Source organism: Pollicipes pollicipes, unplaced genomic scaffold (assembly GCF_011947565.3).
Source record: "Pollicipes pollicipes isolate AB1234 unplaced genomic scaffold, Ppol_2.1 Scaffold_6052;HRSCAF=7182_pilon_pilon_pilon, whole genome shotgun sequence".
NCBI lineage: Eukaryota > Metazoa > Arthropoda > Thecostraca > Pollicipedomorpha > Pollicipedidae > Pollicipes > Pollicipes pollicipes.
In genome coordinates, this window is record NW_023596805.1 from 22,347,582 (window position 1) to 22,418,633 (window position 71,052).

The 71,052-nt window shown below is 56.2% G+C and overlaps 3 protein-coding genes across 3 annotated transcripts in view; all 3 read right to left on the reverse strand.

Moving 5' to 3' along the window:
- Positions 1-2,905: 2,905 nt before the first annotated feature.
- On the reverse strand, positions 2,906-24,296 carry TM9SF3 (transmembrane 9 superfamily protein member 3). Its single transcript, XM_037228216.1, has 14 exons — positions 24,066-24,296; positions 22,080-22,275; positions 12,115-12,251; positions 11,668-11,766; positions 10,738-10,857; positions 10,295-10,426; positions 9,429-9,536; positions 8,734-8,892; positions 7,761-7,886; positions 7,016-7,116; positions 6,157-6,264; positions 4,790-4,936; positions 4,140-4,223; positions 2,906-3,858 (listed from the first exon to the last, which is right to left on the reverse strand). The coding sequence occupies exons 1-14, from the start codon at positions 24,141-24,143 to the stop codon at positions 3,714-3,716; spliced, it is 1,740 nt and encodes a 579-aa protein (XP_037084111.1). The 5' UTR covers positions 24,144-24,296; the 3' UTR covers positions 2,906-3,713.
- Positions 24,297-26,191: 1,895 nt separating this feature from the next.
- On the reverse strand, positions 26,192-42,565 carry LOC119104355 (ras GTPase-activating protein-binding protein 2). The gene is made up of 11 exons (XM_037228049.1): positions 42,537-42,565; positions 36,712-36,861; positions 32,579-32,765; positions 31,830-31,952; positions 31,319-31,384; positions 30,130-30,133; positions 29,597-29,676; positions 28,893-28,959; positions 28,182-28,312; positions 26,993-27,064; positions 26,192-26,209 (listed from the first exon to the last, which is right to left on the reverse strand). The coding sequence occupies exons 2-11, from the start codon at positions 36,825-36,827 to the stop codon at positions 26,192-26,194; spliced, it is 864 nt and encodes a 287-aa protein (XP_037083944.1). The 5' UTR covers positions 36,828-36,861; positions 42,537-42,565.
- A 13,821-nt stretch (positions 42,566-56,386) lies between these two features.
- LOC119104356 (sialin) overlaps positions 56,387-71,052 on the reverse strand; it is a 94,872-nt gene continuing 80,206 nt past the window's right edge. The window contains exons 2-5 of the mRNA XM_037228050.1: positions 69,257-69,342; positions 59,360-60,277; positions 59,056-59,272; positions 56,387-57,329 (exon numbers count right to left, since the gene is read on the reverse strand). Coding sequence (XP_037083945.1) covers positions 57,064-57,329; positions 59,056-59,272; positions 59,360-60,277; positions 69,257-69,342 — 1,487 coding nt within the window. The 3' untranslated portion in view covers positions 56,387-57,063. The remainder of the gene's footprint in view (positions 57,330-59,055; positions 59,273-59,359; positions 60,278-69,256; positions 69,343-71,052) is intronic.

Genomic DNA, 71,052 nt, shown 5'->3' on the forward strand with positions numbered 1-71,052 from the left:
GGCCGTCAGGGGTCCTAAAGCAGTCAAGAGATCAGGGACAGAACTGACGGCCTTCGAAAAGGACAGGACGTTCAAGGGATCTCGAGTCCGTAGGATTGATTCTTGGCAGTCAAGGGCCCCAGTAATGGTTAGGGTCGGACACCGTGCAGGTTGACAGGACCTCCCGTACGTTCCGTGGTTATACTTGTAGAATGATCTGAGTGTCTTTTCAAATTTCATGCATTTCTTAAGTCCAGATTACGATGTCATTCTCTCATAGCTGACATGCAATTTGACTTCCAGCCGCTTGATTCATTCATGAATTCATGGTTATTAGATGACACAGACCTCTAATCAGCTGGCCCAGTCCCAGTTAATGTGAACAGTCACGCAGTGCCACGCCGCATGCTCTCCTCCACGGCCAGCCGGCCATGCCAGTGATTCTCCGGACAGCCTCAGCCCCAGCTCCAGCCCTGTGCGGGCAGCCAGTGGTCCTCCGGGCATCCCAGGCCCAGCCCCAGCCCTGCACGGCCGTTCGCGCCTGGTGGCCAGCCACAGATCCTCGGACCGTGACGGCCGAGGCTCGCTATCGTCAGCTGAGCCCGTCACAAGCCCGCCCCGTGACGTCGAGTCATCACGCCAGGCCGCCCCGTGACGCCGAGTTATCACGTTAGCCCGCCCCGTGACGCCGAGTCATCACGTCAGCCCGCCCCGTGACGCCGAGTCATCACGCCAGCCCGCCCCGTGACGCCGAGTCACCACGCCAGCCCGCCCCGTGACGTCGAGTCATCACGTCAGCCCGCCCCGTGACGCCGAGTCACCACGCCAGCCCGCCCCGTGACGTCGAGTCATCACGTCAGCCCGCCCCGTGACGCCGAGTCATCACGCCAGCCCGCCCTGTGACGCCGAGACACCACGCCAGCCCACCCCGTGACGCCGAGTCATCACGTCAGCCCGCCCCGCGACGCCGAGTCATCACGCCAGCCCGCCCTGTGACGCCGAGTCACCACGCCAGCCCTCCCCGTGACGCCGAGTCATCACGCCAGGCCGCCCCGTGACGCCGAGTCACCACGCCAGCCCTCCCCGTGACGCCGAGTCATCACGCCAGGCCGCCCCGTGACGCCGAGTCACCACGCCAGCCCTCCCCGTGACGCCGAGTCATCACGTCATCCCTCCCCGTGACGCCGAGTCATCACGTTAGCCCGCCTTTTGACGTCGAGTCATCACGCCAGCCCGCCCTGTGACGCCGAGTCCTCATGCCAGCCCGCCCCGTGACGCCGAGTAATCACGCCAAGCCACCCCGTGACGCCGAGTCATCACGTCAGCCCGCCCCGTGACGCCGAGTCATCACGCTAGCCCGCCCTGTGACGCCGAGTCATCACGCCAAGCCACCCCGTGACGCCGAGTCATCACGTCAGCCCTCCCCGTGACGCCGAGTCATCACGTCAGCCCGCCCCGTGACGCCGAGTCATCACGTCATCCCGCCTTTTGACGTCGAGTCATCACGCCAGCCCGCCCTGTGACGCCGAGTCATCATTCCAGCCCGCACCGTGACGCCGAGTCCTCACGCCAGCCCGCCCTGTGGCGCCGGGTCATCACGCCAGCCCGCCCCGTGACGCCGAGTCACCACGTCAGCCCGCCCCGTGACGCCGAGTCACCACGCCAGCCCACCCCGTGACGCCGAGTCATCACGCCAGCCCGCCCCGTGACGCCGAGTCATCGCGCCAGCCCTCCTCGTGACGCCGAGTCACCACGCTGACGTACGGCCCTCTCAGACATCGCCAAACGGGCCGTGACGTCATGCTGATAGATTTTCGTGTTAGACACCAATAGTAACGCTATGGTTACAACGGCATTTGTACGCGCGGCAGACATTCAACCTAGAGCTTATCCGCGTGTACTCAACGTTGTGCAGCCTGATGAAATGACATGCGCAGTAGTCAACACTCCAGGCTACATTTTTCAATATATTTACAATGTGTCATTAGAATGCTAGGCAAATGCCGCTTAACATAAACTTCGGTGAAACTTTAAATAATGCAATCAACGACATAAATAGTGTTGCACTCGGCACAGCAGCTCCCCGTGCCGCAGACGTCGTGCCCGGACAGGCGGCAGCTACGCGCCTGTGATCTGATTGGTCACCACCCCACCAAGGCCGAAGGTAACATCAACGCTGCTGGATTTATGCCGCGTCTCGCGGGATCGAAGCGAGCCAATCACAGCGAACAATGGCGGCCGGGCGTGCGGTGTCCGAACGGCGGCAGCGCTCGCCGCTAAAGCGCGTGACGAAGGGGTTCAAGCGTGTTTCAAAAGCACCAGTGAGGAGCACACGAACCGGACGGCGTCCAGCGTTCACAGGTCATCGCCGCTGCCGCTCGGGGGCCTTACTCCCGACTCACTCGCGGACATCACGTCAGCCAGCAGGCCTGGTCCAGCACGCGGATACCCAACAATAAAAACACACGCCGACTCCGAACCCACAACCCCAAGTGGACCCCGCGCGCTCTAACGATCCGAGTTCGCACGAGTGACACAATGGACAAAGCGGCGATTTAGGCGGCCCTCCTAGCACAGCACATTTTTCTCAAGACGATCGACGCAAAAGTCCATTACCAGACAGAACGAGACCAGAACAGACCATACACCCCACCACACAAGCACACACACGCCGAGACCTCCGGTCCGACCGAGCAGGCGGCCGGAGTGGGGCGATCCCCGCCGCCTCTTTATCACAGGCGGGGGACGCGGCGTGCGCCCGCCGCTGGAGAGGGGCGAGGTGGCCCGCTCAGCCCGCGAGCGTGCCGCACCCCCGGGCTGTGGGTCCGACCGGCCGCCGCACCGGAGCCGCGCCGACGCTCCGGTCCGCCGGCGGCTGTCGCTCGCCCAGCAGGCGTTCAGGCGCGCCACCGAGGGCGGGGGCGGCCGCGCACACGTTCGGAGCGGACGCTGTCAGCGCGCGCCGACGCCGCCGCAGACCGGACGGCGACGCGGGGCCAGAGCACGCTGACAGGCGCGCTGGTCACCTGCCGCGGACGTCCGAGTGTGGAGGGTCCGCGCCAGCCTGCCACAGCTGGGAGGGGAGAGGCTGCCGGGGCCTGGAGGTGCGCACAGCGCCGTCGTCGGTCCGGTGGGAGCAGCAGCGCCGCCGCGGCGTTGTCGACCGTTTGGCGGCGTCCGGTGCTCAGGCTCGGGCCCAGACCGCCGCCGCCCCGCTCGGTCTTATAGCGCTCAGCCGGTCGGCACGGCTCGCCGTCTGTCCGACAGCCCGGCCGGCGCCGTCCCCGCCTCAGGTGTTCGGGGGGCGGCCGGCGCGCGGCCGGCGCCCGAGCTCCTACTGCCACGCACGGTCCGGAGATCGGGGCGCAGCCCGGCCGCCGCTCCCCCTGGCGCCGGTCCGAACGTTCCACACACGGCAGTGCCTGGCCAGGCCTCCAGCACCGCACACCCGGCGGCGGGGCTCCGCACGTCCCCACACCCTCAGACGGGCTGCGGCCAGCTCACCCGGCCAGCGGCGGCCGGCCGCGCCGCTCTGGCAGCGTCGACGTGCGCTGAGCGTCCATCCGACAGCAGACGGTCCGACTAAGGACAACAGACACCGACGCCCGGCGGATCTGGCAGCTCTGGACGGCCTCCGCGGCTGCCAAATGTCGGGCGTTCGTGCTGCGCCGCGCCGCGCCGCGCCGCGTAACAATGGCCCCGGCTTCCGGGGCTGGGCGGAGACCGCCGCCCGGCTAGTCGATCTTGACGGTGCTGTAGATCTTGTGGACGAAGTAGTTGGTGCCAAGGTAGCCGATGGTGCCGCACATGATGCCGAGCACGGAACTGAAGAGGCCCATGTAGGTGAAGTAGAATGCTGTCTGGAACAGGCCGTACATTCTGCGGAAGAAAGCGGGCAGATGATGAACAGCTGGAAGGGATAGGATCGTTTTTTTCAGTAGATCACGCCAGAAGTCTTCTCTCATGCCGCAATAATTTGACAAAGTTTTAGCCCGCACACAGGTCCACACTGCACAAGAAGATCCCGCTAAAATCACAGTCGGATCCGCCTCGCACAAGGAACGGGCGCCCGAGATGCAACATGCCCAGCCCCACCTACCGCGGTAGAGCGCCTGGGGCGTACCCAAACGGGCCACGACATCGCGAACGGCGTCACTCACTTGGTCTTGAAGAAGAAATAGTAGATGGAGTACATGTAGACGTAAGCCGAGGTGGAGCAGCCGGCCAGGAAGCTGGTCCACTGCCTGCGGGCACGCGGAGGAGGACGGGGCGGTCAGCCTCCTGCTACACGGTACGTGAGGCACGGTGTAGCAGGTGTAGCAGGGCGGTATAACAGAACGTGAAGTACGATGCAGCAGATGTGGCAGTACAGCGCAGCAGGTGTGGCAGCACGATGTGGCAGGTGAAGCTGTATGGTGTAACAGTATGTGGGGTACGGGGTAGCAGGTGCAACAGTACTGTGTAACAGTATGTGGGATACCGTGTAGCAGGCACGGCAGCCGTCACGACACTTAACATTTACATTTACGTGCTTTTAACAATTCGACACTGAAAGTCGCTCGTTCTGGAGGTTGAACCGGACTGACTTTCCCGGCATTCGGCACCTGAAGCTGCGATACTACCCATGATGCAGTAGTACCGCATCGCATGCCACGTTACCGCATGCGAGGCAGTTCTGCTAACAGGGGCCGACAGCCTCAGCCCACCCGCTACCGCCGACATGGCGGACAGTCATCCCACGAGACCACCAGGCACCAGCCGGACGGCAGGCGGGGTCGTCTCGTCCCACCGCCTCGGCCCCAGCACGCACCATCGGTAGTCTTCAGCGTTGAGCAGGAAGTAGGTGCAGACGATGGTGACGCAGACGGAGACCACCGACAGGATGAGCAGCACCAGCAGCATGAAGCCGTACACGTAGTAAATCTTGTACGCCCAGAACGACGTGAAGATGAAGTACCTGCGACCGGGTAAGCACACAATCCAGCGGTGGACTTTCAATGACAAACAGCAAAACGATGAAACACATGTCCTGTCCCAGCATTTCGACATTTTACACAAATTTTCAACCGAATACCAATGAAGACATTTGACGGGCAGAACAAACGACTCAGTTGCGTTGTGAACTGGAAGGACATCAACGAGAAAGCCTAAGACCGTCCGAGATCGGCAAATTAAATCCATAGCGTTCCCCGCAGGTGGAGATCAGGCCAAGGCCTGAGCCCAGCGAAGCTCTTTTCCCAGTACATGTCTTAAGATTCCCAGCATTTCACCTACATCTCGCGAAATGTTTCGCATAGAGAGGTTTTCAATTCTAACGTTGCCGTGTTTCAGCAGCTCGTCGCTATTAACGTCGAACCATGTGAGAGCCCGGCAGGCCAGTGCCGCGGCGGGTTCCGCTCTGTATCGACCTCGAGTCAGTACTTATGAGCCTATGTACTCGGTCTCATCCCTCGGCGACTGGAGGCACTCGGTCCCATCCCTCGGCGACTGGAGGTACTCGGTCCCATCCCTCGGCGACTGGGGGTACTCGGTCTCATCCCTCGGCGACTGGGGGTACTCGGTCCCATCCCTCGGCGACTGGGGGTACTCGGTCTCGTCCCTCGGCGACTGGAGGTACTCGGTCCCATCCCTCGGCGACTGGGGGTACCCAGTCTCATCCCTCGGCGACTGGAGGTACTCGGTCCCATTCCCCGGCGACTGGGGGTACCCAGTCTCATCCCTCGGCGACTGGAGGTACTCGGTCTCACCCCTCGGCGACTGGAGGTACTCGGTCCCATCCCTCGGCGACTGGAGGTACTCGGTCTCATCCCTCGGCGACTGGGGGTACTTGGTCCCATCCCTTGGCGGCGGGGATGCCACAGCTCACAGCTAGTGAGGGCCTAAACTGATACTTGAGTTGCTCTGCAGATGTGTGTGCTTTTCACGAAGGCCTTGGAATATCTATAACTAAACACTCGAATAGTCTAAGACCCTAATACCCATTTCTACACTAATTACAGAGAATATTATCATGACAGCCTGCCGTACGTGCACCTTTTTTAAAGCCGTACAGCAATCATTTCACGGCTTTCAAAGAACGCTCAGAAGAATAATGAGCGTTCTTTTAAGCAGAACACTCATTGGACGACCACACAGCCGCAGCGCTGCACAATCCGACGGCGGTGGGCGTAGACTCACATCTCAATGAAGATACTGCCGAAGGGCAACACGCCACCGAGCGGGATGATGACCCAGGGCTCCATGAACCACTTCTTCTCCGGTATCGGACGGGGCACGGCGTTCACTCTGCGGCATAGGTCACCGGTCACCGGCCAGAGGTCCCCGCTCACGGGGTCAGAGGTCATTACTCACGGGTCAGATGTCATTACTCACGGGTCAGAGGTCACCACTCGTGGGTCAGAGGTCACTACTCACGGGTCAGAGGTCACCACTCACGGGTCAGTGGTCACTACTCACGGGTCAGAGATCAATGCATACGGGCACGTGGCTGACGGACGTCGGCCAGATGTTACTGGTGACAGCCCACCGGCCACGGGTCAGACGTCACCAGAAACGGGTAAGAGGTTCGTAACCACCGGTCAGAGGTCACCAGCTACAGGCCAGCAGTCAGCGAGGATCGGCCCGTCAATGTACATAGGTCAGAGGTCACGCACCACGGTTCGAGGTCACTGGGCACAGTCAGAGGCCAGAAGCGGAATAGCTCCGTCAGTAGAAACAGCATCAAACTGCGCAACAGGGCGTGACGCTACAACAATATACAGCTGGCGCAGCAGGAGCTGACGCTTGCGAAAAGCTGCACCGAACCCACAAACACGTAGGTGAGCCATTAGCGCCTGGCCGCCGACGAGCGGTTGGTCGGGTATACACGTGGGATGTACCCGGAGACACAGGGCTGAGGCCGGGCCACCGCCCGCCGGCCGACAAGCCCCGCCGCCAGCGCTCGCGAACCCGCCCAATCTCCGCAGCAGCGCCGGTCCGGCGTCACCTGCTGACCCCGTGACCACCCGTCCCCCCCGCGCTCGGGGCGGCGCCTCACCTGCAGGGGAAGTCGGCCTGGCCGTTCAGGTTCCTGCCCAGCACTGTGCCGACCAGGGTCAGCGGCAGAATGACGAACAGGCAGATACAGGCCACCGCCAGCTGCCGGCGAACACGGTGGCGGGGTCAGAACACAGCGGCAGAGGTCAGGACAGGGTGCTTAACAGATACAGGCCACCGCCAGCTGCCGGCGGACACGGTGGCGGAGTCAGAACACAGCGGCAGAGGTCAGGACAAGGTGACTAACAGGTTGTCATGGATGAACATGCAAGTTCACGATATGGCCGACAGTCGAACGGTACAGCAACAGTCTGAGTGGGCAAAATAGCACTGCCGCCATGTTGAAAAGGGGAGAGCAATACCACTATCTACAGTGATACCCAGCAGCCTCGCAGCTTATTCCCAACGCCAACGTGTCCTGACTATACAATCTCATTCATGTCTTGATCACGCCACACGTCACAGAGCGCATTGAAGTAGTCACACGATGCGTGGCCCCACCGAATACTGAGCACGAGCCCAGCATTGCACACATGATGTACAACACGATACCATGGTGACGAATGAACGGCACAAGGGGCGTGACAGCGCGTTGCCATGAAGACAGAGGACGCGGCGCGGCCTGACGTGCTGGCCCGTTACCACGGCGGACGAGAGAGAGAGAGGGAGTGTTGCCTACACACAGCGCGGCATAGCGCTGGCAGGATGAAGAAAGGGACGGCCCGGCTGACACGGCAACACGTTACCATGGTGACGAAGGGGATGGCCCGGCTGGCGTGGTAGTAGAGCGCGATGAAGTTGATGAGGAAGGCGGTGCCGCAGACCAGGGCGGGCAGCAGCGCCGCCGACACTGCCATCTGGCGGATCCAGATCTGAAACAGCGCGGGCGGGCCCGGTCACAGCCGGCCGCGGCAGCAGCTGGCGTTGTTACACATTCGTGGCTGTCCCGGGAGGCATATCACCAGCACGCTACTTCCTGGACACCCGCATGCACCCAACTCCAGTTGGTAAGTAGAGTGCTCACCTGGCCCGTTCCACTGCACGTCGGACACTAACACAATGCTCACTCACGTGCTCACCTAATGAGAGCGCGCGCACGCCGTGTGCTCGCCACGACACGGCCTGGGAACACACCAGCAGGCACACCCTCCTGAGGGCAGATCAGCTGCAGCGCCCGCCCTACCATGTGTTCAAGCCAAACAGGCATCGCTCACGTCACCATGTATCTGAGCTGAAAGTACATGTACTGAGGACATGCCAGTGAAACCTTCATTTGCAAGTCAAACCTAGCCCTGAAAGAGGATTATCGACTCGACACGTACTCGTGGTCTGCAAACAATTCCTCCTGAATTTCTCTTCCTTTTTTCTTCCCACTGGTTCTCACTTCAGCACATACCCTGGACACGTGAGCAATGTGGTCTCACCACGCACATACTCTATAGGTAAGCAAGGTAAGCGGCGTGGTGTCACGTTACCCCTCGCGCGGAGCATCTAAGCTGGGCAAGCCGTGTGTTCTCACTTCGCCGTGCGTTCTCACCACTGCCTCGCGACCCCGGGCGAACAGCCGCCTGTGTCCACCTCGCCACCCACGCGAGCGTACAGCTGCGTGTGTCCACCTCGCCACTCATGCGGGTGTTCAGCCGCGTGGCGAGTGCCCACCTTGTCGCCCATGCGGGCGCCCCGCCGCGTGCGCCCACCTCGCCACCCATGCGGCCGTACCTTGCCGCCCATGCGGGCGTACAGGCCGCCGCCGAAGTACCCGTTGACAGGGCTGGTGGCGGCGTACACGAAGATGGCCGTGCTCAGCAGACTGCCTCGCTCCGTGTACAGCTCGCCGATGATGGCGATCAGCACCACCAGCAGCACCACGGCCGCCACCTGCCGCAGACGGGACGCAGGTCAGGTCAGGTCAGGTCAGGAACATGGCACTTGTTGCCAGTGTGTGGTCAGGTCAGTGTGTGAAAGTAGCAGGGTAGCGCAGGGCAGCACAGTAAGTGAGAAGGTGGAAGACAGGACAGGACAGAAAGGCACAGGAGATACAATGCATGTCAGGTCAGGTCAGAGCAGGTACAGGTCAACAGAAGCTGGAAACTTCGAGTATGGCCCACAAGCTGGGCAGACTAAAAACCCAGACTGTGGAGTGCAGACCGAGCACAGACTACGGACAGCAGACTGAGCACGGCCTGGCAGAACCGGACAGCAGACGGGCGGCTCCACCTAACGCACCTGCAGACGGACACGGCACGCCACGCCGGCGGGGCGCAGTCCCCAAAACACGGCTGGAACAGCGGTACCGGCGGCCAGAGCAGCCCCGCCCGGCCGGGTGTGGCACACCTCGACACCACCGGGGCGGGCGTGCCTGCCTCCGACTGAAGAGCGGCTCCAGCTCGGCGGCCGGCTCCTGCTGACCGTACCTGGCAGCCGGTGCCGATCAGCGCCGAGAAAATGATGGGGTGGCTGGCCGGGCGGAAGACGTCGCCGTGCACCTGCTTCCAGCCATACTCGTCCCCGAGATCACGCTCCTGCGGCCGGCCGTCCGGAACAGGTCAGATGGTGCCGGCCACAGGTCACGGGGCGCCGGTCACAGCTCAGAGGGGTCGCCGGTCACAGCTCAGAGGGGTCGCCGGTCACAGGTCACAGGGCGTCGGTCCCAGATCAGAGGCCGCCGGTTCGACGCGAGCGCCACCGGGGTCAGACAATCGGGAGGGCGCAATCTACGCTGCCAGGTCAACGCTACCACCCTCACCAGCTGTATTCATTGCATACGCCGTATGCATTATCACGCCCCACAGGGAGCTGTAGCAGCTGTGCCCACCAAGCCCGCCACGGCACCGCACCACCACCCTCCCAGTGGCGGCAGATCCCCGGTCCGCGTGACCACGAGACCGTCCATGTCTACTGTCTCTTTCCTTTCGATGTGATTCGAATACGTGTGTGATGCACTCATGTTCTGTCTCCGGCGACTGGGGCGGGCAGAGCGGTCTGGCCAGGCTCCTGAGGGTTAGCCAAGTCCAGCTGCTCACCCTTCTGTTCCAGTCACCCTCCACCCCCTGTTTCAGCTACCCTCCACCCCTCTGTTCCAGTCGCCCTCCACCCCTCTATTCCAGTCACCCTCCACCCCCTGTTTCAGCTACCCTCCACCCCTCTGTTCCAGCCACCCTCCACCCCTCTATTCCAGTCGCCCCATCCACCCCTCTATTCCAGTCACCCTCCACCCCCTGTTCCAGTCAGCCTCCACCCCCTGTTTCAGCTACCCTCCCGTCAGCCGTCTGCCCCTCACCACGTCGTCCATCTCCTCGTCCCTGCTGTAGCGCTGGTAGTCCTTCTTCAGCGTTCGCATCAGGATCATGGACACAAGGCCCACCAGGAAGATCACCATCATGAAGCTGTTGAATATGCTGAACCAGTGGATCTGCCGCATACCGAAAAGCCAGGGCTGTCAGATTCCCGCACCCAACAGGAAAAGCTACCGAATGCAACCACAGGGAAACAAAAATGGGGTGTACAGGAACAACACAGTATGAAGGCCGTAAATCGCTACAATGCCGCCATTCAGTGCATCAATACGGGCTATAATGTGCCACAAAACAGTGACCAATCAGAAGGTAACCAACCAAAAGAGAGCCAAATACCAAATACAATGAGCAGCAACAAGACCAGAGTTTCGAAACGCTTAGGCCACGGGCTCTATTGGCTCCTTCATCAGGAAACAGGATGACTCACCCGGTGTTGGAAAAAGCTGGGATCCAGGTACTTGTCGAATCTGTCCTCGAACTTGACGGCAGACTTCTTCCACACGACTTCGTACGTCAAAGGTATCTTAGCGCCCAGGGTCAATTTCACCTACAAAACAGAAACAATCGTAACTTCTCATGCATCACTGCTGCCGCAACTCATCACAAGCCAACTACAACGCCCATGGAATGCCGACAAATACTTATTTATTTTAGTATTTCTCAAATACAAGTACTATTATTATATTTCTCAGACGACTCCCAGGGGCACGATGATACGGTTGGCGGGCGCCGTTGTCAGTCCTGGCGCCCCGCCTCGGTCAGCAACACGACAATACCACGTGTCGACGCATCATCAAGCCACCTTCACCCCCGCCTGAACCGGAGACCGGCAGTGGAACAGGATGGCCAGCCGCACCACCGCCGCCGCGACGGGGAACAACTCGTACACGGACCACATCTACAGCTGTCTCCTCAACCGCAACGCGAGGGCATGATGGACATCAGACATGCCGGACGGCGGCAGACATAGTGTGCATGCGTGCGCCCCTCAGCCCCTCACATCTCAGCTAGGTGAGACCTGCTTACTCATGCCGGACGGCGGCAGACATGGTGTGTGCATGTGTGCGCCGCTCAGCCCCTCACATCTGAGCTAGGTGAGACCTGACCTGGACTGACCAGGTGCGCTTCGTGATACCTGACCTGGCCTAACTGGGTGAATCCGGTGATGCCTATCCTGGCCTGACTGGGTGGATCAGGTGAGACCTAACCGGGCCTAGCTTGTAGGACCTAACCTGACCGGGTGTGTCAGGTGATACCTGACCTGACCTGAATGGATGTACCAGGTGATACCTGACCTGGCCTGATAGGGTGTCAGGTGAGACCTGGCCTGACCTGACCAGGCACCACCATGTCCTACCTTCGCCTCGGACGTCAGGTTGACGTCCACGATCATGCCGTCGTTGACGCCGATGTCGAAGCGCTTGTGGGTCCACAGGTACTCTCCATCCTCGTCCGACTGGAGGGCAGACGCGCGTCACGTGGGCCGGCCCGCGGCTCAACACCCAGCGGCACACACACGTCCGACCGGGGGCAGAGCGTGGGCAACTATGGCGGCACTTGGGGAGGCGTCCAATGTGCAACACACCCCGGCCCCAGTACTGGCCAACGGAGGGCATCATGATGTGAAGAGCGTCCCGACACACGGACATATGGCGCATCGGCCAATTGTATCTCGACGCTCGACAGCATCGAGCGTATCCCTCGGACCCGTGCGAACCCCTCCGGCCCACAGCTCCGCTCCGTCCCTGCCGACCCCTGACGCCGATCCATGACCTGACCGGCGCAGCGCGCTGCTCTGACTGACCTCTCCGATGATGCCCCAGATGGGCAGGTCGTCGATGTACATTTGGTACCAGTAGTGGTTTCGTACGGCATACCGGAAGGCGGCCAGGCCCTCTTCGTCCAGCGCGATCTGACAGTACGTCTCCTTCGGCTGGTTGGCTGCAACGGAGAGCTGGGGTCAGCACAGCACCGGGGCTGCACCCAACCACGGACCACTGATCACACAACGACGGACCGGGGTCAGCACAGCACCGGGGCTGCACCCAACCACGGACCACTGATCACACAACGACGGGCCGGGGTCAGCACAGCACCGGGGCTGCACCCAACCACAGGTCACGTGTCACACCACCACGGTCGTTGTCACGGCGCGACGACCTTGGGCCAAGCCGGGGGACACTCTAGGTGAGCGCGCCGGACAGAGCACAGGGCATCAGGCCCCATCAGGCCCCTGACCTGAAGTGGCGCTTCTGGTGGCTAACAGCAAAATCCAGACGTATTGTGCCGAGCTGCACCTTTAAGGCAGTATACGTACCCCGACGTCAAAACATCGGGTTGGAACCTGACGGACAATCACACGAAATAAGACCGGGCGATAACTTCTAAGGTGGCTCAAGATGTGACGGGTTACATCATAGACTTCTCCACTACGATACATTGAGGCCTGTGCTAATAGCCGAGCACCTCAAAGTGGCTGTCAGTGTAATCAATCTAGCCCACAAGGCCACGGTTAAGTTTCTGCGTACTTTGTGAGACCACAAATCAGTGAGCCACGTGGTGCGGCTGGTCCCAAAATTGTCGTCATCTTAAGCAGCTGGTGAAATGAAGAAAAAAGCGCGGCAAATCGTGGCTGAGCAAACATGCTTAGGCCTCTAAATTTCCAGGAGTTTGCGCACTGAGCCAACGGTGTTTCATCCCAGGCATACATCGCAACGCCCTCGAAGATGCCCCGCCCTCCTCCCCCCCCCCCCTGGCTGGTACGACGACCGGTCAAAGCTCGCGTCACCCGCCCAGCCAAGCGCCGGTGTCGCACGCTACCCTGGTGATCGTCTGATGACGGCTTCCAGTCCCGCTGGTCTGTGTCCTCGACTCTTTCTCCCGACACCGCGTGGCCAGGACAGAGCTTCCCGACTGACACAAGCCAGGTGCCCGGCACGAGCTCTCGAACTGACACACGCCAGGAGCATGCTGACGGATCGTGCGCAGAGAGACGGACGGCGGTGGCCTCCTCAGGTTCGGGCTCACAGATCGCAGCCACCGCTCGGCGATCTCGCGCCATTACGTAACTTGATTCGCGCGTTCGACGGCAGCCGCGCTGTTGCCGCCCGCTTCGCGCAGCGCCCAGCTTCAGTCGGCTATTTACAACACGAGGGCCGGTGCTCCGGCCCAGTTTGCCACATCTCAAGGATTCGCGGACACGACTTTAGCATCCCACGGTGTCCTACAGTATGCTACGGTATACCGCACCCTATAACATGTCAAAGTAGTCAACGTTGTGTACCACAGGAACCATGCACGAACGTCATCATTCAGCGCTACACTGTGAGACGGCCGACGATGCAATGATTGGGCTGGCTTTTATCATCGCGCCTGCCGCCATCCATTGTACGGGAGTGTCCTGGCCGGCGGCTGTTTATACAGAGCCGGGCCGGCGTGACCAGCCGGGCGTCAGGCGGCATCGGACGGGAGCCGCACGGGCCGCCCGGGCGGCGGGCGGGTGTCGGCCCCGGCGCCCGGCGACACCGCTGCTCGGCGGCGAGCTGCACGAGCCGACCGCGGCCGGCCCGGCGGCAGGCGGAGACTCGGCCGGGTCGCCAGGGGCAGGACACGGGCAGGACGGCCAGTGGAGCCCGCGGCTCAGTCTCCACATGACAAAATGGTGCTCACCGACCGTCTCCCACAGAAAGCGCGGGCAAGTTGTGTCCAGGAGGCGAGAAGGTGACCTTCCTGTTCACAACATCCCAGCATCTGCCACGTATTGTGAAGCTGGGAACGTCGACCATCCGACAAATATTGGCGTCTGGGATTGTCCTATATATATATATATATATATATATATATATATATATATATATATATATATACACACATATATATATATATATATATATATATATATATATATATATACATATCACGGGAGACCACTTCCAACACGGACAGTGCAGTGGAAACCTCAGCCCATAAGTCTGACACGAATCAACACCGGTATGCTTGTATTGCTTGACAAGGACGGATCGTGTACTTCAACTCATAAGGCTATTGGGAACAGGGAAAACCAATGCGACCCGATTCCACGAAGGCCGGAAGAATTTCTGTTCAGTCCAGCCTTTCCTTCATTTCATGAACAGTGCCGACCTCGTCTTCTGACGTACGTCCGGCGTTCTCGCTATCGACGTATTTCAGTTGAAGTTAATAGAAACTTAATGAGACGGAAAGCTCTAATAACATCAAGACCTGCAATCCTATCAAAACTCGACTCACAATGATCGTCATCCAACGATTTTAAACAATATTGTTCTGTACTTGCCTTACACCTTACTGAAACGTATCTGCCGAACCAAGAGGGTCACAACAAGGAGCACCAGTGCGATGCCTTCAGGTCACAGGTGTTCTGGGGCGCCCGTCACAAGACGTGTGTCACAACACCGTAGTCGACAGCTCAGGAGCACAAAGACAGTCGGGCCGGTACGTATGTAACCCTACGGGATTCACCTTAGGTGTATTTTTTCTAACGAAACCATTGGAATGGTAATGCACTTCGTGCCTATTGCATTGGATTTCTTCCTAAGACGCGATTATTGTGAAAACAGGCTTCGCAAGGCTGAATACCTATTGCAAACGCATGTTGGCAAATCCCGTTTATTCTAAGTCGTTCGGTCTGATGCGAAAGCTGTGTGCTGTGATGAAAAATAGAGCGCACTCGTGCGAACTACGCACGTGCGCCGTCACAAACTAGAGCGTCGTGACGCGTGCTGGCTGTTTCTTCCTCCTGCCCAAAATGTCCGTAGAAACAGCACTGGGCCTCACTTGCATGCAGCCACAGAATATCATGGCGTGGTTTAAACGGACGACTTGGTTCATGGTAGTGCTCGTTAGCCCTGAAGCTCATTAGACGTAACCGAGACTGACCGGCCGACCAAACCGCACGCCTTCGTCGACCGTGGCGCGCGGCCCCGGGACAGCTCAGGGCTCATGTCACAGCAGCCGTACCCTCAGCGGGAGGCCATGCACTGCCGAACCGCCGGCCCGCTCGCCTTCCACACGCGGTGTGCCGGACTCCGCGGACGCGGCCGACATCCGCCACGTCGCGGCTTCTCAGCGGCGGACGCCGTCGCACTGTATACACTGGCGAGCTCCCGGCGACCCGGCCAAGTCACAGCGCGACATGAGAAGGCCGACAGCCGCAGGGACGGACCTGACGAGTGTTTCCGAGGGATGATGGTGGCCCGAGTCCCCAACAATGGGTTGCCATCACACATCTGCATCTCACATCACACATCTGCGCGTGCTGAACAATACAGAGCAGCGCACGGCGAAAGATCAACCGCGTTACGCGGCCGTCTGTACCATTAGATGCCGAATTCCTCCACCTGCGGTCCAGACCAACAAACCCGCGGCAAGGCAGCTCGACGTCGAACTACATCGCCGACTTCTTCGCTGTCTTAGGGTCAGCTGCACAGCCGCTGTACATAACCACGGCCCCACCGGGCGACAACGGCGGCCAAGCCACAGCCCCGCCCTTGACGCTGGCACGTGCTGGGCGTGCCTGCCCGCACGACAAAAGCCAGTGTCGTATCAAGGCTGTATCGTACCGGGGCCGAGCGCCTGAGGGCGTTTACGTTTGGCGCCGACCCCCGGCGCTTAAGTTTGGGGGGAGGGGGAAGAGAAGCTGCCAGGGAGGCAGTGACGCGTCGTTGTCCCCGCCAATAGCCGGCCGCCACCGCCGCCACCAATAGCCGGCCACCGCCGCCGCCGCCGCCGCCGTGGTCTGGCAGAGCCGCCGTGTACACACCACACGTGCACACCCACCACCACTGGTGCGGCGCCCGCCAGATCCAGCAGCCAGTCCCTGTCCCGCCGCCAGCCCATCTGCCAGAGCTCCTGGCCGTCCGGCGCCGCCGCCCGGTCCGGTCCCAGGACGCGTCCCAGCGCAGCAGCTCGCGCCCGAACCTCGCGGCCCGACCCAGTTCACCAGCCCTCGGAGTCCAGCAGCCCTCTGGAGTCCAGCGGTCCGGACGGGACTCACAGCTGGACAACATGGCCGCCAACGAGAGCGCGTCGCAGCAGTTTCTGGATGACAACCAGTACACGCGCAATGGTATACTGCGCTACGAGCGCATCTTCGGCGACACGTACGTCAGTACCGGAGGACAACGGACGACCGAGGTGAGATGGCAGCGCAAGGAGGGAAGGAGGGATGGGGGGAGGGAGGGAGGGAGGGATGGGGGAGGGGGATGGAGGGAGGGATGGGGAGGGGGAGGAAGCGCGCGCCATCAAGGGGAGATCGCGGCAAACGCTGCTGGGCCGTCGAATAACGTTAGCCTACGACGCAGCTGAAATCAGTCATCATCCCTCTCTGAACGTCAACCAAGACCCTCGACCAAATAAATACATGGTGCGCTCACCCCGCGGCATACAGTCTCAAACCTGGCTCGAGTACTCGTTTCAACGGGCTTCGTTCACGCTGTTCATGTTCTGATGGGGAGCTGCCTTGCACAAAGTGTTCGAGCTCCGCTGCTGTCTCCAGTAGCGACGCCGCGATCATTTATTTATTATGCACACAGTCGGCTGAGCCCCTGCCAGTCTGTCGCTCATGTCCCGGCCTGAACCAGTAGCCGCACATAACCCCCGGTCCGCCGCCGCTCCGCAGAAGTTCTGCGGCCGGCTGCGTCTGACGCCAGGCGCGCGCGTGCTGGACGTGGGCGCCGGCACCGGCGGCTCGGCTTTCTACATGGCGCGCCAGTTCAGATGCCACGTGGTCGGGGTCGACCTCTCGCGCAACATGATGGAAATCGCCGAGGAGCGGCGCTGCGCGCTGCCCGAACAGGTGACCAACGTCGCGTGTGTGACCTCAGGACACCCCGGGGCGACCACGTGTCACCTCGGGGAAAACCCGCAACGACCGCGTGCGTGACCTCTGGGAAACCCCACGGCAACCGTGTGTGACCTCGGGGGACAACCCAAGGCGACCATGTCAGACCTCGGAGAAACCCCGCGGCGACCGTGTGTGACCTCGCGGACGCCCCACGAGGGTCGTTAGCATAAGTCCCCATCCGTCGGTGGAGTGGACGCTGGGGCCGGCCGGCAGCCATCTCGGCTCGAGCTCACGAGCACCCCATGTTACCCGCTGTATCGTTCGCACACTGAGGTCCGTTTCAGGACTCCGATCCAGCCGTGCAGGTTTCGGCAGCTCTCACAGTTTGAGGGATCGTGAGGGGGGTCTGAGACCGTTCCCCGTCCGCCTGGACCTGACTGCGCCTCGCTATCCCATCCGACGCACCGTGTGACCTCTGCCTACTGCTGACCTCCATGCACAAACCCTGTGTCAACCCTGGTGATCTCCCCTGACCCATGCAGACCGTCCTCGTCTCCATGCCGTAACCCTGACTCGCTAATCGGACTTGGACTACGACTCGGACTCGGACCCGGACTCGGATCCCTGACTCGAATCTTGCCGTCCTCCACCTGCCTTGTCCCTTGATCCGTATTCACCGTCACCTTCCATACTATCACCTAACCACATGTTAACCCCGTGTCGACCATCCCACCATATAAGCACCCCTGCTCAACCGAGCCGCCGCCGGACCCGGAGCTGACCTCGCACTGACCCGGTGCGCCCCTTGATCCCGCACTGGCCCGGCGCGTCCTCTTGACCTTGTACTGACCCCGTAAGCCCCCTTAAGCCCACGCTGAACCGGTGAGCCCCCTTGACCCCGCACTGACCCGAAGTGCCCCCTGACCCTGCGCTGACCCGGTGCATCCCCTTGACCCCGTACTGACCCGGTGCGCCCCCTTGACTCCGCGCTGACCCGGTGCGCCCCGCCCCACGGCAGCTGCGGTCGCGGCTGGAGTTCCAGATCGCCGACGTGACGGAGGCCGAGTACGAGCCGGAGTCGTTTGACGTCGTCTACAGCCGGGACACGGTGCTCCACATCGCCGACAAGCGCGCCCTGTACGGCCGCTGCCTGCGCTGGCTGCGGCCCGGCGGCCAGCTGCTCGTGTCCGACTACTGCCAGGGCGAGGGCCCGCTGAGCGACGAGTTCGTCCGGTACCGCCAGCAGAGAGGTGAGGTGCAGACCGCCAGCAGCGGCGAGGAGCGCCTCAGCCGTGACTGGTGGTCACAGCTGCTAGCCTGAGAGCAGAGGTGAGGCGCAGACCGCCAGCAGCGGCGATGAGGAGCGCCTCAGCCGTGACTGGTGGTGACAGCTGCTGGTCTGAGAGCAGAGGTGAGGCGCAGACCACCAGCGCCGGCGAGGAGGAGTGCCTCAGCCGTGACTGGTGGTCACAGCTGCTGGTCTGAGAGCAGAGGTGAGGCGCAGACCGCCAGCAGCGGCGAGGAGGAGTGCCTCAGCCGTGACTGGTGGTCACAGCTGCTGGTCTGAGAGCAGAGGTGAGGCGCAGACCGCCAGCAGCGGCGAGGAGGAGTGCCTCAGCCGTGACTGGTGGTCACAGCTGCTGGTCTGAGAGCAGAGGTGAGGTGCAGACCGCCAGCAGCGGCGATGAGGAGTGCCTCAGCTGTGACTGGTGGTCACAGCTGCTGGTCTGAGAGCAGAGGTGAGGCGCAGACCGCCAGCGGCGGCGAGGAGGAGCGCCTCAGCCGTGACTGGTGGTCACAGCTGCTGGTCTGAGAGCGGAGGTGAGGCGCAGACCGCCAGCAGCGGCGGCGAGGAGCGCCTCAGCCGTGACTGGTGGTCACAGCTGCTGGTCTGAGAGCAGAGGTGAGGCGCAGACCGCCAGCAGCGGCGGCGAGGAGCGCCTCAGCCGTGACTGGTGGTCACAGCTGCTAGCCTGAGACTGCTATCCGGGCGCAGGCCAGCTCGGCAGCAAGATCGTACAGGACTGGCGGCAGAGGGGTGGCGACAGGGGACGGAGGGAGCGGTGCAGTGGTGGCTGGTGATCTGTGGTGCCGCAGTGATAGCTCAGGTCGCAGTCCACCATCCACTTTCCACTATCTCTCGATCTTCTAGCCTCCGACGTCGGCCTCACTGACCAGCGGCATACTCCAGCCAATACGGCGCCTGACGCTGCGCCTCCGGCTGAGACCCGCCCGCCCTCCACGCTCCAGGCTACCACCTGCTGACCGTGACACAGTACGGCGACTGCCTGCGATCGGCCGGCTTCCAGCAGGTGGAGGCCATCGACAACTCGGCCTACTACCTGGAGATCCTGCAGGACGAGCTGACCAGGTTCAAGCAGCAGCGCGCCGACTTCCTCGAGGTGAGGACGCCCACACAATCTGACTGAGCGACAGCGGTGGTGTGCCAACAAGCCACTAACCCTGCATTCATGCCGCGATGGTAATGGACAACTCAAACAACTCCAAATTCATGCTATCTGCAAACCCATTGCCAGGTCGAGGTGCCCCTGGCAGCAGAGCATGAGTCTGCCGCGCTGGACCCGCCTCGCTAGCGGCTCTCCAAGCCGTCATCCGGCCTCCAATGACTGCGACGCCGCTCACCCGACTAAAAGCGCTGCCTACTCACCTGTCAGCGAGTGGGCCGGCGCCATGAACCCCAATCGGGCTCGCACCATCCCAAATCCGTGTGGATTCGGCTTCGGCCGGCGGCCTACCCAGCCCGGCTGCCGCGTGACGACAGCCCGCCCCGCCGTGGCGCGTCCCCCAGCCCCGCCCCGCTGTGGAGCGTCCCCCAACCCGGCCCCACTGTGGCGCGTCCCCCAGCCTCGCCCCAATGTCGGCAGTCCCTGTGACCCGCTGTGTGTGGCCGTTGCAGACGTTCAGCCAGAAGGACTACGACGACATTGTCGGCGGCTGGGAGGCCGAAGCTGAGGCGCGTGTCCGAGGGCAGCCAGGTGTGGGGCCTCTTCCAGGCCCACAGGCCGGCCTGCTGACGTGTCCGAGGGCAGCCAGGTGTGGGGCCTCTTCCAGGCCCGCAGGCCGGCCTGCTGACGTGTCCGAGGGCAGCCAGGTGTGGGGCCTCTTCCAGGCCCACAGGCCGGCCTGCTGACGTGTCCGAGGGCAGCCAGGTGTGGGGCCTCTTCCAGGCCCGCAGGCCGGCCTGCTGACGACTGGCACCCGATGGCGGTCACCGATGGCGGCCAGCACCGGGCGGGTTCCCAATAGCTGGTGCCGGCTGGCCGGCGAGCCGTGGCCAGTGCGCCCGCCGCCGGCCGCCGGCCGACATCTGCTAGCCATCGGAGCTGCTCGCCACGAGCGGCGGCGGGCGGAGCACTGGCAGCGACAATACACAGAATACATTATTTTGAGGGGTGCTGAGAACTTTTATTTTGGTGTAGATGAGTACGAAAACAGCCATTGTGTTTTCAAAAAGCAATTTAGCTTTCCGCTTTCTATCTGAAAATTTGCCGATTTTGGTCGTTATTATCTTCCGGTGAATGTTAGCGCTTTTATTTTGCTTAAGTTGCGGGGAAATGATTCTACCGCAAAATTAAGGCCACCTTTGAAAAGCTAAGACCGTAATCTTCTCAATCATGTCCCAACTTCTTTACAAACATTGCATACTGTGTCTGTTGAGAACAAGAATGCCCACATCTTTCTTTGGGTGGGGGCGGGGGGATAGGAGTGGGACGGGAACTACATGACAGCTTTCGTATTCACCGAAAAACACCCAGCTCCCCAGAAAACCACGTTAAGCCCGTTTCGCCACCACATACCGAACAGTGCCCGACCCCTAGTGGTCGGTAAAGGCCCGGCAACCGCCGATAATGCTGTCGGATGTCGCATTGTCAATACAAGGATGTCGGTGTCCAGAGGTCTGTTGAACATCACTGACGTGCGACGATTTCGAAGACAAAGGCGGAGCGGAATGAACTACCTATGGGGAAGAGACCTAGTGACCCCGAAGCCCCAGCAAAGATCACGGACAGTGTCTCGACCCAAGACAGACGTCCACCGACCGCAACGTGACCTCGGCAGCTCCAACACGAAATCGAACATCTTCATCTCCGAGACATGACGTCCGGAGAGCGACACACGGCCGTGTCCATCCCAGATGTGAGGCCAGTGGAGCGACACACGCTCACACGGCCGTGTCCATCGCAGACGTGAAACCAGTGGGACGTCACAGGCTCACATGGTCGTGTCCAGGCCGTGTTCATCACAGACGTGAGACCCAGCTGAGCGGGACTCCCGACGACCTAGGTGTTGTCCGTGAATGGTCGGCGGCCCGCCCGCCAGGTGACCACGAGGTCAGGCGGCCCGACGGCCCAGTGCCCCAGGGAAATGGGTCCAGGCTCATCAAGACACACCAATTGTTCAGGCCCGAGTCGCCAGCTTGTGGAATCTTGCCGCAAGTTTCTATATGTGCCACTACTTTCACTGAAACACGCTTATCAAGCTACTTGGCCAACTTTGTCGCCACCCCAGTGGTGTTCTGCATCAACAAACAAATGGCATATTCATGAATATTGCAGCCCCCAATGCACCTGAGAAAAGCAAATAAGGTACCCTGTAGCGCCGCGGACACGAGGCCCATACCAGACGCAGCACAGCCTAAGAAGCGACGTCCCGAAACCCAAACCCGAATCCGAACACGGCCCCGAAAGTCGAAATTCGAGCGGAAAATCTGATCTGATCCGAATCCTCCATCGCCCTGCCTCCTCTGGCGACCATGCATGGAGCACATGACGCGGCGAAAACGACAGCAGCTGTGTCAGCTTCCACACAAATTTGCGTGCTTTTCGCATCCCTACCACTTCAGGATGCTCCTTCCCGCACCTTCGCGAGATCCCCTCCGTCCCTCCCTTTTGACATTCTCGGCTGGTGCCGACCCCAGTCATACTCACAGTTGAACTGAATGTCGAGCCCGCTGAACTCCAGCTCGACGCCCTGCAGCGCCTCTCCCAGCGTCTCGTGATAGTGGCTGATTCCCGCCTTGTTGCCTTTGCAGAAGGGTAGCGAGAAGTAGCTGTAGGTCTCCTGGCGGTTGTGGTACGGGCCCACGGTGTTCATCCATAGCACCACCTCCTCGCCCGAGTCGTACTGCAACAGTGGGAGACGCCGCGACTCAGGCTGATGCTGGGGACGCGCTGGCCTCTGGTGATGGGCAGAGCATCAGAACCGCCTCCAACACTCCCACCACACCAGCTCCGAAAGCAGGGCTTGGAGCTGCTGTGGTGCTGGGCAGCATCTGGTGGTGCTGCCCCAAGCTCTTGCTTCTCACAGTAGTGCAAGGGGTCTCATAGAGCTAACCATAGCTCTTGTTAGGCAGGCACTGGAGTGTGGTGGCACACTACATCTCAGAGACATCTAATGCTTGAAAGCACCTGTGGAACTAGATGACAATGAAAGACTGGTTAAAAATTCCCTGGTGATGTCTGTTCAAAGAGATCATCCCCAAAACATGTAATTACAGAAAGGCATTTTGCAACCAGACACAATAACAACATTCTGCCACCACTCAAATAAAAAACTGTCTACATTTTGATATGTGCAAAACTCACAGGCCTCTTTCTAGTATATACCAGGCAACATCATTGGGATATTAGAATGTTTAAGGTGCATGGTCACATGGCGCTTAAAGCCCATCACATGCCACACAGCACGAAAACAATAGCAGTCATATTTATCAAATGCCTCCAAATGACATGTGTATAATATTCTACATGAATCATTATATAACATTGATAAAACATAGCATTGCCAATCATCAGCAAAACATTGAAATCAATGCATAGTGGGTTGCTTGTGGAAGACCACAGACAGCTGGAATAACAGTCAGTGAAGCAGCTCTGAAAAAGAACAGGGCCCAATGACAAAGTAGGCCCCTCCAGCTAAAAATACCCCAGCCCCATGTCCCAATTTGGCCCTCTACTTGCTGAAATTCTCTATTATGCCAATGGGTTGTCCTGTTTAGAAACAACTGCAAATGGCAGACACACCATTTTCAGTACTGAAATTTGACCAGTAAATATTAGGATCAAAGTGTCAATGTAATATAATGGGGTCCTACCTATTGCCTTCTCTGTAACTATAAAAAACCATCCAATGCACCACCCTGCCTGTGGGGCATAAGTGAGCTAAACCTTATTTTTGTCTGCTTAACTCAAGCCTAGCCAGATTGCTCTAAAACTTTAGCATTATTCAAGCATGCGAATTTGGGAGTGTTGTTTAAAATGGTTTTTGCACAATCTTAAAGCAATGAATGATTGCCTCTCTATGACCTTGAATTGGTGGTGAAAAAAAACACACAAAAAAACACCAAACTTGGAGCACTCAGAGGACCATGCACATGTACTGAAACTGTCACTGCAATGCTGCTGCTATGCGGAGCATGTTCAGTGTAACATTTATTTTTTGCACTCTGACATATGGTTCCTTTAAGTGTAAAAATAAATAAGTAGTATACTTCACTGTGTAACACATCTTTTTGTACACATACTGTCAGAGCTTGCAAGTAGAATTCTGCTCAGCAAAGTATGTATTTGATCCAGCAATACACAATATTCTTTAAAAATCACAACACACTAGAAAAATGGCAGGTGCTCCCAATTCATTGATGCATGCATGCATCCCTGGAATGCAATTAGGATGGGTTGGCGATTCAACAGTCCTCAGTTGCTGTGGAGCAATTCCCATAGGATATCACATGATGGGAGCATTTGTTGGCCAAATAAATATGTAAGGCTTAATTGGACTAAATGTTAAGAGTTTTGCAAACACACTCCAATCAGTTACAGAAAACACAGACACAATAACCACATGTATAGTATGGACATTGCACAGCGCAGCACCCACGTAGACTGCCAATGCTTGGGAACCAGCTATCTTACCTTATGGTCATGTTCATCGCCGGTACACACAGCCAACGATAAAGTGACTATTAAAACCTTTCTAAAAAATGAATCCATGTTTTAAATGAACGAAAACACAGTTTGGTTTACAGAGAACACACTCGGCCCCTCCTGAATGCTGATTTACTGCCTTTTCATTATTCGGGGTCACCAACACCAAAATCAGAATATCAGTCTCCAATAATGCGTCTTCGTGGCCTTGCCGTCGTGTACAACCATTGGTTTGTATTTGTGCTCCAGATATGCCGCACTTCGTTGTTTGCGTCAGCTAGTCTGATAGTATATAACTTTGAGGTATTTGATCAAATATGTGAGTATAGGCGCTATCATGGAGCGGTAAGGGTAAGTTATTAGTCCAATTGATTATTTTAACGCATCTGTCAAGTGGTTCAAGCGTTTTTATTTGGCTGCGTAATCACTGGCGTTGATATATCTAGAAGAAAATGCAGACCAGTCAGTATATTCTAGGATGGCATTCCCATTCCAGGGTTATGTATATCTATGGCGCTTTCAGTCTTGCTCTAAGCAATAAAGTCGTATATAGTGCCGACTTTTTTAGTTATATGCACTGCTTAAATTCTCCCCTTTAAAAATTTGCTTAGAAGTACGTCATTGAAATCCAACCACTGAGCAGCGACCCTCCCGACAAGGCATTCGAAACATAAAGCAAATATTGCGAAGAGCGATAGCACGGACCCAGGTCCGCCGAAGACACCAACAAACACTGGAGAGATCCACCTGGTATGCTCCACAGTCCAGGAGCTATCCTCAACAGCCGCAAGTTCCCAAAACATCCCGGGGAGCAGAAAGCACAAGGCGCGATCAGACCGTTTTGGTGCTGTAGGCCCGCACATTGACAGCCTATCTTGACGTGCAGGTCTCCCCGCCAACGCAAACGGAACGTCGGCTTGACCAGGACTCTGAGAATTGAACAGGTGTATCCTAGGTTCCGTTTGGCCCGATGTGGGTGAACAGAAACGCTACAAAGACGTCGTCTTCATTTTGGCCTCTCGACGCGTGCAGCAATTGAGGCAAAGTGGCGTTGCCTACCTCAGCCTGACGGGGGGGCGGCCACTGCGGGGAGTTCAACGCCGCACCTCTGGTTTCCCAGACGCGCAGAGTATCACGGCACCACCGGTGGTTCCGGTGCTAGAATAAGACATGTAAGGGCGAGAGGCAGAGGCCGCCAGAGAATCTCACTCTTGGCGCCGATGTCGCTGCCCCATCGGTTCTACTGGCATCGGCTTCAACCTCGCACAAACCCGGCGACTCCACGAAAAAAACAGGGTTCACAATTCAGCGCTTTATTGATGATGATGTAATTGTTTTTTACAGATACGTTCGACTAGGAGGCAAAGTCCGAGGGAATGCTCCAAGCTCCGCCCACTGCAGCCGATGAGCGGTCTCCCGCCGCCGGGTGGCCAGGTCCCCTCCCTCTTTTGGTCAGACGGCGCCTGCCGGCGGTGCGACACCAGCGCCCCTGGCGGCCGCATCACGCAACCAGTCGCACATCCGCTACTGCTGATTTTACTCTCCGAGCAGCACAAGGAAAAGTCCACAGGCAAGGACGAAACAAGGAGTAGAGGCACACACGCACGCACACAATTAATAGGCAAATAATGTAAGCAACACAATTGTTAAATGGTCAAAACATTCGGTTTGAAATCTTAATTCACCCGCCTTGGCCTTCCATTGCCTACCCCAATCAACAACACCACATCCACTGGTCGCAGCTCTCAGGAATTTCACATCCCTCTACCTCCCGGATAGCGGTGTAACAGTGTTTACCTCACGTTAAAACTTGGCTAACCTATCCCTTTCTGGGGTTTCGGTGCCGGGCGGCCCGTAAAACAGCGCTGGCGCGCTCTCGCGAGCCACGCCCGGCGCATCACCAGCCGGCGGCACCGCCGCCGCCGCCAGCTCGCCGGGGACCGTCCGTCGCGCGCGCCACGCTCGCGGGGGCCGGGTCGGCAGACAAGTAAAAAACGCAGGCAGGGTGGCCCCACACACACCAGGCACTTCTGACGGCGCGGCCGCGGCGGGTCGCCAGCTGGGAGCGCGCGCGCCCGCTGGCCAGGCCGGCGGCGCGCCCCGCCGCCCACAACTCAGGCGCGGCGAATTTGCTACGGAAACGGCTCACGCGGGCGCGCGGGGACCGGCCGACCGGTGCGCGCTCCCAGAACACAAGCCACACACAGACACTGAAGATCACAGTATTTTGTTGGAGACTGGGGGCGCGCGCGCGCGCCCGGCCCGGCGGCTAGGTTTCGGCAGCCAATCGCAGAGCGCGGCGGCGCTGGGCGACCAATCGGAGCACGCCGCGGCGGACACGCCCACACAGGGGTGACAGGTTCGCTACCGGAGAAGCCACGGATGAGAGGAACGAAATGAACCAGCGGTCGGCGTCGCCGCGCGGGCCACGCGGCGGCACACAGGCGCTTGAGCAGACCCGCACACGAGTGGCGGCCGGCGGTCGGCGGCCGCCGCGCGCCGGCGTCTCGCCGCCGGCCAGGACGGTCGGGGCGCGCCGGCCGGCCGTCTCAGAGACGGCAGCCGCCCGACGCCGCACGCCGGCGGCCGGTCCGCCGCGCCTCTCACGCCGACGCCGCGCCCTCTGCTCCTCCCGCAATATAAATAGACGACCGACCGACCGGTCGGGCCGGTCGGCGGCGGACCGGCGTGCGGGCCGGCGGGCGCGCGGGCGGCGGCGGCACGACCAGCTGGTCAGCCGGCCGGCCGGCCGGCCGCTCGCCGCCGGCCGCTCAGCGCCGCGGGCCGCCCTGGTAGCCGCCGCGGCCGCGGCTGCCCTCGCCGCGACCGTAGCCGCCGCGGCCGCGCGGGGCGCCGCGGCCGAAGCCGCCGCGGCCCGAGCCGCCCCGGTCACCACGGCCGCGGCCCTCGCCCACCCGCTGCTGCTGCTGCTTCTTCTCGATGTTCAGGCGGTGGCCCTCGTCGCCCTGGCGCGACAGTCTGACCGGCTGCAACGGCAGAGGGGGCAGTGTCAGAGCGAGCTGCCTGTCGGGAGGACAGAGACGCCGGCCAGCCGCGCCAGCACGGCGTCAGCAGGGCAGCGACAGTCCAGAGGGCACACGGCGCGGAGGGAGCCACGCGCAGACATCTCTGCTGTCGGCCGCCAGCGGGACCCTCCAGACGCGTACCCTCTGCTTTGATATCGTGTACACAACACAGCGTCACTGCCGGAGCTGATCCTCGCCGACTCCAGGCCACGCACAGTCAGATGGTCCGCGGATGACCGACGCCTGCCGACGAATCGTCTCGCGCGAGGCGACCACGTATTGGCGCAGAGCTGGTCATTCCTGTTTGGCGCTTTGTTGGCTTCTCGGGTAGCCAAATTTACTTAACTGTTGTATCATTTTTAGACAAGTCTGCACCTATCTTCATGTAAGTTTGTGCCCATCACGAGTGGACAAATCTCGCCAAGAACTGTTAAGGAAAACTGCAATTATACATCACAGGGCGCAATTCAACAATGTCCTCACAGCGATTTGAAAGGTAGACATTTGTCATTCACGAAATGAAACACGCGACATGACATGGAGATAGATACTGATAAATTGTTCCTGCTTGGGCGGTTTTTCACAGAGATCCAAAGTATCTGAATCACTGCCTGCTCCCGAGCACGCAGTTCGCGGCTGATGGTCCGTGACTATCATTCTCCAATGACCGTGATCAAGACGTGAAACGGGCAGCCGCTGCCCGCTTCTCACGGTGCCACACCCTGAGCTCTTCTTACATATACAAACGTGCAAAAAAGTACCGCATCAAATATTGTCTATGCAGAACATTTCACACAATGCACTGGCGAATGAGGCACTGCGGCCTCCAGAAGCTGTGGTAAAGACAACAATCATATTCCGTCTTAACGCACCAAAACTGCATCTCCAAACTCCTACAAAATACTGGCTTCGCTCGCCTGAAATGCCTCCCCACCAGCCGGAATCGTGACCTCCGGGCTTCGACCGCAGCCTCGGACAGGCAGCACTGGAGGGAGCGGAGCGGCCACGCCTGCCGTGCAGTACTGACACGCCCCTCACCCACCGGGTCGGAGCACCCCCACCCCGCCCCGGCACGTACCATATCAGCGAGCACCTTCTGCACGGTCGCGGCCGAGTCGAAGATGACGAAGCCGTAGTTGGGGTAGGTACGCGGCGGGACACCCTTGGGCGGTGGCTTGCTGGAGTAGATCTTGACGTCCACCACCTCGCCTGCAGGGGACGGCAGCGTGTCAGGGCCGGTCGGAGAGGGACGACAAGGCGAGAGTACGCCCGTGGTAGCGGCGGCTGACATGTTGCACTATCCCGGGCGGATGGGTACCACAGCCAGCACATCACACAGGTGGCTGGCGTGTTACACTATCCAGGGCGGACAAGGACCACAGCCAGCTCATCCCACAAGTGGCTGACGTGTTACACTATCCAGGGCGGACAAGGACCACAGCCAGCTCATCCCACAAGTGGCTGACGTGTTACACTATCCATGGCGGACAAGGACCACAGCCAGCTCGTGACACAGGTGGCTGACGCAGGACGTGCTCGGCCCTCGATGACCCATCGCCTCGCGCCATGGTGCCGTGCGTGACTGTGACGGTGCGGCCGGCCGCTGGCGACCGCGCGCACGAGCCCAGCTCAGCCTGGCGCCGGCACCGACAATCAAGGCAAGGCTGCCGCATAACACGTGATACAACGCGTCCAAAAACACTGATCAGGGCGCCCAGGCCCGTGTACACAGGACTGCCGCCCGCTGAAGCCCGCCAGAGGTCCGGCGAACAGCGGCCCGGCCACCCACCGAAGGGGTTGAAGTGGTTGATGAGCTCCTGGTCGCTGATGTCGGGAGGCAGGTTGCCAACGAAGATCTGGTGGCTGTCCGGGTGGGCAGAGAGCGGCCGGCGGCGGTCGGTGGCCTCGCCAGAGGCGGCGGCCGACTCTGACGGCTCAGCAGCGGCGGCCGGCGCCGGGCGCGGCACCGCCGGGCGGCTGGGCGGAGACTGCTCCTGCGGGCCGGCGGCGGCGGCGTAAGCGGCCGGGCAGCACAGCCGCCTGCCACTGACGGCCAACTCTCGCACATGGTCCGAACCCTCAGAGCAGATGCGCCCTACAGGCTGGCCACGAAGCCCGGCGCCCAGGCTAGCCGCCAATGCTAGCAGCTCACACCACCACTGCCCCGGATAACAGACGACACGAGCAGTGCATGACGCCAGAAATTGTACAGCAGTGCAACACGCGTCGAGGGCACTTTTTCAGTTCTTTTTTTTTAAATTCGCCGAATGAGGCCAATCCATCATTTCATCAGTCCAGCAGCTGCTGCTGCTGCTGCTGCCCCCCCCCCCCCCCTGCCCCACTACGGGCAGCACCGCACGCGACACATCACCAGCGCAGAGGTGACCATAGCACGGAACATCCCGCAGACCGCCACCAACACCAGCGCACGGCACCGCGGCAGCCCCGCTAGCGGGCGGTCTGTCAGCCCCACGGGTCGGCCTGAGAGCCTACCTTCTCGGCGGGCCGGGGCGGCGCGGGGCGCCCGGAGGAGGCCTTGAACAGGTTGGCGTACGTCTTGGGCTCGTTGGAGACTGCAACACAGTGATAGACAGTCACAGCCGGTCGGTGCATTCCACAGCCGGGCACACCACAGCCGCCTCCAGTGTGCGCCGGCGGGCTGGGAGGCTGAAGAGGACTGACAGCCCCCCCCCCCCCCCCTCCCTCTGGCACTCAAAGGTCGGACCACGGCTCCATACACTTGGGCAGACAGGCTTAGATTGTCTTCAGGGATCATGGACCAGTCAGGATCGATACAAATAATGATGATTAAACATAGGGTCCAGTCTCGTTAAATTTTGCTCTCCAAAATAAGATACATACGCTCAAGATGTAGACTTTCAGGCATTTCTTCCTGTGAACATGAACACCTACAAACAAGTGCTGAGACATCGCAAACACTTCTAAGTAAGTCGGCCACCACGGTACTTTACGTTACGACTCCAGTCAGGCTGACAACACAGAGCCGGGCCGTAGCGGCGGCTCACCGGGCTGCGGCGAAGGCTGGCGCGGCTGCGGCGACGGCTGCCGCGGCTGCGGGCTGGCGGCCGGCGGCGGCGCCGCGGCCGGCTCCGCCTCCATGGGCTCGGCGGCGCGCGGCGCGGCCGGCGGCGGCGAGGCCGGCGGGGAGGGTGCCGCGGCCGGCTCGGGGGCCGGCAGCTGGAACACACGCACCGAGTTCAGCGGGAGCAGGCGGCAGACAGCAGAGCAGACTCAACGACGACACATGGCATGCGCAAGTCTGGAGCCCAGATACTTTACCTGGACTAATGACGCGACCCGCCCTTTGGCAACACGCCTCTGCCATGGCAACCCTCACGCCTTTGAGCTCCGAAGACCGATCTTGGCAGCATTCGCAACTCTACGACACCCAGGTCCGCCTTCCAACAACGGGCGTGCCACAAGAGAGATCCCCGGACACGCACGCCACGTGTGCTCCGCTGTCCCCGATGAGCGGCGACGACGGCGCCGTGACGTGTCTGTGCAGTGGCTGACTACACACCCGTGCGCACACTGCAGCGCCCGTGGCTGCCAGCTACTGTGACACAGTGTGCCGGCCGTGTCGCGCCTGCGCCGGCGTGGAGGCGGCACCCGCGCATGTACCGCGCCGTCACCCCTTCCGGTGCGGTGTGCTGCATCTGCACCGGCGCGGCGTCCCAGTGTCTACCTGTCACGTGACGCTGACATTCGGATGTGGTGGCGGTGCTGTCGCATTCGTGCTCGCCAGCGCAGCCATGCCATTGCCTGAGCCCGCCCCGTGTGCATGCCAAAGGCAGCCTAGCAGCCCGACCCACCCCCATGTGTATGTCATTGACAGTCCAGCAGCCCCACCCCGTCCCCGTGTGCATGCCAAAGGCAGCCTAGCAGCCCCGCCCTGTCCCCGTGTGTATGCCATTGGCAGTCCAGCAGCCCGCCCCACCCCCGTGTGTATGCCATTGGCAGTCCAGCAGCCTGCCCCGTCCCTAGCGGCGTGAGGCACGCCCGTACCTGCGGCGCGGCGGCGGCGGTGGCGGCGGGAGCGCTGTGACCGTTCACGTGCGGCGGCTGACCGTAGCCGGGCCCGGCGGCCGGCGCCGACGGCGGCTCGGCGGCCGGCGCCGTCGCCGGCGCCGGCGGCGCGGCGGCCGCGAAAGGCGCCGGCGCTGGCGGCTGGATGGTCTGCGGCGCCGGCGGCGCCTCCGGCTCAGCCTCGTCGTCCGCCTCAGCCGCGCCGTCGCCGGCCTCCTCATCATCGGAGAACAGCTGCGGGAGCAGGAGCGGATGGTCAGCCACGCCCGCCTCCGCCTCTGACGTCCGTCAAGTCGAGGAGGGCTCAGCCAGCAGAGATGTCACCAATGGTGTGTCAACTGAACAGTCATGCCATCACAAAAGTGGCTTAACAGCGCATAAGTCGGCGTGACAAATATGCAACAATGCAAACCATGTTTTATGGAGGGCTACACAATAATGCAAACCATGTTTTATGAAGACCGTAACACATAGTATGAGATTGCACCAAGTCTACAACGCATCTCACAAAAAATACGCACCCGAGTGGACCAACGTCGGCTCCCTGAGCGTGAACACGGCACCCGATGCAGCACGGACAAGGACTCCATGTCCCAGCACTGACTTGGTGTCCCACACAGACTCCACATCCAGCACTGACTCCCTGTCCAGTACGGACGACCCCCGGCCAACCACTCACGTCATCCTGGTAGCGGAAGATGTCGTTGTAGACGTAGTAGTTGTGGGCGGTCTGCGGTGCCAGCACGAACGTCTGCATGAAGGGCCGCATCGGGGCGCCGTTGTTGGAGAGATGGCCCGACACCTGGCGGAGGCGGAAAGAAGTCAAGCTGTCAGAACCAGCCACCCGAGGAGCCGCAACCATCGTCAAGACTGTCTGCCGTGAGCTACACCGCTGCACCGTGTGCCGCGCTCGGGTGGGCTGGGGTCCGCTTTTGTTCCCATTCACCCCAAACATCTAGAGTAAAATCGCAGTGTAAGTGACTCTACCACACGCTCCAGACGTGCGTGCCGGGCACTGAACAGCAGACGACAAGCCACGACATGCAGTAACTGCTTTCGAAACAAGTTTGAGCCACTCCACGTCGGACTGAGGACACGTTGGACGTCGGACTGAACCCGGTAAACAAAGGAGTTCTAATCCAAAACGCGATGAGCGGCGGACCCAATAATACAAAGTTTCAAAGCCTTCCCCTGACCGCCGATTTCATCCGGCGCAACACCACTCGGGGGAAATCATCCTTGCCCCACACACACCTCTAGCTCCTCCACCATCGCGGCAAGCTGCTGTTTGATAACTACGGACACGCCAGCGCTATACCCTCACTTCGCACCCTCCCTCGCACAGTGCCGGCTCCTCTGAGACATCTGGCCCCCCGCATACCGCGATCCATGCGGGCGTCTCGCGCCCGCCGGCGCCGCGCCACGCACCTGGATGACGACACCGCCGGCCAGCGTCGGGTGAGCGTCCACCTGCTTGATCTTGGTGCGGGCGTCCTTGAACTGCAGCTTCTGGATGCGGTCGTTGATCTCCTTCTGGCCGCGGGCAGTCTTGGTCTCCGACTGCTTGCCGCGCTCCAGACCGCCGTGCACGAAGCTCGAGTCCTGGCTGTAGAACCTGGCGAGACGAGCGCGGCCGGGTCAGGTCAGGTCAGGTCAGGTCAGGTCAGGTCAGGTCAGGTCGGGGCAGACCAGAACGGCGCGGGATGCACTCGGTAGAAGGACTGCATGACCCTAGCGCGTCTGCGCCGTACAGCAAGGGAGGGGCGCAGCACGGGCAGACATTGCAGCGGGACCAGCAGTGGACAAGGGCGGGCGTCGTCGCTCTGCCCAGAGGTGACTCGGGCCCGGCCCACCTCCGACCCGCCAGCGGAGGCCGACGGCGGTGCGGCGGGCTGGAGACGACTGCCACCGGACACGGCTGGCGCCGCAGCCGCAGTGGGGCCCGCTGTATCGATGGAAGCCGCGCCGCGGCCCAGTGGGGCCCACTGTATCGATGGAAACCGCGCCGCGGCCCAGTGGGGCCAGCTGTGGCGATGGAAGCCGCGCCGCGGCCCAGTGGGACCCGCTGTGTCGACAGAAGTCGTACCGCAGCCCAGTGGGGCCCGCTGTATCGATGGAAGCTGCACCGCGGCCCAGTGGGGCCCGCTGTGTCGATAGAAGTCGTGCCGCAGCCCATTGGGGCCCACTGTATCAACAGAAGCCGCGCCGCGGGAAACGCATCGAGTTTGGGTGAAGCGGGGTGTCCAAACCCGCATTACGCAAACACTCGGAATCGACACACAGCCACAAACATCGAGCACATTTTTTAGATACAGATCTGATCGAATATTTTGCGCCTCGCGACATTAAAGCGTGGACCCGGACGCCTCGCGACATTGGACCCGGACGGTCCAATACGCTGCCGATAAGCGGCGTGTCCTCTCTCTCTCCCGACGGCCACGCCCCGGGGCGCGTGTCCAGCCCCCTCCCGCCCCCGCCCCCCCCCCCCCCGTCAGCTGTGGCAGACGAGCGGGCCGGGCCGGGCGGCGCGCCCGTTTTCGCGTCGGCCCCGTTTGATCGGCGACCGTGACGTCAGCCGGCTGGCGGTGCCGCCCGGCCCACACACACACGTACCGTCGCCGCCCGGCCGCCGGCTCGCCCGGAAGGGTGCACGCTGTGCCCCGGCGTGCGGTGGTCACCGATAGCGGCCCTATCTGTCGCTGATAGGACAACTGGTGTTGTCACCCGCGCAAGGAACTGTTCGGCGGCTTGTCTGTTGGGGCCGAACCCTTTACAAGACTGCTGCTGAGGTAAACTGCGGCATATTTGTGAAGATGTTTGGGGGCAAACTGTGTTTCGCTGCGTAGTTATACAATGTCCACTACTGCCTTATCCAAACACATACTCAGTTCTCGCCGCCATTACCTTCATCATGGTGGCTACCGCTGGAGGTTTTATAGTTCAGCCGAGCGAGACGACTGCGGAAATACGTGGGCAACGCTCCGCATGCAACGGCCGAGCACTGAGCCGCCGAGCGTGCCAAATGAAAGACACGACGGCGCACCAGATCGTGATCTGGGCCCATCAACTGCTCCGGCGCGACACCGCCGTGGCGCCGGGACGGCAGCGTCGGTAGGGTCAAACACCCTCCCGGGCACGGACGCCAGCCACACGTATGCGGCGCTGCTCAGCCGTGCCGGTAACCCAGCTCCCCGACACGGACGCCTGCCCTCAGCCGCGCGGGTGACCCAGCCTCCCCGACACGGACGCCTACCCCGGCGCTGCTCAGCCGCGCGGGTGACCCAGCCTCCCCGAAACGGACGCCTGCCGCGGCGCTGCTCAGCGGCGCGGCGCGGCCGACTCTATCGAGCCGCCGGCGTCGACCGGTGGCCGGGGCCTCGGGCCGGGTTCGGCGGCGGCTCCACGCGCGTCAATACGGACCGACGGGCCCCGTCGGCCGCTGAAGGCCGCTCTCGGGCCGGCCGCGGCCGCCACAGCCGATCCCACACGTCCACGCCCGGCCCGGCAGCGCCCCGCATTCACTCGCGGGATCCGGCGCTGGCCCCGCCGCCGCCGCCGTCACGGACACAAGATCGGTCCGGCGCCGGCGCGGGCCGCTGGCGGGGAGGGGTCGCTCGGGCCGGGCCGGGTCGGGTGCCGGCGCCGCTGTCGGGCGCGGCGCCGCTGGCGAAGACCTACGCCGGCCGCCGGAAGTCGGGCGGGCTCGAGTCCCGCTCAAAGGAGCGGCCCCGGTCGGCCGCTGGTTGCCGGGTCGGCGGCAGCGTCTCCCTACTGCCGGCCCGTGTGAGCAGGCTCGCTTCCAACCCCAACGACCGGCACAGTTAAAGGGATGGGGGGGGGGGGGGGGGGGCGGGCACGAGACACGGAAGCCATTCCCGTCCCCTGAGCCGAGCAGTTTACACCACATACTGGACGATTTGGCAGGAATTCAGTCCGCATTCTCAGGAGCTCGCGGAACATCTGCCCGCTGACCACGTGTCTGCAGTGTCCCCAGACGGCCTGATAATATCGGCAACCCAATTCCCAAAGCAGTCACTGTCCATGAGAGGCTGCCTGGCAGCGTCATAACGTGCCCGGCGTTATCGAGCCACACAATGCCCCGTGCGCACGAAACTCAGCGGAGCAGCCCCAGCTGGGGAGCGCGCCGACGAACACGTTCCGGGTAAACGATCACCCGCGTGGGTGTGGAATGACCGCCATCTCCGCTGGGCCGACGCGTCATGCCTCGCCACTCGATCCAACTGCCAGCGACATCGACGAAACTGTTCCAAGAACCATGCCCTGCGCGACGCTTTCCAGCCCCGCTTGACGGCTTGCGTTCGCGGCGGCGCCTCAGCAGCGGCGCGCCCGAAGGCCGCGATCCGCTCCGCCACATCCAGCCCGCGATCTAATATACCGGCTCGATACTCTACGCTGAGCCAGAGCGCTGCCCGGTTCTCTAGCCCCCTCCCCTGCTCTCCATGCCCCCCGCCGGACCGTCGTTGGTGAAATCGACGGCTGCCGCACTGACAGCCACGCTCCTATCCGGACAGCCGGTCTGCTCGGAGGGACCAGCACTGCGGGCCTGCTCTGGGAAGGGCTTGAGCCGGTATACGCGCATCCTTCGCCCGAGGCCAGAAGCTGACATCGGAGTATGCAGCGCCGGGCGCACCGGCCGCAGCACCAGAGGGTACTTCCCAGCCACGTCATGCTCACGTTAAGGTATTCTGAGAGATCATTTCCATCTACGAGCACGGCCTTGGAGCCCACAGTCCTGTTAACCGCGAGCAAACCAGCCCAACGCTAGGGCCTATTCAGCGTTTTAATCCGCTTCTTCCCATGAGACATCAGACGCAATATCTATTTCACGCGTGTTAAATTTCAATCCCCGAGGATCCCCAAATAGAGACGTCCTTGAACAACGCAGGACGTTGCAGGTGTAAGGCGCCCAACACGTCACCGGGGTATTAGGGCCACGTTATGTGACCTCAAACGACAATCCTACACTTCGCATACGTTGTGGATTGTGTACGATAGCGTACTCGTCTCTGGCGGAGGGGAAGGCTCGCCACCCTTGCGGGAGAGGGCAGGGCCTTCGAGGCCCTCGTCCGACAGCAGCCGTCATCCCGTTACATAACGCAAATGCCCGACGTTGTCAGACACGACCCATGCCGAGCACGCGCCGCCCCGGCCCGATGATGTCACCCCGCCGGCTCACTACGCTCCGGCCGTGCCGGCGCCGCTCTGGAAGACGTCCGCACCGAGACTTCCCCGCGGCCCCTGACGTCACGACCACGGCATGCACCCGGTCCAGATCAGCCTCGCGCTCCTCCGTCCGAGGAAGAAGCCCCACGTTATACCGCAGCCCGGCATTGGAACAGCGCGTGTGCGTTTGTGGCGTGGCGCAGACCACGATCGGACGATCCAGCTTTCGTTCCCGAACTATGCGGGGATGGGTCATGGATGGACGCATGGATTAACTCAAGCGTAACTATCACAGGCACGAAGCGTTCGGTCGCGGGCGCGGACGGCACGCGCGGTGGACGCGCCTCCGACGGAAACCCGGCGCCCGGGTGCCTCACCTGTGCACATGGTCGGGCGCTTCGTTCAGCAGCGTGTAGTACTGCTTGACGAAGACCATGCTGATGTCGCGGGGCGTGGGTTCATCCATGACAGCGGTGGGCATTCCCATTACCATTATCTGCCGACTGGTGTCCAAAGTCCCCGACAGGCTGCAAACGGCGAGAGAGCGGAGTGAGGCGGGCGGGCGGGCAGGCAGACGGACGGACGGACGGACCGGCCACGCCGCCGGCGCCCAGCAACGCCGCCCGTAACACTGATGCGCTCCGTGGGCGATGCCAAGGCGACCGAGCGTCGGCCGGGACGGGGTCACACGCTCCGACGGAGGGGCTCCTTGTTCGGCCCGTCGTCCTCATCCGGCGTGCTGGTATGCTCATGAGGCTTCGGCCAGTGGAGTTCCCAGCTGTTATCAAGTGTTACGGAGTCCTGAGAGGGACTGGATTACAGTGTCCTCCCTTTCTCGGTTATCTCAGCGGTCGAACATTAGATTAGTAGTCAGAAGACCCCGGTTCAAACCCATGCAATGCCAAGGGGGAAATTCGGGATGTGACATGTACATGGCCAAAACCCACACATCACCCAGTCAGTCTCAGGACCTGACAACATCTGACAACGACCTGACAATTTGCCGGCCGAAGCACTGCATACTTCCTTACACACTAGACGAGGATGGTAGCCAGAACAATCATGCGATCCGTTTAACTTATCTTGTCTCACCTATTGTATACTACCCAAGAGCTCTTCTAAGAATTTCATTAATCCCTGTAAACCGTGTGTACGTTTCCGACCTTTCACGGCAAGGCAAACACTTCTGACAACGCGTCTTTCCTCTAGCCATTTGTGGCACATCCACTGCTACAGCCGCGGCCACAACCCCTCGTACATCGATCGCAATAAGACAGTACTTGTGCCTCTCAAGTGCCATTTATGGCCAGTCTACATAACAGACAATTCCGTGCATCCTGCACTTGCATATCAGTAGTTATAATCATCTCAACCCTCGCGGCTTCCACGCAATGGACGAGTGCATCCCCATACTTGGTGTGTCAATTCAAAAAGAGTAGCCTTTCTGTCTCCCAATTGTCCAAATATAATTCACTAGGTTGGAAATTGCCAACCTTCAGTATGCTGGGTAGCACTGAATAAATGACATACCAACTGCTACTGGTCAGGCTACCACTGAGCCATGTTATGAGAGACCTTTCAGCTGTAAGGCTGTGCTCATACACTCATGGCATTGAAGAATGCCATGGAATGCTGACCTTTCTCCTAATGTATTCTTAGTGGCAATGCTCTCCATCGCCAAGAGAAATCAGAGCACAGAGCCACTTTTGATAAGCATTGCATACATGTAAAAATATGTGACATATGTTTCATGGGGTAAGATTAATCATGAGTGAGGCAAATTTTGCTCACACAAATATTTATACCCTGGCCAACCTTGCCTTAAGTTTTACCTGACCAGATCACTGTGTCAAACCCACTGCAGGGCCCAGGAAAGCCCCACCCAGAAATACCCTTTCAACCTTACTGCTGTCTGACCACCAGCTGCATCAGTAATTAAAGGAGACCCAGCTAATGGCAAACCCTCCAAAACCTGTCTCAATTACAGCACACCAAACAAACTTAACTGATGCTGTGACCTAAGATAGTGTGGCAAGACAACCATACAGAGTTTTTATCCAGTTCCCCTTCTCATTGTGACCATTAACCACCCAAAGTATTAATGGTGCCAAGGTTCAGGTCACAGCAAGCAGACCTGTAAGTCATTGCATGCACCCTGACTTCAAAGACTGCATATGTCAGGCTTGGCCATGCCTACAGTCAATGCACATCATTACTTTACATTAGTTTCATCATTACTGTCAGCTCTTACTGCCAGATCAAGGACCATGCACACATATGATGACAGTAAGCTAAATCACACAATTTGTGTTATGGGACATGCCCATTGATGCTAGATGCAAGTAATGAAACCTTGTAATCCTGATAAATGCAGTGATAATAAGTCACATTCAATTATGTGAGAACTTCATTGTCATCAGAAAACATCACATAACATACTCAGTATTTCTATTGCAAACCAATGAGAACTGAAAATCCCCACTCAGATTCTAATAAATGACCATCTACAGTAATCTGGATCATTAAGCCAAGTTTGATGTTCTAACTTTTCTAGTCAATAATAACTGAACACTAACTTGACATCCCCAAAGACATGCACATAATTCAAAGGCACCTAGCATTGCAGCCTATGTTTTGAGCCAAACTGACCATGTCAGAAGTATTTTGAAAAGAATCTCAGTACTGTGTACAGGGTTGACAGAATCTAACTGCAGAGTTTCTGTCACCCACTCTCCATGGCTACAACTGCCTGGCTTAAACTCCTGGTGGGGCAATGGCAGAAACTCCAGGTAAAAATTGTGAGTGACACAAAGTGATTGACTGGCAATTCTAGGAGCAACCAGGAGGTAAAACCACAACACAGAATGAATGCCTCAGTCACCAGGTGAAGGTTTTGGGGCGATCACTCACAGCCCCTTCACTCCAGTCCAAAGCAAAAACTGCACAACATTGTTACATCAGCCACTACAGTGGTCCCAAGCCACTACTCCATTTCATCCACCATTAGCACAGAGAGCACAGCATGCAGAGTGGCTTTTATCTGTGTAAGAATTACAGGCTTTTTAAGTCTTGCTTCAGTTTGTGCATATGTAGCATGATGGTAATAATGCAGTGTCATTTTGTCATGTCTTTGTACTGTATCTATACCTGAACTTTACAGCATGAACAAATGCTTATGTATTTTAAATCCAGTTGATCATGCTCAATATTTTTAAAGTTTGCCAAAATGTCATTGAATGGTATGTAAAATTGTGGTAAAATATACCATGCACCAAATGCAGGATAATGCATCCATACATCTGCCCAGCAACACATTGCCACTGATAATAGGAACAGTTGTACACATCACCACCCATGGTCACCAGCCCTGGGGCACAAGCTCAGATACTAAATGGTGTGTTATTCAAGGCATATACTTCAAACATTTTCCTCACACTGTCCCACAGGCATCCTGTTTCTGGTATTGTGACTGCTAGGAAGCATTACAGCCATAATCTGGTGACAAGTAACATTCAAAAGGAGAAATACTGGCCTGATGTTTTTGACATTTAATGCCAGTTTTTCCTGTAAGTTGTTAAGTGCATGTGAGAGGAACATTATGCATAAATACAGCAGCAATAGCCCTATCCCTCATAGACAATCCAGAAGGTTGGATAGAAAACATCTATATGCCCATTTTCTTAGCTCTTCTGTAACGATAATGCTGTCCTATTAGTTTTAACTGATGAAATAAAAAAAAAACTAGGAAGTTGCTGACACTAACTTCACCTGGCCACAATGCTGAGCCTGATTTGGTCTTAAATACATGCTCTGGCAGTACTTGTATAAAATATTTAAGCTCCTTTGATGCTAGAAACATTAACTTTGCTCCTAAAATGACTGCATGAAATTTTATTTCAGCTCTTCAGGCTTGTGAGTGAGAAAATTATAGTAGACTGCATGGCAATGCTGAATTCTTTTATCAACAGATTTTGCCAAAAGCTATCCAATCCAAGTGAACCACAAAATCAAAGTGCTCAAATAACACACATCTCCATGAACAACTGAGCAAATGAAATGCCTGCTAACATAAAGAGGCCTACTAAAACTACCCCCAGGAAATTTTGCACTGCATGACAGCACAGTGAGGAAGCAGGAAAAGCAGCCCTGAGCCTATAAAAGCCATTATTCATTTCGTGGGTGGGGCTTTGCCTCTCCAGCAAGACTTCCAAGCTTGGGGTAGTCCAAAAAACTACACACACACAAAATTGTCCAGAACAAGGCATGATGGGTGATTAAGCAATGAGGTACTGAGCAGGGCAGCACACACAGTTATACTATGCTTCCAACAGCTCAACAGCTGATGAACATACAACTGGCCCACAACACACTGCACAACACTGTAATACGCTATATCATGTCTCTGAGATTAAAGCCCCATACTAACATGCTTGAAACATCAACAACTGACCACAACAGGCATGTTTCACTGCACTCAAGGAAAAGACAATCATACAATGTTCAGCATCAAGTTAACCTGCATCTGCCTGGTAAAGTTATCTCACATCAATTTGACTTGCTGCAAGATAATCTCAGCAATTAACTTTGAACCTGATTAAGATAATCTATTCAGTCAGATAACAGTTGCAACTGAAACAGAAGCATCAGCCCTAACTGGCCAGTATAAATAACGTTGACATATAAATAACGGTGACTTACATAGAAACATTGACCATTTCAGGTCTTAAAGAGACACAGACATACTCAGGTCTTATATGGTTTCAAACACAATTTGTCAAGGCAATCATGCCCCATTATGCAACTTCATAATTGAAGCTCCTGGATTTTACATCACATTATCAGCTTGAGTCATACCAAACTCATTATGAAATGACAAGTTAAAGAATGACATCTGATAATCATCCTCAGCCATGGATCAGCAAAGAGATTAGTCATCAATCACAAAACGTCATCATTTTTAAATTAGAACATGACACCAAAAATTGTTTGCTATCCTACACTGCATATATCTGCTTGTGGAGCAAGAGCCATGGAACTTCTGTGGGCTTTTCAAGGAACCTATCTTTATGATTCATTAGAATGATTTTTAAGCTCAGAGTCCATGCAAAGCTAAGTATGCTGGAAAGACTGAGCCAATGCTCCCCCAAAGCAAGTTCCACAATTAAACTTTCCAAAGAACAAAACGGCTGTCCCCTAACAGCATGGCCGGGTCTAAGTTTGAAGTGGTGATTAGCCTGGGCCCACCAATTCATCATCTCCAAGTTGGAAGGTGACATCCAAGTCACAGTGGTGATTAAATGGTATTTTAAATCACATAGTATTTAAATGACCATCCACCAGAGATATCTCTATGATCCTAAACAGAACATTCTTAGAAATTTCCCACATCCCACAAAATCAGTCCACTTTTGGATGCTTCCGATTCTGTGTAAAGCTGTTTCTTATGACAAGATCACATTAACAGTTTTTGTGCATAATGCTTCTCCTTACCTATGTGCACAAAATGCACAAATCCATATACTTAAGCAATATGCCACCCAAGTGTATGCCAATCATTGACATGGACAAATGACACATGTGAGTATAAACCACACAAAAATATTACATGTGATTTCAATATCAGTGAATTCCTAACCATCATTATACACTTTGCTATGGGCCTCCGCACCAGCATACATGGCCATTAATGCCTAAAGTATTCACAACCTTGATCACAGGTTATGATGCCATGATCTATTTCTAAGAATCTTAACCTTAAACAAACAGCTGTGTCATTTGGGTTTCATTTTCATGTGTGAAAGACCTGCATAAACCCTAAAGTTAAAGTTCCATACTCAGGGCTAAGTTGGAAAGATTGATGATCACTTTTGATGCACTGTGGTGCATGGTCGCCACACCACGGTACCCTCACCAAAATAATGTAAGATAGCGATAGACAAACAGAAAAGCATAAAAATCACAAATATTTACCGAAAAGGTCCGAATCACAGTACTTAAATAGTTCCCTCCCTTAAATCCTTGTTCCACAAAGGACGACAGGAAACGCCGACCTCGCCGCGCTTCCGCAGGCGTCGTCACCACGCAATCTAGACACGATGACGTGAAATCAATGCTCTACAAGTGCCTAAAAAATCACAATTATTATTCAAAACCCCACAGCCTTGCAAAATTTCAAGAACATTAATACCCCATATGCATATACCTGAAGATGCCAACCCGTCTCACCTCGATCTCGTGCCGCGAACCTGCCATGCGCAAAAGAGAACTCCAGAAGCCAAAATGGTGGAATGATCAGCTGGAATATTTGTTTTGGGTTGAGGGCTACACAGTTCAAATGAGTGCTGCTTCGCAATGTAAGTTTGGCGACAAGGGAACATAGCTGCTAAATATGTGTAATAAAATAGGTAAAAACAGGATGTGTCCTCACATGCATAAAACAGGAGTAAATGGAGAGTCGTCCACCAAGTGCGTCACGTGCGGTGGGCTTCTTGATGGAGCGTAACGAAAGCGTAACAAGGGAGTAAGTGGGAAGTTTGGACAGCGCAAAGTTAAGTTACGTTATTATTACGCGCAAGTGCAATCGCAAATTGCCAGTATTTAAAAAAAGCACAACTCAGCCAGATGTTAAAATCTTCCTCTCATGACAAGGAGCATGCTATTATCTGTTTCGCACCTCTAACTCTATCAGGGCCTGAGCGGATGTTACTATTTTGGGACGTTCCTTAAAGCGGCATAACCAGGGTAGCAGGATTTGCTCAGCGAAACCAGTGCGTAGCGAGTGGAAGGAAGGGTTGAAATACATAACGTAATTTATGAATGACCCCTTGGCACGCATCACATGCTTTGCGAGGCTGTCTGTGACACCGTCAGAATGAAAAACGCGGCCTTTTGAAAACAAGTCATGTTGGCCTCTGACATGAATTCAAAGTACTCTTACACTGACTGACCAAGCAGAAGCGTAGACGGCATTTGCGACCATGACATGTGAAAAAGCCGCGACCGGAGACAAAGGAGGATACAGGGCCCAGGGGTACAAGGTCCTGGCAACTAGCATCCCTCCCAATTGATATAATTATTGCTCGCTTTGCACAACTACAATCTGGGCTATAAATTGTACCTTCCCCAACGATATCTGGTGCCTGCCAAGACTCAATTTCGCATTTACTCTTGACCGCACAAAACTTCGTACCACATGTCCTCGTTATATGACGAGTGCATGCCATAAAAAGCAAATTCGATTTCGTATTACGAGAACTGGCATGATGAGAAAATATTTTTGCAAGTTGTCATTTGAACATCACGCACGCAAATGCTCGCGTCGCATATCGGCGCCCACCAGCTTCGCGCGCAAACCTTTGGTATGCGCAAAACGTCTCACCTGAAAATTTCCGTCCTCCACCACGCGTTCTTGATGTATGACGAGAGCATGCTGTGAGAAACAAAGACACGTGACTCTCCATTTCGTCTATGGGAAAAAGCGCGCTCAAAAATAGCTTTGCAGTGTGTCATTTCAACATAACTCACGCGAATGGTCGTATAGCAATTGGGCGCCCACTGTCTCCATACGCAAACCTTTGGTACGCGCAAAAACATCACACCAGCAAATTTCCGCATGTGCATTGTTCTTGGGCTGTTCGTTTGGTGTGTGCAACATCGCATTTTTTTACCTTCGCTTTCTTTGCACATTCGCTCAATCATTGCATCGCAATATTCGTGACGGATACTTGCATTACTGCAATGATAAAAACCGAAAATATCATCCGTTATAGTGCTTAAGCGAATACAAATGCAGACCTAGACCCATGAGCTTAGGACCTAAGCTGGTGTGGTTGCACATATTATGTATGCCATTTTCTACGTAGCCGCCTACATGTTCATATTTTTTGAACCGATGGTAAGAACATTTGCAGTCATTGGTTCGCCCATGCCCTCAGGCGCCCTTGAATTAGGGCGAGGGGAGGGAAGGAGGAGTTCCTCTTTCCGAAAACTTAACATTGGTGCTATGGACGTTGTTCTCTCAACTTGGGAACACTTCCATTGTTCCTGGAGGCCCAAATGAAATATCGTCATGCATTGTAAGCGTGAAAATACTTTCCGGCCAAAAGACACGCCCGTTTGACACCGCGGCCACTAACGTGTCAGCAGACCTCAGAAACAATGTTTATTGTTAGCACAGAATGGCTACGTTGTCGATGCACGCAGCTGCAGTGGTCACAAGCGTCAGCCCATTTGCGTACGCAGGCTCCGGCGGGCTGCGGCAGGTTCTGGCAGACTCCGGCAGGCTCCGGCGGGCCTCGACGAACTTCGGTAGGACCCGGCAGGCTCCAGCAGGCCCCGGCAGGCTCCGGCGAGCTCCGGCAGACTCCGTTGGGACCCGGCAGGCTTCGGCAGGCTCTTGCCGGCTCCGAAAGATTCCGGTGAGATCTGGCAGGCTCCGCCGGGCTCCGACAGGCTTCGGCGGGCTCCGGCAGACTCCGGTGGGATCCGGCAGGCTCTGGCGGGCTCCGGTGGGCTCCGGCAGACTCTAGTACGACCCGGCAAGCTCCGGCGGGCTCCGGCAGGGTCTGGCAGATTCCGGCGGGCTCCCGCGGCGTCAACTCGGCTTCACGCGTGTAGGGTCTCGGTCAGGCTCAGCTCGGCCGCACGCCGTAACGCCACGAGGCCGACTTCACAACAGACGCTTCCGATCGCACATCTACGTCGGTTCGAGAGAGCTGTTGGCTTTCAGACTCCACCGTCCTATGATGATCGAGCGGGAGGGTTTATACTGGCAGTACTGGCACAAATTTTCATCAAACAAAGATGAGGCTGTGGGCACATTTGAATGCAGTGTAGGATGCAAGTTATTGTGACAAAATCAAGAACGACGAAGGGAGCATCCAGAAAAAGTTTGCAAAACATTACTCGATGAACTTCTAGGCTTTATCGTCGCAGAACAGGCTGCTTAATGCTTCTACGTAATGTGTAGGCAATTGAACATGAAACTTTCCCGAGTCGTCGTCGGAAAGGCAAAAGGAATTATGGGCGGAGCGATGAGCCATTAGGGAATCCCGCTCCGCTGCAGCGGCATGATCGACCTCATTTGACCTGCCAGCAGCATAGGGCGTTTGGGTTGGCACGATCTGCTGAAGTTAGTGGTTCAAGTCAAGTTAGCACAGAATGTGCCATCGCGCTTTGGTAGCCAATGCAGTTACATCCTTTGCAGACAAATTCAATATCCGATAAGAGCGTGTCTTTGAGTTTCAAACAAAGAAAACAAGGGCATCATGTGCCTGCAAGGAAATTAAAACAGTTGTCCCGCGAAGTGGGTACAGGAGCGTAGTTTCCTGTTCAGTTGGTGGTGGTGGGGGGGGGGGGGGGGGGTCACTTCCCCACTTGGTCTCCAGCCATCAAACTTTCAACAAAAAGTCTGCCAAATGCTAGGACAAAGTTTATTGGCACATTGTGGGGCATGCTCTGTTGTTTTGTATTGTTCAACCCCCCCCCCCCCCAACTCGTTTATAAAAATCATGCCTGTCGCCAAGTCTGCTGCTGATCAGCGAAATACAGCCATGTTGACGAGGGCGAAAAACAGCATTTAAGGTAGCAGGGCAACACCAAATCTGGGGCATCCGAAACACACACGAGCAAGCACCACCCTCACTGGGACGGCGGCACCACCGTCGCCTAACCACCGCTATTGACCAAATTTGGAAAGTACTGCCGCTCGGACCGCCCTAACCAATCAGCGTCACGTGTCAGTTAACGTCATTTAACGGTGGCCCTTCAAAAACGGCTCGCGCGAAAGAAGCATCGCTGCCGCACATGTCACGCGGACGTTAGGTTGGCTGCAAAAACCAGCAGGGCGTTGGTGGCGTGTAGAACATGAAACGTGCTTCGCTGGAAATGTTTGGAGATACAGAATGCGAACGGACATGATTTACGCTGAGAACGTAAATCATGAGAGCATCTGGGAAGATAAATCCAAATGTGGAAGGTATGAGGACTCATATACCGCCATACCTTTATACCTTCATAAACACACACACACACACACACACACACACACACATATATATATATATATATATATATATATATATATATATATATATATATAATTGCATGCAAACTATCATGGTCTTGTTCTTTCTGCTACACGGACAGACACAATAGCTTGCGGTGAAATAATTCAAGTTTGTAACACATTACCTGCAATGGAGTCTTTCTAACACAAATAGTATTTCCACGCGCCAAATACGTAATGGTTGAAAGCTCAGCTTGCTTTCCAGGCTAGGCAGCTCATTCCGGTGTTGTGGGAGCTGCGGATGCTAAGTCTTCGGACGTAACCCGTAAAGCAGCATTTCACCCGGAGTGCTGAATAAGAAGGCAAAACAGCGAGGTCGAGGTCCAGTGTCATGACTGAAATTAAACGGCCACACTGGGTTTGCTCCCAACATTTTGTGTTTTGTCGTGCTGCTTAAACATGCCGTAACGCAAGATTGTCTTAATATGTTGCAGTCTGATGTTGCAGCTCGTGCCTTATGCCAATCTTTGCACGGTTTCTTTGGACACTGCAATGTTCTGAAATGACCGTGTGAAGCTAGTCACCATTGCTTAGTGTATGCAACACGTGAAAACGCACATCTCCCACCCAAAGAATTCAATGAGCAATTCATTTATATGCAACGTCCAACAAAACTTGTTAGCGCTGCATGCAGCACTACCTCTTTTCCCACGGCGGTGACCTCAACTTTGTACAGCTGTGAGCGTCGAGCCAGTCATGTGAATCAGGCGAACGGACCCACCGGACGAACGAACGAACAGGCGGACGGACTCTCCGGACGAACGAACGAACAGGCGAACTTTTAAAGTATGAATATTGCCTGTAATTGTGACCTTTCCCAAGTCTTTCGGGGTGAAAGGAATATCATGTATAGTAGAGAAAATTGCTGAGTTTTACTTGCATAACCGTAATCTACGCCACATTTTAAACGGCGTTTATCACCCACCCGGGTAGTTGATTGTATGCAACGTCGCTCGGGTGGGGAGAGTGTTAATTTGACCCCCTGGAATCTCAATGACGAAGAGAGCTAGAAATACCAAATGCACATGATAGTTAGGTATACATGTGAAATTACCTGTGTCATATTAAGGAGATCCTAAGTCATGACTGTCCGGTCAGATAAGGTCATACAAGGCCCAATTTGAAATCAGTTTTGAAATTCCATCAAACCTATCCACGTAACCATCTTTAACCTGGATACCTCTACTAAGCGAAAGGTCACAGATGTCCTTTGCAGTTAAGTGATCTTATTTGACCTTCAGAAGGTCATGGTAACTAGCACCTTGTGAAATTATTTTGATGTGTGAATTCCGATAACCGTCAAGGCTTACACTAAACAATATGCTCTAAAAACAGAAGGTTTTCGGGGTCATTCTAGGTCAGTGGCCTCTTACAAACTTTATCAAGTCTAAACAACCCCTTTTTGTCGCTTTCGCCGGATAAAAAGTTGGAAGTGAGCGTCTAAACTACCTCACAAAGCAATGGAACGATTGATCAGAATTGGTCAGATTAAAGATTCCCAAGGAATCGCCTTCGCTGACAGCCATAGCCTCATTTTGACCTGTCATAAGTTAGTGATCTTACAAGGTAGATTTGATTTGCTGCTGACGAAATATTTCCTTTTTAATTGGCTACAGTATGCCATATCGGCGCGGCTCACTGTGTGCTTTAACGTGCGTGTTTCAACATGCATATTTCAACCTAGTTTGCTCAAAATGTTATTGTTTTACTGCACACAACAATGCAAACTTGTTTCGGAATATATAAAGCACGTTGGCCGAAATATATTCCTCATTGGAAATCGCATTTGTTCTATTTTTGGATCAGGTAAAAGCCCATTAAGTTACGTTGCTGATAACTTATGTGTTTCATCACATCATGTGTTAAAAGTTTGGTCAAAATCATCCATTACACATGTTATAACATACATCGCAGTGAATCAGGTTCTATTTTTCAAAGCAAATCACGTTGGATTTAGCCAATTAAATTTCGGGTAACATGAAAGAAAAACCTGGTCATTCATTCATAAAATTCATTTTTTACCTTGCAGGCATGTGGTCAGTTGCGTGCAGCATCCATTTTTCAGCTGTTGTTTTTTAATTAGACAGTACTAATAGCCTTATTACCTGAAGAATAACTAGGTAAATAAAGATATAGACTACATATCATCATTGAAACGAAACCACAGTTTAACCATTGCTCAACTTGCTTCATAACGTATAAAGAATATGCTGAGCGGTAGGGAGACTTGGCATTGTCTATTCGTTTCGATAAAAGCATACACCCGAAATGTCAATGCATCTATCCCTCCATTTTCCTAATGATTCTACGAGGAATAAGACGAGTGGTACTGTCTTATTTGCATGCATAATGTCCTTCGCAAGTGCACTTATGTGTTTTTGTCTGTTTTTGTTTGTTTGTTAGAATCGTGTGATCTTGGATAGAACCAGGCTAAAACCCCGGGCAGCAGAATGAAGTCGGCTTCAATATGGAGGTGCGCAGCATTTCTTTACTGGCTCCGTGTTCAAACTGGGCTGTAATATAACATAACATCCACGCAAATATGCATCTGTATACAAGCAGCCAGACGACAAACACGCATGTCTCCCTGCGTGTTTGTCGTCTGGCTGCTTGTTAACCCGTTTGCAGAGCAGTAAGAAGCTGAACTTTTCGCAGCAAGCATGAGGAGTGCGCATGCGTGCTGACAGCTCAGTGTGGAGGTTGATGGGCGCCTCGCGCTGGTGGGAAGGTCCGTGTGCAAGTCCATAGGGGTTCCATTAATCACGTGCGTGATGAAACAAGTCAAGTCGTCGAAAATACATTCGCTTTGCTGTGCAAGCAACGATTAATTTTGGGATCAAGAGGACGTAGAGTACGTGAATAGTGCCAGTGAGCCATATATAGGATTGCACATCGAGGGCAATCGCGGGGATCACAGTGTAGATGACTCATTCAACGATGCTTGACGCTGTCGGCGATGTTGCAGCAGTGGGCATTAGACACGCTGTGAAGTGAGGACCAGACTGAAACGGTATGGTATCAAAGCATTGCAGCAGTGGTAATATGCGCAGAAATACGACGGAGATGACATGACTGGCTTGAAATTTCTGGAAGACGGAAAAAGGCGCAGTGATCACTAACTCATTACTAAACACAGGCCGTCGCTTGTACCGTACACGAGTTCGCTGCTAAGTGTATTTTCGAGGAACATTATCTTCCACCCACCTGTTCACTCAATGCTGATGCAAATTGATTGAACCAGCTTTGCTGGGTCCAACCAAGTGAAACGAGTGATAGCGTCTGCGTGACATGTGATCTGAAACCGTGTAGGTAACAGTGCGGCGCATGATTTTTTTTCGATACATTTAACGATGGATCCTTTTCAGTTACAAGATAAATGTGTCGGCACACCACGCCATTTATCTACAACCCGTAGTGCCTCAAACTATATGATAATTTGTCTGTCTTGTTGGTCAAACAAGAGACAGGATACAGGAGAAACTAAGCTGTTTTGTGGTGATGCAACACTGTGACTACCATGGCTGTAGATCGCAGCTCCTCATTACGGCTAAAATAAATGAGCTCTTTATTGCCTACTCGTAGTCTTCTACGATTTCGTATCCAAGGTATGTTGAGAGGAATGACTTAAACCCTTTTTTGTCTATGTTCCGTTACACAGCAGGATCTGATAAGAGGTATACCATCCTTGAGTCAGAAAATTTTCCAGGGTCATGGTTGCACAAAATTTCTGGCCTCGGCCTTTAGTTCAGGGCAGAAATTGCAACAGCGACCTCGGTCGCGGAAAACTGTTTCACTGACCCCGTGTGGTACTGTATAATGGTACACGCACGAAATTAAACAAAGGGAATGTCCCGGCATTTCGTTAAACATATTGCGTCACACCACTCAAAACCTGTGTCAGACCTTTCTTTACGCTTGCAAGATACTGGTACATAGCACGTGATATTGAAAGGCGTGCCTTTCTTCAAACACAGTCGTGCAATGCTGTCTGTGAGAGAACATGTGCTCCAACACGTGGTCAATATCTTATAGGATTGAGGCCATCCTTGCATTTTCCACCCGAGACCATGCGATCGCGCAAAGTGCAGCAGGAACGGCCACGTGCAGCAGGAGGGGCCACGTGCAGCAGGAGGGGCCACGTACAGCAGGAGGGGCCACGTGCAGCAGGAGGGGCCACGTGCAGCAGGAGGGGCCACGTGCAGCAGGAGGGGTCACGTGCAGCAGGAGCGGCCACGTGCAGCAGGAGGGGTCACGTGCAGCAGGAGCGGCCACGTGCAGCAGGAGAGGCCACGTGCAGCAGGAGGGGCCACGTGCAGCAGTAACTCCCCAATTTTCCCAACTTTGCGCACCTTTGGTTCCTATATTGATACACTTTCCCTACGTCAGGGGCATGGGTGGGGGTCACCCAAACGCTTTATAAAACTCAATCGCCCGTGATGTGCAGGGTCATGTTTGTGCAGGTGTCGCGGGTAAAATGTGCGCACCAGATACAACGTTTAACGCCGTTTTGGCATTGTTCGATGTTATGCCCCATGTTCACAGAAACGCTCTACCTCACAGCTGTATTCGACTATTTTCTCAATATCTGGCTGTTATTACGAAACAAGTTTCCCACCAATTGATCCCTCTTCTTGTCGAACCAATCACAAAACATATATTGTGTTTCTCATCTCAATGAAAAATAGCGAAGCTATGCTTTGTGTCGCCCGATGTCAGCACTGACGAAAGCTTAATCTGGAACATGGGCTTGCGCAGGCTGAGTTTTGATGTTACGAAAAACGTATGTCAGAAAGTTTAATGCGCTCGGGCGGGGTCAAATTACCCAATGGGTTTTCAGACACACTTCCGAACGGCGTTGCGTAACCGCACCAAACTTTGCACAGCTGTAAACGATTGCATAGCGGACTTTTTTCTGTAAAGAATTAGATATATGCTGTAAGTTCGTTGACCTATGGTAGGTCAAAGCCATGCCGTGACTGATAGCAAAGGGCATTTCTAAGGAATCGTTCAATGTGATGCAACAAAGGAACGTTAGACGAAGCCATGCTTATCTGAAATAGATTCTTAGGCAATGAACCAAATGAATTTAGAACTACAACAAGTTCCATTCACCTACGATCAGGTATGAATGTCAGACCGAGGTAAAAGATAGCCTGCTTTTTCTTAGGAGCTTGATTTATGGGGTGGCTTTTGACGTTCATTTCGGGCTTATTAATGTCAGAAGCCACAGCAGACATGTTCATGGACTTTTTAAGTGTCAGAGCTGGTCACTGACCTGAAATGGCTAATGTCAACAAGTTGTTTTTAGGGACAAAATGAGCGTGAAATTAGCGTCAGGTATTGCCTGGCGTAATTCCTGACGCTTATTTGAATCGCAAAGTAAGAACAGTCTCGTGGGTATTTTGTCACTTTGACCTTATAAAGGCCAAAAAGTCACTGGCACTAAATGAACATCACTGACCTTTTGCTTAGAACAGGTATCTAGCTTCACCACGGCGATTGCATGAGGAGGTCTGGGAATATTAAGACACCGATCTGGATTTTGACCTTGTTTGACCCTATTTGACCCAAAGGTCATGACTTACGAACCATAAATCTTTATACCGGTGAGTTTACATACAGGCTAACAAACCCCGTGAATTTGGTGTCTCTAGCTATGTTAGTTTCTTAAATCTTGGGGGGGGCAAGTTGCCCCCCACGCGAGCAAAGGGTATTCAACCGGACACCCGGGCGCGTGTAAATAGCACGCTATTCCGCACCGAATCATCGCTGGCTCCCCATACTCTGCACCAGACGACACACCTGGCATGGAGAGGAGTGCGCACGGATGTCGTCCCGAGGCTGCTGTACGTGTATGTAAGCATGCAGGCAGGAGTGTCTGTTTCATGCAGTCTAGAATCGTTCCGAAACCCAACACCTCCTAGCACTGTTGGCAGTCTGCATAACGTGCCAACCTATGCTACACCAAAACTTTCGCTAATCGCGAGCTGGTCCAGTGTAATGATGCATCAGTTTTTTTCTTTCGAAATCTAGTGTTTTTCTGCCTTTTTCTTTAAAGAAAGCGGAAATGCTACATCTTAGTGTTTCGAGCCGCCTGCTAGATGTACACCAAGGTGATCCCCTCTCTTGCGTTGCAATGGGCTCAGAGAGGAGTCTGTATATGAGAACCAATCAGCTGAAGAGAAAATCTAACGTAGCACAGCGGATACCCCAGCTTGCTATGCCGCCTGTCGCAGACTGCACCACTGCGTGAAGAACAGCTGTGTCTTCCGCTCCTTCTCCCAACAGTTCTCGCAGGAACACATCCCAAGAGACACTCGGGTCGGCTGCTCAGTAAGACAGTCGGTTGTTCAGCGTACAGACAGTCGGCTGTTCAGTGTACAGACGGTCGCAGTTTATTGAGGCACGTGGACAATAGTCAAAATCGGAGACAAACTGGAGCGAATATCATCGAAGAAACGAATAGAAGCGGAGACGCCGCCTACATGCCTAGCATGAACGCTGAATGAAAACTACACGATTGTACCCGGCTAAACGCCGTCTCCTCGTTTCTGATCAAAGGCAAGGCTCTGTGCAACCAACAGTTGATCCGCAGCGTCACTCCACTGACGCGGCGGTTACGTTTTGGCACTGAATAGCTCGTGACCGACCGACTTATTTCGGTTCCAACCATCCCCGCGCGCGGACCCACCGTCCCCCAGCACCTTCTGCGTGGTCGGCGGGGCGGGCCGACCGGCGAGAGCCATTCAGGGCGGGCGGCCTGCGATGAATATCCCCGACACATGGCGATAGATGGTGAATAATCGGCGGCGCAGGCCTCAGCCACGCCGAGCGGGTAATGGTTCAGAAAGCGAATCAGTTCATCTCATCCCAAGCGACGTTTTGAAAGAAAACGTTCATGTGTATCTTTTCGCATTTGGTTTTTGCTTTTCGAATTTTTCAAACCAGCAAAACGCAGTGTTGTCATTTCATCACCCCGTTCAGCACTGCTTCCATCCTTCAGCCATGAAGTAGAGCTACGTGATGTGTAGAATAACTGGAAAGACGTTCGCAGAGAACAGACAGCACCTTAAAGGTGCTAGATGCAGTGACATAGATCCGGCATTGATCGTCGCCTCATGGCAGCGCAATATGCCAGCACTAGTCCTGACCTGGAACTGCCGCTAGCCCTGCTAGGAGTGAACAATGCCTCGGTAAGGCCAGAGACGCCATCACTCGTGTCAATATCACGTCTACGGACTGTGCAGGGGTAAAAAAGCGCCGGCGATCGACGCTCGGGGCGCTACGTAGAATCGAAGAGCGAAGATAATAGGGACCTTTGATAAGCGGCCCGGACGTCATGTCAGCGATCACGTTGCTGACGGCCAGCTGGCCAGCCGCAGCTGTTGCAGCACATAGCCAGCCGGCTACAACTGCCCAGCCGTGGCCAGCCAGTCACAACTGCCCAGTCATGGCCAGCCAGCCAACCGCAGCTGCCGTAGCACACAGTCAGCCGGTCACAACTGCCCAACCATGGCCGGTCAGCCAGCCACAGCTGCTGCAGCACACGGCCAGCCAGCCGCAGCTGCCGCAGCACACAGCCAGCCGGTCACAACTGCCAGACATGGCCAGCCGGTCACAAATGCCCAACCATGGCCAGCCAGCCAGCCACAGCTGCCGCAGCGCACAGCCAGCCAGTCGCAGCTGCCGCAGCACACAGTCAGCCGGTAACAACTGCCTAGCCATGGCCAGCTAGCCAGCCAGCCAGCCACAGTCGCGCCAGTCACACAGCCAGCCGATCACAACTGCCCAGCCATGACCAGCCAGCCAGCCACAGTCGTGCCAGTCACTCAGTCGGCCGGCTATAACTGCCCAGCCATGGCCAGCCAGTCGGCCACACAGTCAGTCAGACACAACTGTTCAGCCATGGCCAGGCAGCCACTACAGTCGCGCCAGTCACACAGTCAGGCAGCCGGCCACGACTGCCCAATAAAGTCAGCCAGCCAGCCACACTCGCAGCTGGTAGCTTGCATGACGCCTAGAGGACACATCGCATGATCCGTTTCTAAATTCTCAGCACATTAGTTCCGACAGATGCTGCACAAACTGTTATCCGAGACTCAGACTCAAGAACTACACAGTTTTAGGCCGAACATCCTCCATTTGGTTTTGACTGCAGGATGAATGTCAGCATCGCCAACATGTTCAACATAAAATGCAATGCGAACGCAGAAAGATCTGGTGAAATATCAAACGGAGAAAGACAACAAAAAAGTGAAGGTCTGTCACTTCAAATTCCGTTTCGAGGGCACGATGAGGTTTGGCAGCTTAAATCGTGTAGGAGGGCACAGAGACACGTGGTTGGGGACAGTGGGGACCAACAGTGCGGGTTTATGATGGTTCTGTGCGAAGGGATGACAGCCGAGAGCACACAGCCAAACGGAAATTATTTCGGTACTGACTTGGCGAACGATTGTCAGTTCATTTTTAATTGGACCGAATATTTTGCAGGGTTTAATTCCGGATCGATTTGTTTGCTAGGCACTGGTTTCTGTATAAAATTGGAGGCCATCTCTTCGTTAAAGTAATCGCAGTTGAACTGCAAATTTTTACCGGAAAATATTGCCGTGCCACACGACGCCCCGACACGGCTGCCCCTGTTCCAGCCTGACTTTCTTGGCAATTTGCCAACTGGCCCCATCAGTGACGAGGCACAAACTTGCGCTTCGATGATGACGATTCGGGCTTTGGGGCGTACCGACTACGTTAGTCATATGGCGCCCAAAAACTTGCGCTTTGAGACGTGGTGTGACATGCCTGCCACACGTTAGCCAGTGTCCTGCCTCCGCCCTCTACCAACTGAGCGACAAACAGCGGGTTACATCGTATCAAAATCAGGCTTAAACTCCAAGAATAAATCCGCCATTTAAGGAGCTGAAAAAACTCATTCCCATCAAGAATACGGCCACTAGCCTACTTGGATCAGGGACGGAGTCATCTCAACAGCCGTTGCACGCGTTACATACGACCTTAGCCCAATGAAGTGAAGCGGGGGAGCGCGGATGACCTCTCGACCAAATCACACGGGTTCACTCCGGCCCGAGCACACATCGAGCCAGTGCGCACTCACAGACCGGGTCTGCTCATAGGGCGAGGACGGATCAGCCATCCACAGCGCGCACTGAGGTCGGCCAGGTTTTCGCAGGTCGGAGCGGAACCCACCGAGCCCGGACCGGCACCTGGCCGGGGGACGACAGAGGCTGGACAGAGTCCGAACGAGAACCCCATCAAAAGTGAGGTTCGTAACATAAAAATACGACATACGTCATCCTAGCACGCATGACCCAAGATCATGGGCCGCGAACAGGTCAATATTATGGCAGTTTAGATTTACAGGAGGGGGTCTCATACATCGTGTGCCGCCGTCCCCCATACTCTGTGACTGTGAAGGATCACATTGTGCAGCAGCACTGCAGATATTGTTAATCTGACAGGCACTGAAAATCTGAGTCTCATCAAAGACTCGAACCCCAGACATTTGGAAGTCAGACGATGGCCCGCAGCACGGGTGTACAATGCAGCCCCTCACAACTGGATCATGGCGAAAGCGCGGCATCCGATGGGTCAATAGTACTTATAATTTTGATGCCGTCATGTATGAGCAATGGGAACCCAAGGAAACCATTTGATTCGTAAAAAAGCTATCACGATGAGATTGAAAAACCATGTGTGTTGCAGGTTAGTTTTCACGGAGTCGCCTACACGCCTCCGTCGTAGTACGCCAGTCAGTGTGATTGCAGGACAAGGCCGCAAAAAAACGCATAAAAAAACAGAGGCAGGCCGCACACGAAACACTGTTCGTGACCAGCCACTCGAAGGAGCCGATACATGCATGCACCAAATGGGGACAGGGGAAGGGGGAACCCATTACAATTTTCGGAAAACCCAAATGTAGAAACAGTGTACTGCACCGCTTGCCTGAATGGATGGGGGTTGGGGGGGGGGGGGGGGGGGGGGAGGTGGCAGACGGCTCTCGTACGCGAACCCGATCACACTATGTGACGTAACCGGACCGACGCCCGAAGAGACGTCACGAGTCGCGTGACGTCATTTATCTGACATCCCCACCGCGCGGCGACCTCACGTCGCACGCGATACAGTGGCCTACAAACCAGCCATGCTTCGAGCAGATTGGTCAGGGGTCCTCAAATGTTCTACACGTGGACTTGTTCTCCAGCAAGCGCTCAGCAGCGACGGGCAGCGGTATCACTCAGAGTCCACAAACGTTCACCGAAACACCGGAGCACATCCGCACATGTTCCCTCTGTGGTGTAGCGGCGGCGGTCGGCGATCGCAGCGCACCCTGGCTCAGCCAGCCCCGCCCGCGGCGGTGTCTCGCGGCTCGTCCAGCGACCAGGGGCCACCAGCCGCGCCGTCGGTGGTGGTGGTACCATCTGGTGGGCGCCCCGGCCACTGGTGACGCGGCGCCCTGGTGATCCCTGCCGCCGGTGACACAGCGCCCTGGCGCTCCCCGCCACCGGTGACGCGGCACCTTGGCGCTCCCCGCCGCCGGTAACGCGGCGCCCTGGCGCTCTCCGCCGCCGGTGACGCGGCGCGCTGGTGCCCCCCGTCGCCGGTGACGCGGCGCGCTGGCACTCCCCGCCGCCGGTGACTCTCCGCTGGGCTATCGGGGCTGGCTGAAGCCGTTGGACTCTTGGCCACGGCCATCGTCGAAGCGCTGCTCCTCCAGGGAGACGTCCACCGCGTTGGTTACGCCGCTCTTGACGCGGTAGTCGTTACCGTCGCAGATGTCCTCCTGCTTGTCCCACGTCTGTCGCTCCACCGACATCATCAGCTGGTACAGCACCAGGGCGGTGAAGAAGATGCCGCAGCCCAGGTAGAAGACGATGCTCCACCGCTCCATGGTCTGCTGGCCGCGGATGATGGCGCCTGTCGGCACGCACGCGCAGAGGGCGTCAGCGGCAGGCACAGCGTGATATAATGATGGTCGCGCTCGAAACGTCAGGCTCAGGCTAATGGGACGGCGTGTGCACAGGTAAGGTGCATAGGTAAGATGCATAGGTAGGGTGTTCAAGTAAAGTGCACAGTTAAGATGCGCAGGTAGGGTGCGCAGATAAAGAGCATAGGTTAGATGTACAGGTAGGCGCATAAATAATGTGCCTACGTCAGGTGCACAGGTAAGATGCGCAGGTAGGGTGGGCAGGTAAGGTGCACGGGTTGGGTGCATCAGTAAGATGCATAGGTTAAGTACACATATAAGGTGCAAAGGTAGGGTCTAGATGTTTAGACCAAGCACAAAGCTAGGGTGCATAGGTAATGTGCACGGGTAAAATGCAAAGGTCAGGTGCGTAGGTAAGGTAGGCAGGCGAGAGCGGCAAACGGCATGGCGTCACAGATATTCTAAAATCATTGACGGTAATAGTTTTGACCCAAAATTCAGCAATTTTTTTATCAAACAAGAAGGAAATGTGGATTCCAGCCCACACCTTTTCAACCAATACATATCCAGAGCACCCGAATATTACCGCCTTTCTGCGCTTTGTCCCTAGCCGCAACGTTATGGATAACAAGTTGTTGCTATTGAAGTGTCAGCTTTGTGACAAATGACCCCCCCCCCCCGCCCAACAGCCCGTGGCGCCAAAGCTTCGTGGAATCATTGCGGCGTATACCAAAAAACACCTGGCTAAAATAATTATATCAAATGAGTCAGAAGATCACATTCTACATCTCGAGCAGAAAAAAAAACATTTTCATTAATTTCATTCCTTGCAATGCGCCGCTTTCCGAGGTGCCAGACCTTAGCAAATCACCTGCATAAACTGTTTACCGAGGCTGTTCGGATAGCTAGGACCGCTATGCTCTGTTATACACCGCCGTCGATCCGGCTGGGTGGCAAGGTGCAGCATCGCAGTCATTCTAGGATGATACGGGTAAGGCTGAACTAGGACATACGTATGTTGTTACGTGCATTTGCGAGGAGCATTATTCACATAGATGATGCAATAGTAATAGCCGCATTCCTCGGAAAAAAAACAGGAATATGGAGAGAGATGTGTTATGATGCGCAGCTCTACCTCCATTCTCCTTGTTTTTCTCCGGGGAATGGGGCTGTCACTACTGTCTTATCTATACGAACTAAGAGATTTGCACGATTTACTACATGATCACTGTTCTCAGAGAAATTGGTCCTTACACGAGTGCAGTTCAGCCTTATGGTGGCGCATGAATTGCCCTGACGCAAGCTGGCACTGTGCAGCCAAGATTAATTGCCAAATAAGTGCAACAAAAAAGACCTCTTTAACCTTAACTATGCACCTCGCGTTTTCTACATATCTCGGAGTTCGGGCTGGCTGCTGCACAAACGGCTTCTGCATGCTGGGTGAGCAGACGCCAGAATGAACACGATCTTTTACTTGCTCATGCCAACATTGATTCCTATAGCATCATGGATCCGCAGCTAAATCACGGCCCGATTGTTATCATGTGCGCAATTCAACACATAAACTCTACATCGTTAAGATTCTGAGGACAATGTCATGAGCTTTCGGGACGGCATGCCGTGGGTACCCCACAATAACAATGTTCCATGTCCAGCGACTGTGCCGCCTCCCCCCTCCCCTCTCTCCGGCGGGATCAACAATCGTGCGCCACCTACCGGTCACGATGGGGTTGAGGATGGCCATGGCGTTCGCTAGGAAGTTGGCGATGCCGTACAGGCTGCCGGAATAGTTCGGCGCAATGTCGAGGCTGTTAACCAGGTGGCCGGTGCCGATGAAGCCGTTGAAGAAGCCGGCCATGAAGAAGAAGAAGGTGGCGACGGCCGGCTGGCAGCCGACGAAGGTGACCAGCAGCAGGAGGAGGCCGCAGCCGCCGTTGACGAGCGTGGCGGCCAGGCGGCGGATGGTGGCCGTGGTGACCCAGCGGCGACGCAGCGCCATGTCGGCCAGCAGACCGGCGCCGCAGAACGCCAGGCCGCGCCCCAGCAGCGGCAGCCCGCTCAGCAGGCCGTTGGCGCGGATGTTGAAGCCGAGGATGTGCTTCATGTAGGTGGGCAGCGAGGTGAGCAGGTACGTGAGCGCCCAGCTGTTGGCGCACTCGGTGATGACGATGGCCCAGACGGGCGGCGAGAGCAGCATCTGCAGGTAGGGCGGCCGCCGCTCCGTGCGCCGCTTGGTGGCGTTGCCGGCGGCGATCAGGCGACGCTCGCGCTCGCTGATGCGCGGGTGGTCGGCCGGCGTATCGTGCATCAGCAGCACCCAGCACGCCAGCCAGAACAGGCCCACGCCGCCCGTGATGTAGAAGATGGCGCGCCAGCCGTAGCTGGACGCCACCAGGCCCGAGCATGCCGACGTCGTGACGATGCCGAACGCCGTGAAGCCGTTGATGCAGCCCAGCGCCATCTGCCGCTCGTTGATCGGGAACCAGCGGCCTAGCGTGGGGTAGAGGCAGGGGTAGATGACGCCGCACGCCAGGCCCTGCAGCACGCGCACCACCATGACCCAGGGCGCACCGAGCGCCGCCGCCGACGGGATGAGCAGGCTCAGCGCCGCGTTACTGCCCTGTGACACGCCCAGCACGATCTTGGTGCCGTAACGCTCGGTGAAGTAGCCGCCCGGCACCTGCGTCACCGTGTAGCCCCAGTAGAACGACGAGAGGATCAGGCCCTGGGTGAACTCGTCCCATAGGTACTCTCCGTCCTCTGGCCGTCCAGAGCCGGCCGGCGTCGTCTTCTCCAGGCTGGCGTTAGCCGCCGTTGCCGCCGGCGGCGCCACGCTCGAGTTCTGGCAGATGGCCACGTGCGATGTCTGTACGTGCGGGATGGCCGTGTGGTTGACCATGGCGACCACGCCCACCGACATGGTGACGCGCAGGCTCATCTACCGGGCAGACACGCATACACATCAGTCGGAGCACAGCCTCACCGGGGGAGCAGACACGCATAGACATCAGTCGGAGTACAGCCTCACCGGGGAAACAGATACGCATATACATCAGTCGGAGCACAGCCTCACCGGGGGAGCAGACACGCATACACATCAGTCGGGGTGCAGCCTCATAGGTGGAGCAGACACGCATACACATCAGTCGGAGTATAGCCTCACCGGGGGAGCAGACACGTATACACATCAGTCGGAGTATAGCCTCACCGGGGGAGCAGACATGCATACTCATCAGTCGGAGTATAGCCTCAGCGGGAGAACAGACACGCATACACATCAATCGGGGAGCAGCCTCACAGGGGGAGCAGACACGCATACACATCAGTCGGAGCACAGCCTCACCGGGAGAGCAGACACGCATACACATCAGTCGGGGTGCAGCCTTACAGGGGGAGCAGACACGCACATGCGTAGGTCAGAGGAAGCGCAATCGTCTTATCTGTAGAACACGATGTTCAAGATATCTGCTTTAAAACATAGCCATCTTTGGTTTGGAATACAGAATGCTAAACCGAAATTGTACGCAAGCCATGTGGACTTGTTGGCTAGACCTCACATACGGACTCTTCATCGGACGGACAGAGGTCAACGGAGCTGGGCGGAGGTCGGAGGAGCCGGGAGCAAACGAAGGCAGGGCTGACAAGTTTGCAGTGTCGCGGCAGAAGCTTCGCCACGGTATCACACCTAGCGCGACAGATGGAAACGAAAGGCTGGAGAATTTGACCCATTTTTCGGGAAACAACACACAACAATCAGTCGTCCAAGCCCGTGGCCAAATAAGATAATCGATGCAGCCAAGCTAGTTCACCCGCAGCTGAGCGCAGCGCACATGAACTACTCCGCGTTTGATCAACACTCAATTCAGTCGGTGTTAGAACGGGCAATGATAATGCTATATTCACGGTTTCAGGAAGCGGCAGCAAAGTGACGGTTCCCTGAGTTTGCCTGCCAGCCTTGGTGGTAAGAAAAGCGAAGGTACGATTCCACCGAAGCAATGCAGCGCAATATTATGATTCCGAGGACGCAGCGGTCCACCAGATCATCAGCTGATATAAACGGACACCGTTCATGCAAGGTCCGGGGGAGGGGGGGGGGGGGGCGGGGGGCAGAAACATCACCAGGGAGAAAAGTCTTCATCGAGAACCGTCACTCAACAGAATGGTGCCATGTTGGCTGCCTCTGACGTGCCAGTCACGGATCGCTGAAACAGGACATGATTCCCGATCAAGCGTTTGCGATGCTGGCTTCGGACCAGGTGGACCTGGGCTAAACGCTATGTGGGTGCTTTGCAACATTGCGGCTGTCATCATCCTATCCAAGGTCAGAGGCAGGTCTATGAAACAGGTAACATGCGGTATTGATGAGCAGGATACAGGCATTTGTTATGCAGTACGTTATCGGCGCGTGTTCTAGACCATGATCACTGGCACCCCTTGACCTCCTTGACCTCTGCAGGGTCCGTTCCATCGGTGAGAGAAAGGCTTTGGCACCGACGGACGTTCATGACCATTTCATTCACAGCCGACAACATTGCCCCAGCCGTTTCGCCTTCGCTAAACAGGAACAGCACGTGAGCAGCATACTGAGCAGAACGGGCGCAGCGCTTCGACCGTTTACAACCGGTTTATTCGGCCAAGAAGCCAGGCGGCTGTAAGTACCTTTCGCTGTCGGAGATTTAGCGGTTTCGTTTCTGTAGCTCGGCAGCGGATGACCGACCGTAACCTATCGTTTGCACCGACACAGAGAGCAGAGTGGTGCAGTCTTCATGCGACAACAGGCGTTTTGGTTTGTTTGTGTTATGCTTTATAGGCGGTTAGGCCCGTCAAACAGCAGAAACCAAAATCAATTCAGCAGTTGCAGCGAAGTTTGAGGGTGGGAAGAGGCTTGGTGTTTTGACAATAAGCAGCTTTTTCGGTCTAGCCTAATTAGCCAAACGGAAAGCTGGTGTAAGGTAACCATGAAGGGACGAGGTGAACAAAAAAAAAATTGTGAGCGACTTTGAAGTTTTCACGCAGTTTACAAGATCAGATTAAAATGCATCTTTTGAATTCCACCATGGTCGCCCAAATCCTTTCGTAGTCTGTCTTTTGGCATGGTTGCAGTCTATAATTATGCCCTGCAAAGTGTAGTACTTTTAAAACATGTTAGCAATCAAAGTGGTGCTCTGGGACACGGGGAATAAAAATGTTCTTTATATATCAATAGGCTCAATAACACGACCAGGTATTGACCGCAGCACGAAAGTGGCGCACCACCGGTTATGACCTTGGGGCGTCCTCGTACCATGCCGCTGTTTTAAGTTTGATAACGCGACCGTGCCGGTGGAGCGAGGCGCCCCTGGCCCTCTGCTCCCAGGTCATCGATCCTGGTCACGTGACGCATGACGAGGCACACGGTGTCACTCAGCCACCGCACGGTCGGTCCCCGAGGGCACGTCGGCGTCTGTTGCCGGCGACAAGGGGCGGAACGCCGAGCGTGCCGCCGCCCGTAATGAGACCCCTCCATCCTGGACCGATGGGGAGGGGCGGACAGTGGCGTGCGTTGTTTCCATACAATGGTACGGCGAGGTTATTGTGAAGGTCTTCGAGGGAGACTACTCCTGTCCAGCCCACTATGTGCCGTCACTATAGTAGAGGCCACTGGTAAAGCTCGACCACTTTCTGGCACACAATCAAGAAACACTGGCGCGAAGGTCACAGTCCAGACCACGGCGTCAGCGTTGATGGAGGAGTCCTACTCGCCCACAACAGAGCGACGGTATTGCGGGAGTTACGGGGAAGCTCACGGAGTTGCATTATCGCACGAACCGACCGGCTGCCTGGCCGGTGGTGATCGACGGTCGGCACAAGCGACCGATGCCGTTCTCAGGGCACGTAGACCTACGAACTCTGTCACGTTTGCCCTGCGGGCGTGATGAAGGACGTCGCCGGTGCACAAAGAATGTTGGATGCCATTCAGGGTCGTAGCGCCACTGGCACCGTTGTGATACGTCAGCAGCCAGTGACGCCATTGCCATAATTCAGCGGTTACTGGCACGGCTGCCACATGTCGGTGGTCGCTGACACAAATGTCACAAGTCAGCGGTTACTGACACCGCTGTCGCAGGTCAGCGGCTACTGACACCGGTGTCACAAGTCAGCGGTTACTAACACCGCTGTCACAAGTCAGCGGTTACTGACACCGATGTTACAAGTCAGCGGTTACTGACACCGGTGCCCCAAGTCAATGGTTACTGACACCGTTGTCACAAGTCAGTGGTTGCTGACACCGGTGTCAGAAGTCAGCGGTTACTGACACAGCTGTCATATGTCAGCGGTCACCGACTCGTCTCCCATGGGCATTAGTTACTGACACACTTTAATAGGTCTGACGCTACTGGTACGACTGAAACAGGCTGAGAGTTCGCATCGATCACTCCAGGCAGTGCAGCAGCTGGCTATGGCAGGTTCACGTAATCCGCAACCTGTACGTAGTATGCCACGGGTGGCAAAGGCTGCTGTCAGTAGGTTGGGATAGGCGTGTCCGGCACCGCAATATAGCACGGAGGTCACGAGAGGGGTCATAGAGTCAGTCGATGGGGCATACGGACGTCCGCCGACCCAGACAACGTCTGCTGTCTTCCTGACCGCGGGCAGCCGTTTGAGCCTCTGCCGCCGGGTGGCTCTCGTCAAAGCCGAGGATGCGTCCTCATGTACGTTATATGGTCGTCACGCTATCGTCAGACGTGGACATAGAATGTCAACGTGACGTGACCAATGGGACCTACAGGTCAACGTGGCTTCTCCGTGAAGCGATGTCATCTCGAAATTTAATTTTGCATAGTTTGTAAGTATCAGAGCTTATCATTCATTAATCAATCCTGACCAACGCGATCTTGCGTTTCGGCCGCCATTGGCTGGTTTAGATCGCATGACGCTCTTCGCGAGATAAAGGTCATACGAATCACAACGTCGCTGATAACAAAGGCGAAGAAGCGGTTGTGGCCGGAGCAATACAACGCAACAACTTCCACGAATGTTGCCATCTCGAGCTAAAAGTTGAAGAGTTCCATGACGTCTGGCGATACAATCAGAGGCTGGAGCAGAGTTATCGCCGGCCGCAACCCTTTCCACCATTTCCCGGCCGTCGGCGTCGTCAGAAAGAGCCGGGAGCTGACCCGTTCATCCCATTACACTTTCCTTCGCGTTTGCTGCACCGTCGCTCTCGTCCATCACGGATAAAAAAACATCACTCTCAGAGGCATCGCCGTGGCTACATTGATCTCAGGTGCATGGATACCACGGGTGCTCGGAGCACTTCAATGCCTGGGCACACGCCATTCGCGTCAACCCGAGGTTTGAGTGCTGTCGCCGCATTCCAAGCGGTCATTGTTGCAAAAAAAACTGCACGTTCACGTCGAACAGCTGTCACAACTAAACGTAAATATCGGCGCCGAAGGGACCAAACATTTATGGGATCGCGCCACAATACGTCAAGCCACCTACCGTCTGAACAGTTCGATCAGTATCCATCCGGAGGACATATGTTAAGTTCTTGACGCTGCGCCAGCAGTGCCGCGGCGGCGACATCCGGTCTCGCCCCGCCCACCCGTGACGTCAGGTTGTGCCCGTGACAGGGGCGGCTGGCACACCCTCCGTGCCCTCCGCTCTGCCAACTGGGCCACGCGGGCGCCGGCGGACTGCCTGGGGGCTCGCGAAGCGTGGCCGCACCGCGGCCATCCCGACCGTCCACCGCTCTCTGTCAGACTGTGGCACTCTCCTCCATCTTGTCCGCGGTGATTTTGAACCAGTCATCCGCAGCGAGCCGGGCCCGACAGATACGGGGCTTTACGGGGCCTTTCAGACGGGAGACGGGGTAGAAGAGGCGGGAGAGAAGGCCTCTCTCCGAGGTTGGGGCATCAACACGACTAGCGTTACTCTGTTGCCTGACAAAACAGCCTAAACATTTGCTTGCCAGCCAAACTAAGCCCTGAAGTGGCCGCTAGTCATAAAAAAAACACTTCACAAGCCCACAGTAGAAGCCATCAAGTCAAAAAGCCCCTACTTCGGCCATGTCCCATTACAAATGCATTATGAATGAAAACCTCTTGAAACACTATAAAAATAAGATTTAAAATACTGCGAAACTGAAATCTGTCGTGGAATGCTCTGATGCTGCCGATGTATATATATATATATATACATATATATATATATATATATATATATATATATATATATATATATATATATATATATATATGGTATTTCTTGGCCGCGAAGTATGTTCCGACAGACTAGCCAAGGCTTCAGCTGCGGCCCGGTAGTGCTTACACCAATGTACCACGGGCGCCTGTGTAACCCATTCATCCAGACTTGGGTGCGCTCGAGCTATCGGCCGCACCACTAGGCAAGTCTCCGCGTTTCGGTTTCTCCTTGCTTGCGGCTCTTACTGCAGCTAACGACGAGCATTTAGGCGCGACGCGTTCTCGCTCGCAGGGCGGTCCCCCCCACGGCAGAGCTGCACGTGACGGTGGCGGCGGCGACGGCGGCGGCGGTGGCGGCGGCGGCGGTGCCGGCTGACAGTCCGACCCAGTACTACACACAGCTGTCGTCTTTCTGGCAACGCCGCCGGGGCCGCGGGCGACCCGTTTAATATTAGAACTTGCGACTTGCGTCGACGGAATAGAGGCCGGTCACCTAGACCTAGCGCGGGGCCGGGCCGGAGGAAGGGAATTACCGGAACCCGAGGGGGGTCAGAGGTCTGGGTCAGGGACCCGGGGGATCAAATATCTGGGTCAGGGCTCCGCAAACGGCCAGCCAGACAGGCGCGCGGCAATGCCGGGCCGGAGGCAGGAGACTGCCGGGACACGAGGGGCCCAGAGGCTTGGGTCCGGGACCCGAGGAGATCAGAAGCGTGGGTCCGGGACCCGACGCAATCAGAGGCCTCGGTCCGGAACCCGAAGGTGATCAGAGACCTGGGTGCGAGACCTGAGGGGATCAGAAGCCTGGGTCTGGGACCCGAAACCAAAGATCTACGTCAGAGCTCCACACACAGCCAGCCAGGCAGGCGGCCAGCCAGCCAGCCAGCCAGCCAGCCAGCCAGCCAGTCCGGAGCTAGTGACCAAGCCTGACTGCGAATCGGGAGGCACCCGACATGTATCGCCGCGGAGTGTAACCTCCCACGTGGATAGCCTGAGGAATGGTGCACATGATTGGCCGTCCGGGAAGTTTTGCACGCTATTGGCGTGTGACTGGCCCCGGCTACCAACGGTGCCTCCACACTCGTGCGTCTGCAAACGCGGACATTCTTGCCGGGATGCCGGTTGTGCCGTGGTGTCTGGCCCCACACCATAGGACCGGACTCCATACTACGGAACCAGGCCCCATGCCATGGGATCAGACCACATGATATGGTGTCTGATCCCATATTGTGGTGTCTGATCCCATACCATGGGCCAGGCCCCATAACATGGTGTCAGATATCATACCATGCGGTCAGATCCCATACCACATTGTCTGACCCAAAGCCGTAGTGTCAGATGCCATGCCACAGTGTGAGATCTCACACCGCCGGGCTCAGGCGTCGGCCCCTGCAGCCGACTCTCACCCGCTGCTGTCAGCCTTAACGCCGCACCGCCGGACAGAACAGCGATGTTGCCCGCTCGGTGTCGCTGGGCCGTCACGGGCCATACTCCGATCGAGGTGCGTCACGGGCGCGCCTCGCGTTCTTTATTCGTGGGCCGCGCTGCCCGCCCGGGCCCAGTCGTCGCTGGTCGGCCCGTCACGTGACTGGAATGCATTGATCCGAACAGAGTCGGTGGCCCGCGCGCAGAAATCGGATGGACAGGAACGGGCTTTGTAGTGGAGCCGTGTGGTGTGGCCGTGTGCTGGGGCCGTGTGGTGGGGTCGTGTGGTAGGGCCGTGTGGCGGGGCCGTGTGGTGGGGTCGTGTGGTAGGGCCGTGTGGTGAGGCGGTGCGGTGGGGCCGTGTGGTGGGGTCGTGTGGTAGGGCCGCGTGATGAGGCCGTGTGGGGGCCGTATGGTGAGGCCGTGTGGTGGGGCCGTGTGGTGAGGCTGTGTGGTGGGGCCATGTGGTGGGGCCGCATGTTGGGACCGTGTGGGGGGCCGTGTGGTGGGGCCGTGGCTGGGGCCGTGTGGTGGGGTGTGTGGTAGGGCCGTGTGATGAGGCCGTGTGGTGGGGCCGTGTGGTGGGGCCGCATGTTGGGGCAGTGTGGTGGGGCCGTGTGGTGCGGCCGTGTGGTGGGACCGCGTGATGAGGCCGTGTGGTGGGGCCGTGTGGTGGGTCCGTGTGGTGGGACCGCGTAATGAGGCCGTGTGGTGGGCCGTGTGGTGAGGCTGTGTGGTGGGGCAGTGTGGTGTGGCCGCATGTTGGGGCCGTTTGGTGGGGCCGTGTGGTGGGGCCGTATGGTGAGGCCGTGTGCTGGGGCCGTGTGTGGGGCCGTGTGGTGGGGCCGTGTGGTGGGGCCGTGTAGTGGGACCGTGTGATGAGGCCATGTGGTGGGGCCGTGTGATGGGGCCGTGTGATCTGGCCGTGTGGTGGGGCCGTGTGGTGAGGCCGTGTGGTGGACCGTGTGATGAGGCCGTGTGGCGGGGCCGTGTGATGAGGGCCGTGTGGTGGGGCCGTGTGGTGGGGCCGGTCACGCGTGGCTGCCCGGACGGCACGCTTCGGTACCGATGCGACGCGAGCCGAAACAATGCACACCGCGGCGCTTATGTTGCGTAACTGGGCGCACTGCAGCGCGAAGGGAAGGACGCGAGGACTATTCGGACAAACATGCTCAATAATAACGACATAAGCCTACACGTTGGTCGCTAACCAAGGCTTGTTTACCATGCGTTCTCTATGAGCGTGAAGCCGCTTAACCAATGACGTCACGTTTGTAATATATTTCAGCACTGTCGTATAGCCAAATGATTCGTGGTTCAGAAGCAGGGTGCCGGATCTGAGGGCTATTGTCAAAGGCATATTAGCATCATTCTCATTCAACAAAAAGACAGTACCACCGAAAAAAGACGATTAAAGCACCGCTTAGCACCGAGTGTAGCTCAGCCACTCTCTAAAATTCAACTTGGCAATAACATTTCTCGTTCTTCCTCCCAGAGAATTGTAATGCAAAATTTTTGAGAAGGAATAAAACCACTTTCAAGCTTTCTTTTAGACCGGGGCCGAGCTGGTCACACTGGATTAGAGCACTGTTATTTGGGTCGAGGTCTGCACGCCCAAGACAGAGACAGTTGTCGTTTGGACGAGATCTACTAGTCGAAAGACCAGGACACTATTCTCTGGAAGAGTTTCGAACATAAAAACACAAAAAGTGGTATTTAGGCGAGATCTGATGCTTTGGGCAGCCTACCACCACGGGCGGCAATGAAGCAGCTTGCATTTACAGCAGGGGTTCAAGCAGGGCACAGACGTTGACTTCGTGGTTAAAGACATTGTCTGACACGGCTATTGTCTGATGTTCGCGTTGCCCGAGCATATGTCTGACGTGCGTATTGTCTGATGTGCGTTTGCCTGACGCGCATGTTGCCTGATGTGTGGTTGTCTGACGCCCGCGTTGCCTTTAGATGCATGCGTCTGACGTGCGTGTTGCCTGATCTGGGCTTGTTTGGCGGGTGTGTTGCCTGGCGTGGGCTTGCCTGACGTGCGTGCCGCCTGATGTAGGCTTGTCTGACGTGCGCGTTGTCTGACGTGGACGTCGTCTCGGGCAGGATGGGTCCCGAGAGCGGGGTAGAAACAAGAGGGTTGATTGACGACAAAATGTATTTGAAGGTCAGGCTGAGAGGACAGCTGGACTCCGTCTGGACACCGGGGGGGGGGGGGGGGGGAGGGGGTATCGCACCCACATGCCACCGGGACAGGACGGGGGGTGGCTCCGGTCACGGTCAGCATCGCGGCTCCCAAGGTCGGTTACCTGGACGACAAAGCCAAACGTCGTCAGCAGGAGTACCAGCAGCCGAGCCGGCGGGCTGAAGCGACTGCCGCCTGCGCTCGAGGTATCTGCCGGCAAAGACGGCAGTCCTGGTCACCCCACCGCCTCCGCTTGGATCAGCTTCGACATGGCGTGTTGGAAGTGGTCGGGCGCACAGTTAACACCACGCAGGTCATCCGGAAGCACAAGATTCGGCGATTTCAAATATTGATGTAGTTTCGAAACCAGATAATTATTTTTGTTTTCAATTTGTTTGTGTGCTAATGCTTCACGTGTTCTATTTGCAAAGCTTCACCGTGATGACACTGCTCATCTTATTGTCGTGCTTCACATTCTTGAAAAGCTGATTGCCATTTACTCTGCAATATTCTTAAAAAGCTTTGAGCCCCACATGGACCCAATAGTGGCCAGGTGCGTGTTGCTGTTAATTTCAATGATGACAATGCTTTATGCTGAAGGATGCGGCCGGAAATAAAACCCAGAACTGCAAATTTCCAACTGTCAGGATTTATGGGGGTAGAGCTGCTTCTGCAACCAGCTCTAACTCGCTCTAGTCATAATAAATACACCTTTTTTTGTTGTGGGTATTTGGAACCGCGGAGCATGAAGTTTTCGGATGTTGCGCTTCATAAACGCCATACGTTCCGACCGCCGCCAATTGGCCATCTCCGATCGAAATAAGCGCCGCAAAAAAGCAGCCACGGCCACCAAAGGCCGTTTAGGACCACGCGACCGCTACCAGCGCTCGTTGTATCTGCTGAGGAATTGGGCAGCCAACGTCACTCAAGGTCATCGACCGGCAAAAACAGCAATGGTTATTCAAAGAAGAACGAACATAGGCAGGCACAAAAAGCTCGTCGAGGGGCTCGCCGGTTGGAAGGATATTCCCGATCTTGATCGCACCTGGTCCATAAGGAGCATACATTTTAAAGTGCACGACCACATGGACAACAGTGTTCAGAGACGTCAAAAGCTAATGACATCTGCAGTACAACGCTTGGGTCCAGTAATTACAAGAAAGAAGAGCGGGCCTAGGAGCAACAGCTCCACACGGAGGCGGCTATGCGTGTTATTAACCAAAACGAGACAGAGTTGGGAGGATTCTGTGCAGCAGCCAACAAACTGTCAATTTTTGGTCGTCACAGTCTTGACTGGGCAGTTATGATCTCCAAAAAAGTATCAGCTGGCTGATAATGATTAGGCACATCTGAAAACGTAACAGTAAGGACTTTTTGGAAAGAAAGGCGACTGTGGCTATGATATAACATTCCATGCTACGTTCACTGCATATTGCCCAGGTTCATGCGTTCATGAGCAGATGTTGGCGTTGATAACTTAGTACGTCAACGGTTTTCTGTCGGGGATCTGGATCAAAGGCCATGCTATCGCGGTCATCGTCAGGAGCGGCTCCAGCTTCGAGCGAAGAGTGATTGAAGTGGAGTGTTCTGGAGGCGGCACCGAGGCCCCTGCCTCTGACGTCATTGCCGCGGCGAAAATCTTGGGATGCGTATAGAAATAGTAGGTCAAGCGTTCTTCGAGAAAGCCGATGCTGTGTTGTGGTGTTGCTGCAATGCGGATAACCTGGCAGCGTTGATGATCAAAACTTGCCAACGTCATCGTGAGGGCGTGCCTAGAAAGGCCCTCCGTCGACCGACTTGGCTCCCTAAGAATCTAGACATCGGGGTAGAGAGACCAGCCGTTTGATCCTTCGGCATGTTCATCGGCATGTTCATCGGCGGCATCGGCATTGGCAAGTCCATCGGCAGAATGTCTCCGCC

Bases quoted from the DNA above. Each gene is read 5' to 3' on its own strand.
- TM9SF3 (XM_037228216.1), bottom strand. From the start codon at position 24,143: ATGGATTCATTTTTTAGAAAGGTTTTAATAGTCACTTTATCGTTGGCT. The intron at 6,265-7,015 runs GTGAGGCGCCGC...CCTATGCCGCAG, and splicing joins CAGGCCGACTTCCCCTGCAG to AGTGAACGCCGTGCCCCGTC. The intron at 4,224-4,789 runs GTGCGTGCTGGG...GCGTGCCCGCAG, and splicing joins AACGCTGAAGACTACCGATG to GCAGTGGACCAGCTTCCTGG.
- LOC119104355 (XM_037228049.1), bottom strand. From the start codon at position 36,827: ATGGTAATGGGAATGCCCACCGCTGTCATGGATGAACCCACGCCCCGC. The intron at 31,953-32,578 runs GTGCGTGGCGCG...CGCCTCCGCCAG, and splicing joins CCGGCGGTGTCGTCATCCAG to GTGTCGGGCCATCTCTCCAA. The intron at 27,065-28,181 runs GTACGTGCCGGG...CTGCCGTTGCAG, and splicing joins AGAAGGTGCTCGCTGATATG to CCGGTCAGACTGTCGCGCCA.